The 61774-nt window shown below is 33.1% G+C and overlaps 3 protein-coding genes and 1 long non-coding RNA gene across 4 annotated transcripts; 1 reads left to right on the forward strand and 3 right to left on the reverse strand.

Moving 5' to 3' along the window:
• The first annotated feature begins 9752 nt into the window (after nucleotides 1-9752).
• LOC133322480 (sodium-independent sulfate anion transporter-like) lies at nucleotides 9753-17073 on the forward strand. Its single transcript, XM_061531472.1, has 6 exons — nucleotides 9753-10097; nucleotides 14367-14422; nucleotides 14490-15217; nucleotides 15282-15584; nucleotides 16514-16659; nucleotides 16726-17073. Exons 1-6 carry the CDS (start codon nucleotides 9753-9755, stop codon nucleotides 17071-17073), a joined length of 1926 nt encoding a protein of 641 aa, XP_061387456.1.
• A 3536-nt stretch (nucleotides 17074-20609) lies between these two features.
• LOC133322475 (sodium-independent sulfate anion transporter-like) lies at nucleotides 20610-26094 on the reverse strand. Its single transcript, XM_061531469.1, has 5 exons — nucleotides 25750-26094; nucleotides 21629-22418; nucleotides 21272-21574; nucleotides 21059-21204; nucleotides 20610-20987 (listed from the first exon to the last, which is right to left on the reverse strand). Exons 1-5 carry the CDS (start codon nucleotides 26092-26094, stop codon nucleotides 20610-20612), a joined length of 1962 nt encoding a protein of 653 aa, XP_061387453.1.
• Nucleotides 26095-29069: 2975 nt separating this feature from the next.
• Nucleotides 29070-39071, reverse strand: LOC133322477 (sodium-independent sulfate anion transporter-like). The gene is made up of 5 exons (XM_061531470.1): nucleotides 38727-39071; nucleotides 33397-34183; nucleotides 29946-30248; nucleotides 29580-29725; nucleotides 29070-29513 (listed from the first exon to the last, which is right to left on the reverse strand). The coding sequence occupies exons 1-5, from the start codon at nucleotides 39069-39071 to the stop codon at nucleotides 29070-29072; spliced, it is 2025 nt and encodes a 674-aa protein (XP_061387454.1).
• A 13423-nt stretch (nucleotides 39072-52494) lies between these two features.
• Nucleotides 52495-58720, reverse strand: LOC133322476 (uncharacterized). Its single transcript, XR_009754056.1, has 2 exons — nucleotides 58664-58720; nucleotides 52495-52548 (listed from the first exon to the last, which is right to left on the reverse strand). It is a non-coding gene; the product is annotated as an uncharacterized LOC133322476 (long non-coding RNA).
• Nucleotides 58721-61774: the final 3054 nt, after the last annotated feature.

The raw sequence follows: 61774 nt of genomic DNA on the forward strand, positions 1-61774 counted from the left end.
CTTTAGGAAAGAAATCATGCAAAATGACTCAAAAATAACTTAATAGAAACAAAAATTAAAAAAATCGAAGTAAAAATACCGAACTTTTTACACCCATCGCCATGTGGCGTACATATTACTTACTCAGACCATAGTAGCATCTATTGGCCAACACTATTCTCCTTCGGATTTCAAAGCTGATGTTATTAGTTTTGTTTATGACAGTACCGAGGTATATAAAATCGTTTACTACCTCGAAGCTGTAGTTTTCAAGTTCCACAGTTGGTCCGAGTCTACTGGACGTCTTGCGCGTTGATACCATCAGCTTGGTCTTTTCGCCATTTACTGCCAGTCCCACTTTGGTAGACTCCTTCTCAATTTGTTCAAATATGGCTGTTACCGCTCTCAATCTTCGACCCATTATGTCGATGTCATCAGCGTAGGTGAGCTGTTGCTGTTTGGTTTGGTGTAAAGAGTGTGTTTTTCTGTTCACCTTTGCCTATCGTATGACCTTTTGCAGCAGGATGTTAAAAAGGTTACACGACAGATTGTCACCTTGTCTGAATCCTCTTTCAGTATTAAAGGGCTCCGAGAGGTCCTTTCCGACTTTAGCTGCTGATCTTGTGCCAGTTAAAGTTATCCTGCATAGCCGAATTAATTTTGCAGGAATGCCAAACGCAGATTTTATGGCTTAAAACACCTCTGAACGAATAGGGCTGTGGAATGCGGCTTTATAGTCGACGAATATTTGGAAGGTGTCAATGTGTTTTTCGCAGAGTGAAAATCTGGTCAATGATGGATTTGCCAGGTCTGAAACCGCATTGGTATGGTCCAATAATGTCATTGGCCATTGACTTCAGTCGTTTACACAGATCGCTGGATAGCACTTTATATGCGATGGGAAGAAGACTTATTCCTCTATAGTTGGCACATATCGTCTTGTCTTCTTTCATCTCATTCTGACCTCATCTCCGCTAGGTGGTATACACTCTATATCGTCATTTCTTATTGGTTCAGGGGTATCTTCTTCATCGCCACTATTTGATAAAAGAAGCTTTTCAAAATGTTCCTTCTAGATGCTCAAAACGCTGTCTGTATCTATCACCAGGTTTCCTTCTTCATCTCTACAAGAGAATGTGCCTGCACCAAAGCCTTCGGTTTGGTGTTTTACTCTTTGGCAAAATTTCCGGACTTAATTCTGACTTCTGTACATCTCGATTTGCTCACGCTCACGTTTTTCTTGTTCTTTCTTCTTCTTTTTTTTTTTTGAAAATATGTTTCTCTCCTCCCGATAATTCTCCATTGCATTACGTGTTGCTAATGTCTTCAGGGTTGCCCTATACGCTGCGTTTTTCGCATCAGTAGGATTACGGCACTCCTGATTGTACCAAGGGGTTTCTTGATGGTGGTTTTTGGTACCCAAGTGTTGCTTTTGCTGCAGTTTTTAGGGTGTGGGCAATTCTTTGCCATTATCGGGACAAGAAATGCTTTCGTCAAGCAGGTGGGTAAGTTGAGCGGAGTAGGCCTCTGCTACCTGTTGTGTTTGCAGCTTTTCGACGTCGAGTTTCCGTGTTACATTAGATCACAACTTTGCTGCTACATTAAGACAGGTGCGAACCTTGGCTGCCACAAGGTAATGCTCCAAATTGATATTCCCCCCTCGTATCGATCGAACGTCTAAAACACTGGACGAATGTTTTCCGTCTATCACAACATGGTTCATTTGATTTCTCGTTGCTTGATCAGGAGAAATCCAGGTGGCCTTGTGTATATCGAACCTTGTGTATGTTTGAATCTGGTGCTGCTAACTACCATGTTTTTTGCTGCCGCGAAGTCAATCGACCTCAAGCCGTTGTCGTATGTTTCTTCATGTAAGCTGAATTTTCCGTCGGTGGACCAAAAATATTTTCCCTTCCGATTTTTGCATTAAAATCTCCTTGCATGATTTTAATGTCATAGCCAGAGCAGCGGTCATATGCAGTTTCTAGTCGCTCGTGAAAAGTGTCTTTAGTCTGTTCATCTTTGTCTTCCGTCGGAGCATGGACGCAAATAAGATTGATGTAGAAGAACTTCGCTTTTATACAGATTACAGCAATTCGCTCATCTACTGGAGTGAATCTGAAGACGAGGCCTTTTATTCTCCTATTAACCATAAATCCGCAGCCAAATTCATGTCTCCTTTCATGAAAGCTATAGTACAGTGCGTAATCATCTGATTTACTTACGCCAGTCCCTTTCCATCGCATTTCGTGTAAGGCAATAATATCGGCTTTGTACTTCTTAAGTACATCTGCCAAAGAGAGAAATGCGCCTGTTTTGTACAACGTGTGCGCATTCCAAGAGCAGATTCGCAGATCGAGGTCCTTTATACGTTTGCGGGGGTCGTCAACATTAGGGGGGTTGGACCTAGGCTGGGCTTCGCCATGTTAAAGCCAATCAGAGCCGTTGCTTGGTATCTATCAACCCCTACGCCACTCCTCCCTCCAGTGTAGTAATGATACTGAACAATATAAGAATAGGTAGGCCCTTGTAAATATTTACCTATAACTCCCACAACCGATTACATACAACAATATAATTGATAGCAATTTAACAAAAATATAATGGACAGACTGACACACATGTCTAGATCGACTCAGCTAGTCGAGATATGACGATCGTTATACCAAAAGGTGGGCCTAGAACCAATATTTCGCGGCATAACAAACGCTTGGAGTCACACAAATAATAATACCCTGACAACATAATTGGGTAGGGTATAATTAGGGTACATTTTATACTACACCAACCCATTCAAAAAAATTCCTTTGATATTTTTTTACAATTATAAGACGCCATAACTTTTATGCTTTATGCACCGATACTTAATTAAATTTCAATTTAAATTTATTTCTGGTATTAATTTTGTTTATTACAATTATTAAGACTTCTAACAACGTAATGGACTTTAAACTAACAATTTTGTTGTTTCAAATGCTGCATCCCTGTCTTCCGCTCTCTATCTGGCTCTCGACGACGGTATTCCTGATTGATTAATTGATAGTAGCAACAACAAAATGATTATTCTACGTCTGGTGCTTAATGTCGATCAATAAAACGCAATAGGGTCCAAACACAGCATTCCCTATACTGGCTGGTGTAGAGGCATGGGAATGAAATCACGATTCATTCATCTGTCTGTTTGTTTGCCCATCCAAAGTTAACAGTAGCCTACGACGTACGTAACAAACAATTAAAACAAAAACGACAACAACAACTAAAATCATTTATTGATTTATTTTTCCTTTTGATTTACTCAAGCAAAATTGAATGCATTCCATTTGGATGTTTTTTTTGTTGTTGTCATATATACGTCACCATTGTTTTTTTGGTCTCCTATAAAATAGCAAAAAAAAAATTATTCAGGCATTAAATTGTCACGCTTGTATGTTTATTAGAGTGTCATATAATTGTTGCAAATGATGCCGGTCGATTGGTGGTAGCTCCAACTTTTGTAGCGTTTAACTAATTTGTTAGAAACAAAAATAATTAGCTTGAGATAATAAGCACTTCGAACATATCAAGCCGCTGCGAACTATACTTAACGCGAAACGACAGACAATAAATAATGACAATCGGGCTTTGTTATGTTGTTGCGAGAGGGAGAGCGACTAGAGACACAAAGTGAGTTCATTACTCGGCACCTAGCTAGCAATGGAGCGTTGGGGGATAACCATCCAACCTGTTAAACGTTTATTCACTTGGTTGGTATCAAAACACGTTATATAGTATCCAGCACGTGCTGCATGTATGATTGTTATTGCAACAACAACATTTTTTATACAACAATTATAGAATTTGATTATAGAAATGATTTTTTTGTTAGGATTTAATGTTGTTGTTGTCGTTAGTTTGGCTATCGTGTTTTTGGTGTGGAGTTCAGTTAGACGACAGTTTGACTGGTGTATAACTAAAGAACAACTAGACTACAACGATGTCATTTGAAACATGTGAGAAAAACATGTGAATTTTATTTAAAAACAAGTACGATTTTTCTTTTTACAAAATTTCTATAAAGAAACCCCCTTTTAAATTGCAATGTGATTCACATTAAATCATGTTATTTATTAGGTATTTTAGGCCAAGGTTAGATGATATTTTCTGGATTTTTTATTGCAAAAAAATCAAGATTATATTTATTCCATAGAATCCAGAATGCGTAAAAGCAAAATTTAAAATAATAATTCCTTAAGATCACGTGTTTTTTTAATTTAAGAGACAATAACCTATTTATGGGAAACATTACTAAACACGCAATGAGATGATTCAATATCACGAATTTTGGTCAATCGAACTAATATTAGGTTGGGAAAAAAGAAATCCATCATTTTTTCGGCAGATGGCTGTACTGATAGATTTCTAGTAAAGTATCGATCAAACAATTTCAGATTTATGGTCGTTGGAAGGGTGACATTTCGCAGTAAAAAAATATTTTACTGTTTTTTGTTTGGTCCATTCAGTTGGGAGTTACAGTGTGTTGAAAAAGGAAGTAAACATAGAAAAAAAAAATTGACAGTTTCCTTTAACAAAGGCGAAAATGCAAGCCAAGCGGCTAAAATTGTGAATGGTGTTTATGGTTCCGATACTGTAACAGCCAATTATGTGCAATTTTGGTTTCGTAGATTCCGTTGAGGAATTTTTGATGTTAAAGATGCACCTCGCACAGGTAGGCCGATTGTCGATAAAATCGGAGAAACGATCGAAGTTGACCGGCATGTTAGCAGTCGTAACATCGCCCTGGAGCCATAAAACCATATAACTGTTTTAAACCATTTACAATTGTTCAGAAATGGCCAACAGGAAAAGTGTCGTGCTCCACCAGGACAACGCTAGTGTGGCCTAGCGTGACTCGCCAGACTTTGGGAGCTTAGTTGGGAAGTTTTAATGCATCCGCCATACAGTCCGGACTTGGCACCAATCGATTATCGTATTTTTCTTGCATTGCTAAATTTATTTAATGATAATCTAAATAGGATTCTGAAAATCGTTTTTTGGCAAATAGAGACTTCCATGAGAGAGGCATTATGAAGTTACCTTTAAAATGGCAACAAAACGGTGCATATTTGGACCAAATCGGACATTCCGAAGCATGTTAAATAAAGTTATATAGTTCATATAAATATAATGGATTTATTTTTCCCCAACCTAATATTTAGCCTGCCTCTGTAAAATTCGAAACGAAAGAATTCGATCGACTTACGACCAAATTCATTGGTTTAAGTTAAGGGTATACATACTTTTTTCAATATCTTTTTCTACAAATCATCCTATTTGTGTTTAGTATGAATCGATCAACACTTTTTCCTGTGGGAAAATATAAAGTTTATATGGACAAACCGACATCGATTCACTGATGTGATAGATTAGAGGCGACCGGAATGTGAAAGTCATAATCTAAAAAAGGAAATAACAAGTGAAAAAGCGTTAAGTTCGGCCGGGCCGAACTTTGGATACCCTCTATCAGAGGTATACTGACATTTACTTGAAATTAATGTTCCAATGTTGTTAATGTTCCTAGTGTGGTTAAAACTTCCCAGTTTTTTATTTCGATATCCTCCGAATGTAGTTTGATTAAAACATATGGCTAAATCGTCTAATGGTGAAATACGCCTATATGAGGACAATCGTAACACGCGGAACCAACCGATTGGGCGAATATTAATAAATTTTGGAAGGTAGATACGAATACAAAATACCAAATTCCAACGAATTCTGTTGAAAAGCGCGGTCTTAACGCCCCAATCTTCCATAAATTTGGAGGTACCGTTGTATGGGAGCTACGAAAAAATCGACCAATATTTATATTTTTGTAGGAATATTTGGTTTCCAATTAGAACCAAACATACAAACTTACTATCATTTCGGATGAAAAACGTACTGAAACTCCCCAAAATATGTCAATTTTGGGGTACCTTTATATGGTGGCTACACGAAAAAGTGGACCGATATTGATAGTTTTTAGTGTGGGGATTTGGTACCCTATAAGAACACAAATTGTTGAATTACAGCGAATTCGATTGAAAAATGCGCTCAAAAGCTTAAAATACTAAATATTTGGGGTAAATTTATATGGGGACATACCTAACAATGGACCGATATAACCCATTATTGGACTTGGCCTGCCTACGTAATTTTTGGGAGACGAATAAAACTTTTTTAATTTTTTTTTTTTTAAATTGTAAAGTTTTGTGGGCGACGTACCAGATGGATGCATACAGAGCACAATTTTGGCCATTTTGTGTGGGAGATACCAGAAGGAGCGGACCAATATTTCCCATCTTCGAACTTGAACTACGTTTGGAAGAAATATTAAGATGAGCAAATTTCGAATGAAATCGGTTAATCTCTTCGAGAGTTGTAGTGCACACCAGTCGGCCAGACAGACGGACAACGGACGGACATTTGTAAATCGACTTCAAATTGTCTGAAACGGATTTAGACCAAAGAAACATTTCGATGAAACACATTTTTGTCGTAGAAAACTGTATATACCCTCATTTGCCATAAACCTGAGAGTATCATTCATTCTAATGAGTTCCACGTTCTCAATTCTTCACATTTTTTTACATTACATTTTTAACATAGTTTTCTTTTTAAATCATAAATTAACAATTTTTTTTGGTTTTGCCATAACCCGCAAATACATCATTTAATGCTATAATTTTTTTTCGAAACAATCGCAAACATTTTCATTTAATTTACACTATAGGAGTAATAAAATCTTGTGACGGGACTGACGAACACTAAATATTTTCATATGTATGTCATAGTTTTGAAACTAGGTGAAATACTTTCAAGGTCAAATTTTAATAATTCGCATGCATATAAACTTTTATAAATTAAAATCATAAAATCATATATTTCTTAATTACAAAAGAAAATATGAAATAGAAATAGAGCAACATGAGACAGAGCTAGTTTAACAGTTCTATGCTAATAAATTACTGGATGTTACTGAATTAATTTCTTCTAGTAAGATTTATCCAGTACACTTCGATGTATTTCAATATGCGATCAATTTTAAGGTTATCCGTACTGCGGGTGTTAGGTACCCCTGGATCTGTCGATCCAGCCTGACAGTTGGTGTGGCCGCCTGGGGAGCTTCCCGAGGTTGTGGTTTCGCCCAAGGGGCGAAAGTGTGCCTTCTGCAGCCTCTACAATTGGTAGAACACTTCGTCTTGCCGTTAGGAATTTCTAATAAAATACTCCGGAAGAAGTTGGAAAAAGACCAATGAAACGTTGAGTAAAAAATTAAATAAATTAGTTTTATTTATTCCACAAAAGTATTGACCAATTAGCCAGGAGAAAACACTTTAATCTAAAATTACTTCGGTTTTCTTTTTACAGTAATAAATAATGACTGAGTAAATACTATGGAAAAGTAACCAAACACAGTTTATATATTTTAGGCTTTTGACTGGGTATGTAATTTCCCCACTAACAAATTTGAATATTGACTCATGGTTGGATAATGCGATCATACAAAAATGATTTTTTTTTAATTTAGGAAATTTTGCCATCAACATTGCCTTAATTTACTTATTATTTTAAATAATGGTTTAAAATCTCCTTGGAAAACATACTTGGCATTTGTCCATCGTGATGCTAAAGACATGCATTTCATAAAATTACAATAAAAAGGGAATATGTTTGAGTTCGCATACATCAAAACCCCTAAATCTCATATTCATATACAACGATATTTCAAAGAACACAAGTTGACTTTGCGGTTTCTTCAAAGATCAAAAGTCGACTTCGACTTTTCAAATACACAAAGTCCATTTAATGATCCCTGTCCAATGATTGGAACATCAGCATCCTATACGGCTATGCAGCATAACTTTAACTGGTAGAAGGTCAGCAGTTAAAGTCGGAAAGGACAGTTTGACGTGTGACCTTTTTAACATGCTGCTGGAAAAGGCTGGTTAAGTACTGGTTTCTTACTGACGGGGTATGATTCTCTCAATGCGTTTTTGCATAAAAGAGGTCTGTCGGATTGATGTGGGTGCGGGATGACTGGAGACTGGAAGTATATACTAACTGCTGTTACTATGAATACATTAGAGATTTAGCAAATGTGGGTATATCGAATGGAGGGGCAGTGTGGGATTTTAGTCCGGTTGTTGTTACTGTTACTATGAAGACATTGGAGATTTAGCGAATATGCATATATTGAATGGAGGGGCAGGGTGAGATTTCAGTATGGTTCTTGTTTGGGAGAACAAAAACCCTGGATCTGCCGATCCTGATAACTTTAACTGGCGCAAGGTCAGGAGTCAAAGTCGGAAAGGTCAGTTTGACGTGTGACATTTTTAACGTGCTGCTGGTAAAAGTCGGTTAAGTACTGGTTTCTAACTGACGGGGTATGGTTCTCTCAATGTGTTTTTGCATAAAATATACCTGTCTTAGACGGGTTTATGTGTGTGCTTGATGACTGAAGACTGGAAGCATATATTAACTGCTGTTACTATGAATACATTAGAGATTTAGCAAATGTGGGTATATCGAATGGAGGGGCAGTGTGGGATTTTAGTCCGGTTGTTGTTCAGGAGATGGAGGTTTTTCGTACCGTGGGTATCAGTTGCCCCTGGATCTGTCGATCCAGCATGAAGTTGGTGTGGCCCCCTGGGGTCCCAGGGGGAGGGTGTGTTTTTGCATGCCCTTCAATTGTTACAGCACTACTAATTCGAACTAATTCGATGGAAAGATCAAGTGGTAGATAACATTTCGAAACATGGTCTTTCAAATTGGAAAAACTGCGCAGAAGACCGACACGCTCGGCGTATGGAATACATGTTCTTTCCCGAGCCAGCTAAGTAAATATTTTTAAGTTTATTTGAAATGTCTACCAAGAAATCTATATAATCAAAACATAATAATTCATTCTTGTGCGTTTAGTCTGAAAAGAACTAAATATTCTGTTATGCCAAGTTAATGGAAAAATCCCCACGAAACAAGGACGACTCGTTAGTTATGGATTCAATTACATTCGCCTGGCTGGGCATCTGGTTCTTCGCTTTCTTTCTCTCTCCCACTTTCGTGGAAAATACATTATCTGTGGGATTTCCTAAAATTCTGCCATTCAAATTTGCATTCTGTTTGGGACTGACTTTGGACATCATCCCCACCTTATGCCGTTGGTATTTGTTTATTTGGTCAAATACAATAGCAGCAGATGTTGGTGCTGCTGGCATCGTCGCAATTGTTGATCGACGTAACTGCAAATCATACTCTCGTTTCGTTGGAAAATAAAAGTTGACAGCAACCGCAGCCGAGTGATGCCGGCAATTATTTTAGTTGTTGATGCTAACCATAACGAAGACTTGTTATCTGTTTTTTGTTTTGTTTTACTCCCAGCTGTCTGTCGACTGTCTTCGGTGTTTCCTCTGCCACAATTGTGAGCAAATGATCTTCTCGCAGCCAGGCGAACGAACACAGTTCGCAAGTTGATCAGTTATCTGAAGTAACATTCGCGTTATTGACTCGCAAAAGACAAGATCACATAAAAAGAAAACGCGGATAAATTAATGGAAATTTGTGATATTAAAAAATATTTTAACAATATACAAAAATAACAATTGAAATAATATAATCGCCGACAATCGTTTTATATAAAACAAATAATTACTTTTTTATGAAACAAAAAAATAATTTCAGTGTTTTAGTATAAAATAATAAAAAACAAACCGAAATTTGAATAAGTGTCGCCCACAACATAAAAAAAATCGAAAACCATGCGTTCGGATCAACCAGCTCAACGTAATAACAGTTCGGGTTCCGAAGTGTCCTTGGAAATACCGCCGAATGCCATTTACAATACCTCACGTGATTGCATCGTTCAAGACGATGATAGTTCGGATAAACGTGGTGCCTGCACAATGACCAGCGAATGGTTGAAACAAACATCGGCGAACATTTTTCGCAAGAAAACCCTATACAAACGATTGCCGATTTTAACCTGGCTACCCAAATATAATCGTGATGATTTTGTTGGTGATCTTATGGCTGGCATCACCGTCGGTCTGACGGTTATACCACAGGGTTTGGCTTATGCTGGTATAGCTGGCTTGGATTTGCAGGTGAGTGGAAGGATATTAAGGAAAATTTGTTGATTAAAAGGAGGGATATAAAAACATAAATGAATAGTTCATTTCGAAACCACAATTTATACAAAATTATTGCAACCTCAAAAATATTGTTAGAAATGTAAAAATTCATATGGAACGGACATTTATATAAAAAAGGCTCTTAAAGTCACTAAAAAATTAGTGACTGCAATTAATATTAGTCATTAATTTCTTAGTGACATTAGGAGCCTTTTTATATAAATTTCCGTTCTATATGGAGACTAGAAAATGGAATCATTTTTTATTTTTTTATAAATAAATATAACGATTTTTCATAAGAATACGGTATTCTCATAATGTTTAATAACTATTTTTTTTAACATAAGTGATTTTCCTTTGATATTGATCTATACCAATAAACCTAAAGTTATTTTTCGCCGATTTTTTTATATATCTAATTTTTATTGATATAACGGTAAACATAATGTCACCATGTCTCCACAGTTTCCTAAGTCATAGAGAATGTGTTACGTAATTTGTCTTACTACCTTCTAATAATTTTCAGACTTAAATAATTACACTGTGACACAAAGTCGAACTCATGGTCTGGGGGGATGGAAATTTTATTATGAGAATGAAACCCATTGGTGAATATATTAAGAAACCAAAAGTACACATTTTCTATGCGTACTTTTTTAATTAATGAGAGTGAGAAATATTTTTATAAAACATATCCTCTAGTCCTTATAAGTAGTTTTGTATTTATTTCCTCGAATCTTAATCTAAATACCAAACCTCCAAATATTCTACAAAAAATTAGGTTATACAATTTTATATAGGGCACCTAAAGACGAGAAATGGACATTCGTATCTTTTCATAGTCTTTTCCACGAATGATCGCTCAGAAAACCTAACAACATTGCTAATCACATGGAATAAATTGTCTGCTCTAGAGTCCAGTAGAAATGTTTTAATATAGAATTATTGCATATTTGTTGCAGTCGATTTAACAAAAATATTCTTCAAAAATCCTCGAATATCTAAAAATAATATTTTTCTACCCTTAAGATGCAGTAGTTCCTGAAAATTCTTGATAGTCCTTGAAAATCTTAAGTTTTATCTTAAATATTTCAAGCTCTATTTTTTTCAATTGTTTTATTTATTTATTTTATTTTTTGTGAATTTTTTATTTATGTATATTAGCCGAATACTTCGAGATATTGGAAATTGGTGAATGTGTTGTTCTTTTTCTGAAATTTTATTGCTATTTTTGTAATAATAGTTCCATCATTTGGGCCATTAGTTCGATGTTTCAGTTTTTATAGTAGATTTACTATCAGATTTAAGATTTTGTAAAGGATGTACTTGACATTATGGCTTTCTTTGAATCAAATCCCTTTCAGACAATTTGGAGTCGAATTACAAATGCCCGTTCGTCCGTCTTTCTGTCTTGCTGACTAATGCATACTCTCAGAAGGAATAACAGATTTCATCCAAACTTTGCACATCAAAATATATCTTTCAAATTTAAATAAAGTTTGCTAAATTTTAATTCTATATTATCATGCGAATTAAATGTCCTATTTGAACCAGACTTCATTTAAAGAAAACCCAACAACCTTTGTAATTTTAATATGAAGTGAGAGAATATCCAAACGTTCAAATATTGTAATGAAACCTAGATCAAACCTAAGCTGTGGTCCACTAGGCAACTTCGCCTGGTATCTCTCCAACATGTTAAAATCGTCCAATTTAACCATACATGCATATATATATATATATATATATCTATCAAGTATTAGGTCTAAATACGGGGCCTCCTCCCCTTTTTAACTCCCAAAACAGACTAAATTGACGAACTGTATACATTCTGGAAACATATCGAGTTTTAAAATTAACGGTACAACTTAAATTTTAAAAACATATTATATTTTGTTATCAATATATTTCCAAAAACAATTATCTGGAAACTGTTTATGATTCAAAATTTTAACAATCGAGGTCAACGTTATGATACAATCTTGATACAATTTACAACGCAAAAAACTAGAAATCGGTCTATCGAGTTATGGATGGTTTAAATACCCCTTCGCAAATTTTGGTTGCTCCTTAGTAAACGAAATAGGTTTGGGCGAATGTAATACTAAACAATGCGAAAATATGTAGACCCCTAAACATATTTTAATATTTCTCTTATACCCGACCTCTTGTGTCTATAGTATTGATATTAACCCTTTGAGCCCCGATTTTTTCCGTAATCATAGAACAATTTTCTATTCACAGATTTAATGCAATTACCCTAACCGCTACATCTTTACATTCGGGAGATACAGTACATTCTATCCGAAAAATAAAAGAACAATATGAAGAAAACCAAATGCAAAATCGACGAAAAAATCATTTAAAATTATTCTCTATGTTCTGTTTTACAAGAATCAAAAAATAATTCTGATGGCAGAATTAGTACATTTCGAATACAAAGCGATTTAAGGGAACCACCCCAATTCTCGATTTTAATTTTTAAAGATTTTCAATGGGCTGGTAAATCAATACGAATACTTGTTAAGGTTTGTAACTTTGCACATATATATTTCAGTATTTAAAAACGAAGAAAAATAATTTACAAAAATTTTTTGTTGTTGTTTTTTGTAATTAAAGAGATATCCTTATTTTTGATGGCGGGCATGAATATCGGAATCCGAAAATTCCAACGGTGTTAGAAAGAGTACATGTCTGGCTCTCGTATGAGCTAGGATTATTGACTTCGCTCTAAAAATAACAAAATGGCGGGCTTTTGAAAAAATATTTTTGGAAAATCGCCGATTTTTGACCAAAAACCAAGTTAAAAAATATGGAAGATCTTCACCGATTGGCTTTATCCTAATTCATACGATAGGTATACACTCACAGAGAAACGTGTAAAAATTTGGAATCGATTAGGTTATTAGTTTTTGAGTTATCGTGCCCGCCATTCGCAAAAGAGAAAAACCGTTTTAAAGTTTGAGAAGCCCTTTAGCCGTCACTTGATGCTGACACAATAAATCGACTATATCTTCAATAGTTCTTGAGATTTACACTTGAAATTTTGTAGGGACATTCTTGAATTTGTGTAGACTCTAATTAATTAAAAAAAAATTTTTGACCCCGAGAGTGGGGGGTCCCCTTAAATAATTTGGACTGTATACACAAATTAGTACTGCACACATTGATGATAAGCTACTCAAAGTAACAATTATAAAATAAATATATAAAATTAAAAAAATATTATTTGAAAGGGAGGGATTGAAACTACTCAAACTTCTTAAATATCAACATTAATTGGGCAATACAAATTTAATGTGAGGGGTCGGAACTACTAAGCTTTCTCAACATATTTATAGTTTGTATACATGTTATTGTTGAATAAAAATTAAATTAATTGGAAATATTAAAAATTTAGGGATCGGAACTACTACTAAACTATCTAAACTCATACTCTCATGTCTAATATTGTTGGACAAAATAATTCACAACACATAACCTTGATAGTTGTGCGGAAAATTTTTAGCCGCTATTTTATCTTAGTATCTTGTGTGAACTTATCTACCAGTGTTTTCAATCATAAACTTGTCATTGCCTGTCTAAAAGTTCTATTTGTGTTATACAAGAAAAAATTATCTTACAATTAAGTACAACATATGTATGTACTTGATTTTTTGACAACATCATGTTTTCATTTCGCCCAAAATTAAATTAAAAAACAATCAACAAACATTTAAGTTATACAAATTAACTTTTATGATACAAGGGTAAACTGAAATTAGGAAAATTTGCTGCATAACCTTTATTTGTTTGAAATGAATCAGTTAGAATGAGATTTTAATCATTAGGCTTTATGAGTCATTCAGGGCGATTAAAATTTAATTTTGGGAAAATTTTGTATAACAACCATAGGATTAAAATTGATTATCATAAAAATATTAAGAATTTTTATTTATTTTGGATTTTTTAATAAAATCATTCAGAAAATATATAATTAAAAAATATTTGGTTTCAAAAAATAAATTCTTTTCATCCAAATGAATATATATATATATATATATATTTTTTTTTTGAAAACAACTACGTTTTTATTTTACATTTTCTGAATGATTTTATTAAAAAAATCCAAATAATCATATTATATAGAAAATTTAATAATAGTAGCTTCCAAATTATCCGCTCTTAACTCTTTTACATAATTTTTTATTATTTATGGTCGTATATTAATACGAATATTAATCTATTTCCTTTTATTTCCAGTATGGTTTATATGGCTGTTTCATGGGTTGTTTCCTTTACATTCTCCTGGGTTCAAGGTAAGAATTATTAAAACCGTCATTAAAAATTGAAAAAATCTAATTACTTTCTCCTCTTCTCCTACAGCAAAGACGTTCCGGTGGGTCCCACAGCCATATCGGCACTCTTAACATTCCAAACGGCTCATGGTGTCTGGCAAAAAGCAGTTTTACTTACATTTCTAACAGGCCTAATAGAAATTGCAATGGGCATATTTCGGCTAGGCTTCCTTATTGATTTTGTATCGGGTCCTGTCAGTGCTGGTTTTACAAGTGCCGGTTCCCTGATTATTTTCACATCCCAATTAAAAGATCTACTTGGTGTCAATACCAAAGGTGACACATTTGTTGATATGTGGATATCGGTATTCAGTGATTTACACAACATCAGTTGGAATGATGCTGGTTTGGGTGTTGCCTGTATTATTGTCCTGCTGTCAATGCGTGCCATGGCCAGTATGAGTTTTGGGCCCAAAGATAACAATGAAAAATCTTTCTGTCAGAAATTTTGGTCTGGTCTCTTTTGGGTTGTTGGCACATCGAGAAATGCTGTTCTCATCATTGTTACCTCTTCTATTGGTTATTATTTGTTGAGTTCCGATATTGATATATTCCGTATGGTTGGTTATGTGCCGCAGGGTTTGCCTAAATTTAGTGTACCACCATTCTCAATGACCACAGTGACAAATAGCACCAACGGTGAACCAATTGAGATTCATGAAAGTTTTGGTCAAATGGTTAGCAGTTTGGGTTCTGGGTTGATTGTGGTACCCTTGATTTCGTTGCTGGAAAATATGGCTGTCGTACAGGCTTTTGGTAAGTTTTCAATTAAATTATTTGTTTTTCATTATTTTAATTGTTATTTTTTAATTTGTTTAAGCTAATGGCAAACCCTGTGATGCCACCCAAGAACTAATTGCTGTTGGCGTCTGCAATGTCGCGAATTCCTTTGCCCAAGGTTTCCGTGGTAATGGTGGTATTGCTCGTGGTGCTGTCTTAAATTCCAGTGGTGTCCGTACCCAAATGTCCAACATCTATACGGGTCTTATTGTCATCGTGGCATTATTGTATTTGACTCCTGCTTTCTATTATATTCCCAAAGCAGCCTTGGCCGCTGTCATCATGGCTGCTGTTATTTTCATGATTCAATATCGTGTCGTCAAACCCATGTGGAGAAGCAAGAGTAAGTTATTTGTTATAATACATTATAGACTACTTGGGAAGGGTTTAATATGTCATAGTCTTATATCCGGCCTCATCTTCGATTTGTTCGAATTGTTCGACTTTCAAATGTTGGGACCATAGATTCATAAGAATGAAACCATGACATGCCGTTAGAAATTTGATTGGAAATTCATCGATTTGAAGTCCATATCTTCTAAAATGCCATCTTCAATTTTTACGATGTACAAACAATAGCAGTTGGGTGCACAATTTACATAAAATCGGAAGCAAATATATATGGGAGCTATATCTAAATCTGAACCGATTTTCACAAAACCTAGCACACATCATTCTAGACTTAATTCAGAACGCTATGCCAAATTGCGTGCAAATCGAAAGAAATGTAGGTGCTTTGGTGCTCCATTAACATAAAATCGGACGAAAATATATATGGGACCTATATCTAAATCTGAACCGATTTTCTCGAAACTTAACACACATCATTCTAAACTTAATTCAGTACGCTATGCCAAATTCCGTGCAAATCGAAAGAAATGTGAGGGCTTTGATGCCTTATTAACATAAAATCAGACAGAAATGTATATGGGGGCTATATGTAAATCTGAAACGATTTTCACGAAGCTTAACACACATCATTCTGGACTTAATTCAGTACGCTATACAAAATTTCGTGCAAATCGGAAGAAATGTGGGGACTTTGTTGCTCCATTAACATAAAATCGGACGAAAATATATATTGGAGCTATAGCTAAATCTGAACAGATTTTTCCCAATTTCAATAGGGATCGTCCTTGGGCCAAGTAAATGAGTTGTGCCAAATTTCATCCAATTTTTCAAAATTCCGAAAATCGGTCGACATAATTTTATTGTAGACTTCAATTTACACATTAATATCATTAATAACAATAAATGTTTCCCTTATTTCAGAATCTGACTTAATCCCCGGCTTGGCAACTTTTGTTGCTTGTTTGGTATTGCCCTTGCAATTGGGCATTCTTGTTGGTATTGGCATTAATATTGTATTCATTTTATACCATGCTGCTCGACCCAAGTTGCATGTGCAAACTTTATGCGTAAGTATTTCAAAAAAAAGAAACTAATTCGAACTCCTATTAATTATTTCCCACAACTCTTTGCAGACCTCCAACGACATTAAATACCTAATGTTAACACCCGATCGCTGCTTGATATTCCCCTCAGTGGAATTTGTACGCAACGTTATTACCAAACAAGGACGTAAATCTACCCTACCCGTGGTCATCGATTGCACACACATTTACGGAGCTGATTTTACAGCAGCTAAGGTAGTCTCATCAATGATTGATGATTTTGAAAATCGTCAGCAAAAGTTGTACTTCTTTAATTTACAACAACGTGTTGCCCAAGTATTCGAAGGAATTAATAATAATCTACAAGTTATTTACGATTTGAATACATTGGAAATGAAATTGTCCGGAAAAGAGGAACAAAACACATCGAAACTGTGAAATTCGAAACCAAATAGTTATAGTTATAAGGCAAGTTAAGTTAATGTTAGTATTTAAATTTGAAAAACACACCTTTAAAATATTTATTCGAACGATTACAATAGTTATAGAAATCCTGTATCATTCAAATGAGTTAATTTCCATACACCAGAAAACTAATTAAAGTAGAATCTAATAATCTCTCACAGATACTCTTGGTGATTTAAGGATTACTAATCCATATTTGGCATTGGATAAAAAATGCTTGAGATATAATCTCCTAATATTTGAAATTTGTTAACAAGTGCCAACAATTATTGTATTTATAGCAACAATTATTATTTTTATTTTGTTGTTAATACTACAAAAGTATTTTAGTATTTATTTTTTATTAAGTATTACTCTTCCTAATACGTTGTAAACAATCTGTTGTATACACACGAACACATACACACTTGTATTTAACACATTCCTTAAGTACTTAAATATGTATTTTAATATAATAATTAGTACATACTTACATAGTTTTGTATGTGATACTAAAATAATTATCTGCAATAAGTAATTTTTGTTTGTAGAGTCAAATTATTTACTTTTTTTTGTTTTGATTTTTTGACAATAATTACTCTTGTATTGTATCATTTTTGTATTATTGTAGTAAAATGAGTATTATTTTCTATATTTGTTGTATAGTTTTATATACATTCCCGAAAATTGATATTTTTTGTATTTAAGTTTAAGTAGAAATAAAAGTAGCAATCATGAATTTTTTGGTGTTTTGTTTTTATGGTAGTTTATTTGTAGATGTCGAATGTAGGTATTGTGGTAGTAAACTTATAAAAGATACATGTAGCTGTTCAGTTGACAATATGAATTATTTTCAATCAGTAAGAAGGAGAAATCTCCACCACATTGAAATTTATAAGTGTTTTATCGAAAAGTATACAGAAATGTAAATTTCTGCGGAAAAAATGCATTATCGTTGTCAAGGCAATGATCATCATTAAACGATATGGATATACAAATATCTAAGTGTTTCCAATAAGAATAGTTTTTGTATCCAATTGTAATATTTATTAAATTTGATTTATTAAAACAATACACCTATTTTGTTGAAAAATGTGTTTGTTGTCAAACAAGCGATGTAATAATATCTAATTGCATCTAATCATGATAATAGAAATGGAAATAATGTATTCAATTGTAGAAAGTGAGTAAAAAATCAGTAATAAAAGTAGTTGACCGTTGGCCGGAGTTGTCGGAGCCTCATAACTATTTATGTAACATTAATGGACTATTTGCAGAGCAATTTTTTAATATATCTCGTATAATGATTCCAGTATTCTCTTCACTAGGAATACCGCGAAATATTGATTTTAGTTCCCATGTTTCTTTGGACCAAACCCGTTTCAGACAATTTGGAATCGATTTGCCAATGTCCGCCCTGTCTGGCTGGTGCGCACGATATCTCTCGAAGGGATTAACCGATTTCATCTAAACTTTGCACATCGTAATATTTTTCAAACAAAGTTTATGTTCAAAGGTGGGACATATCGGTCCGTTCCTTCTGATAAGTTCTTCACAAAATGGACAATATTTAGCTAAATTTTAAATTGTAAAATATTATGCGAACGGACTATCCGATTTGAAACCAACTTTGCACAATCTATTATCTTCACCAAATCCGAAAATGGACCCATTGGTCCACTCCTTCTAGTACCTCCCTCACAAATGGCCAAACTGTTTATAAATCCAATATTAGGCTAATGTAATGTCAGCTTTGATCCAAACTCAAGTAAATTCGAAAATAGGCTGAAAATGTATTTTATATCATACGAACAGTGGATCCGATTGAAACCAAAACTTTGCACATCATAATATTTTAATTATGCCTGTATATTGTCGACTAGGTAATATTTTTACCTTGCCTTAATTTTATAATATTATGCGAACGTACTATCCGATTTGAGCTAAATGTTGCACAACCTAATATTTTAACCATGCCTGTATAATGTAGGAAGATGGGACTTATCGGTCTACACCTTCTAGTACTTTCCCCAAAAAGTGACACAATTTTTTAAAACTTGTAAACCGGAATATCCAATTTCACAAGGGAATATTTTTACATACCGCCTACGGGAGCAGAGCTGATTGCTAACGGACGCGTCCACAGCTTACGGATAGTGGGAAGCCCAATATTATTTTTTGGGTAGATGTGAATATAAAATAAATAGTCGCGGACAATCAACGGGTCCTGGGGAAGAGTCTCGGAGAAAATGACCGAGTGCCTCTGATCAAGGCGACCTTGTGCCCACAACTGAGCCTTGTTAATAACTGGGCGCCTCAACATGTTTTTCAGGCTTAGTTGCCGAGTCCTCAAATCCTCGCAAAATAAATTTTCTGTGGAGTCGAATATTAATACACCCCCACCCCCTTCTTCTAAAAATAAATAGTGTTGCGGCCTTGGCAGCCTCAGTCTCGAACTATACATGGCCAGAACTCATTCAACCCCCACGAATGATGACGATCCACGCTATTCTATCGGACCATTCTTTTGCCTGAAATCCTGCTACACTCGATGACGTAAACGAAAATCTGGTGAGGCATAAGGACCTCCTGCTCAATCTTATAGAGGAAACCAGCTCCTTCCGCATTAGTCGGGAGAGCATCCTGAATCAACTCTGGGACGACTCACACGGGACAGAGACTCGATTACGGATATGGAGTTCTTTCTAATTAAGAGGAACCTTAAATTCATGCGGAAGTTCTGCAGGGACTATCCGAACGATATTGCGAGGGACTTCTTAAATAATAGAATTCCAACATCAGCACCATCCAAGGGACAAATGAGCGCTAAGAAATCGCTGACATCACTGCAACTGAGGGTAAGGGTCTGTCGAAGTCAGGATAAACCAGAGGTGGTGAACACGAAGCAGGTACTCGCGACACCTGAGTCAGCGTTGGCGTTATCCGGGTTGGCGTTATCCGGGTTAATACAGTTAGTTGATTATTAAAAAATATTTATGTTTTAAAATTAAAGATTCGATATGGAAAAAAATTGTAAATATATTGTTTTAGAACTTAATTTCTTTGTTACTGCTAAGGATAGCACATGTTAACGTAGTTACTTTTGTTGCAAATTTGCAGCCACCTTAAATTAGAACACCCATCCATCGTAATTTATGACGGCTAACATATTAATACTTTGTCCTGATTTACATTAGATAATTTCAATTGCATAATTATTTAGTTTGCTGAGAGATTTGAGATCTATCCTTCCCATCTAACATACCAATTAAAATTGTCGCTATTAAATTTGTCAAATGTAAATCAGAAATGAGATTTTGACACTTTATAGTATAGGATTAAAAACTAATTCTGTAAAGTATTTTCCAACATAAAAAACATTTAACATTAATATTATTTAATAAAAATTTCATACGAAAACTGTTAAGCATTTTATTCAGAGCTTTCATGCTATTTAATAATAAATTACTAATACTATTGCATACTTTTAGACACACCAATTTAATTTTGAACCCATTTGTTGTATATATTTACAGTTCGGTGACTTCATGAACATTAACACCGTTCACTGCTGTTAATCCATTCGATTGATCGTCCAACAATTTCTCAATACAATTCAACGAATAACATAATACAAATTGAGATTTTAAAGTTTTGAACACTTTCAAGAGACGTGGACGTAAATTGAAAAATATTAATTTTTGATTTCTTCTATTGAAATCTTGTATTATTAATTCTATGGCCTTGGCAGTGGTGAAATCGGCAGCATATATAAACGTGCAATCGAATACTACAGGAATGGTGTATTTTTGTCCCGATTTTACAATTTTGTTGCGGACAAATTCGACTGAGGGAAATATAAGGCAACGATCGGGTGTGATTTTTAAAAACTGCTTGCCCGTGGAGGTCTGTAAGGTAAAAGGAAGAGAGGAGGAGAGTGTGAGAGAGGTAATGAAAGTAAAATTTGTAAGTACTTTACCTTAACCAAATCTACATTTATTTCAGGTCTGGCCGATTGATATAGAATGTACAAAATATTGATGGTAATTGCCACAAATACACCAACACTTAAAGGACCCACCAGACATGCCGTAAATGCCAGTAAACCAATGAAGAGATCGGATTCTGAAATAAGTCATCAAAAATAAATTACATTATATGGATCGGAATCTATAAGAGGTGAGTTACTTACTTTTACTATGCCACATTGGTTTTATAGTTTGATATTGTAATTGAAATAGTACAGCTGCTATAATTATGGCAGCCAATGTTGCCTTTGGTATATAATAGAAATATTCGGCCAAGTATAATAAGGCCAATATTACTATAACGCTTACATAGACATTAACAAATTGCGTTCTGCCACCACTGGCGGTATTCACTGAACCTCGAGCCAAGCCTCCGTTGATACGATATCCACGAACAAAGGAATTTGTAATATTCGCCAAGCCCAAGGTAATTAATTCCTGATTGGTATCCACGGGTTTTCCATTAGCTAAAATCCAAAAATATTAAAATTATATATAACCTTAAAAATGGTCTTGCTTACCAAATGTTCGACAAACAGCAATAGTTTCCAGTAGGGATATCAGTGGTATCACTAGCAAACCACTTCCAAATTCTTGTAATAACATCCAAAAACTTTCGGTATTGTTCTCCAACTCTGCCTCACTGACATAGCTTCCATTACCATTGACAACAGACAAAGCTGGAAATTCTACTGGAGGAAATCCTGATGGAATATAACCCGTCAATTGGACATAACTTTTCCCCATATGTTCCATATAACCCACAATTGTGGCGGTGACAAACACCAATAGAGCATTTCTTGAAACACCCAAAAACCAAAATATCGTATTAAAAACTTTTTGTGTTCTTGAAAGTTCTTCGCCTTCTTTCGCCTTCAATTTAATATTTCCAATATATCTCAAAATAATCAGTACAATAATACTTCCAACACCCAATATTGTATCACTTGTACGGAAATTATGTATATCTTTTATCATTGATATCCAATTTTGTAGAAATGAATTTCCCGTGGATTTGACTACGAGAATATTTTTGATTTGTGATGTAAAGATGATTAGGGCGACAGCACTGGTAAAGCCGGCATTCACGGGACCAGAAACAAAATCAATAATAAAACCCAAACGTGTCAAACCCATAATGAGTTCTATTAATCCTGAGAGTAGGGTAAACAGCACCGACTTTTGCCAATTGCCATGACATACCTGCAGTGTCAGCAGCGATGCAATGGCTGTAGATCCAACAATATTGTCTTTACATGATCCAAATATCGTATAGATGATGTTACCCATAAACGAACTGTAAAGAGCAAACTAAATTTTATATAATAAATTTTGCAATAATTATTATGTTAATTAATATTAATATGAAAAACAGTTTATTTGTAAAGATTAGGCAATGACGTCATATACATTGGCGAATATTATTTATTTTAATCAATAATTGATATACATTGATAGATTAACGAGCAATGTCCTTCAAATATGCAATAGAAACATAAGAGTTACGTTGATATTTTGGTTTTTCATTGTGTGTAAATTTTCGTAACGAAAATTATAAATAACGGTCGATTTGCCATGTAATTGTGTTTTCACATAACATTTGATAAACTCTTAACGATTCTATAAAAAAACTCACCCACAAAATCATTTGAAATTTTGTATACCCTTCACCACATTGTAGTACATGGTATTATGTCTTTGTGCATATTTTTGTAACAAGCCAAAAGGAATCGGTTTAGATTTAGATATAGCTCCCGTATATATTTTTCTCTGCTTTTAAGTAAATATTGCACCAAAGAGCATATATTTGTTCGATTTACCCGAATTTTGGCAAAGTGCTTTGAATTCAGTATATAATGACATTTGTTAAGTTTCCATATATATTGGAAGCCGATGAGCTTATGTTTGTTCGATTTACACGAAAATTTACATAGAAAATTACATAGAGTCTAGAAAGATGTTTATTATGGTTTGTCGAAATCGGTTATAGAAATACGCTTTTCACGAAATTTTGAAAAGTGTATTAAGAAAATAAGTCCTAAACCTAGCCCTAATAAAAATCCCCTTTGTATGTATTTGATATATTGATAGAAGATTTTCAAAAGTCAATTTTTCTACATATCCACTAAACAAAGGCCACACTTCCCGAATAATCTCTTCAATGTCCAACTTATAGTCATGGATATAAACAGTTCGGCCCGGTAGAAGTTAACGACGTTTTTACACTTTTACCTTTCGGGTTGACATTTTGATTAAATGTCAGGATAAATAATAATTTCACGTCACACCATAGAAAAATATATTCCTAATTAATAATTCCTTATGGTTAAAACCGAATTATTGTTAAGGGGACCCCCCCATTCTCGGGGTCAAAATTTTTGTTGATATAATTCGAATCTACACTGATTAAAGAATGTCTCTACAAAATTTCAAGTGAAAATCTCAAGAACTCTTGAAGATATAGCCGATTTATTGTATCAGCATCAAGTGCCGGCTGAAGGGCTTCTCAAACTTTAAACGCGTTTTTCTCTAAACATTTTTTTGCGAATGGCGGGCACGATAACTCAAAAACTAATAATCCAATCGGTTCCAAATTTTGCAACGCTTCTCTGGGAGTGTATAGCTCTCGTATAAACTAGGATAAAGCCAATCGGTCACGTTATTTTTAACTTGATTTTTGGTAAAAAATCGGCGATTTTCCAAAAATATTTTTTCAAAGGTCCACCATTTTGTTAATTTTAGAGCGAAGTCAATAATCCTAGTTCATACGAGAGCCAGACATGTACATGTACACCGTTGGAATTTTCGGATTCCGATGTTCCAGTGAGGAGTTATCATGCCCGCCATCAAAAATAAGGACTTTTCTTTAATTACAAAAAACAACAACAAAACAATAACAACATTTTGTTTTTAATTATTTTTCTTCTCTTTTAAATCTTCAATTATATATGTGCAAAGTTACAAACCTTAACAAGCATTGGTATTGATTTACCAGCCCATTGAAAATGGGCTAAAAAATTTAAATCGAGAATGGGGAGGGCGGTGGTTCCCTTAAAACCCAAATTCGTCATAAGTTAAGGGGACTGTATAAGTTTGTTACGTTGGCCTACAACATCCTGAGCCCCGTCGATCACGGATGCTGATTGACAGGTCGGGTATTGCCTCTGCACGTTCCCTCTGCGGACACCGCAGATCGTTGGTTTGCTCCCCTTGCTTAACACTCTCTTACTGGAATATATGTGTGTAGTTATAGTTATACATAACGACGATCATTAAGATCCCAACTATCCACCTGCTTACTAACCGCGTTCACTTGCTTACTAACCGACATGTCGAGCTAACTTATTAATAAAAGAGTAGGGTAATTATCTGACTTACTGGCTGGCCAACTTAACGATCCATCGACGCCCAGAAGAAACGACTGAAGCTAGAATTTTCAAATTGGGTGAGGGTCACTCTTAGTCCGAAGGTGTCAGATAAGGCTCGGTTTTTGAAAAATCGTACTAGAACGGCATGAGTAGTACTAAATGGTACCATTTGTATTTGGCGAACCGGTAAAGCTAGAACTCTTAAATTTGAAATTCGGGTCACTGATGGAGTATGGAATAGATGTAGGAAAGGATTTTTTTTCGAACTATATGTATCCGAAAAGTACTAAAATTTACTTAATTTGGTACAATTTCGGGCATGTGAATGAATAGAACTAAAAACTTGATATAAGGAGAGGATTTTGGAAGTGTGTACTCATGTATACGAAAAGTACTAAATTTGGTACAATTTGAATTTAGAGGAACGGATGGAGTTGGAATCCTGAAATTTAAAATTAACATTACCGTCGAAGTATAGGATTGGGATATGTAGGTTGTTTTGGAAATGTGTACTTATTTGTACGATAAGTACTAAATTATGCTAAATTTGATACAATTTGAATTTTGGGTGAACCAATCGAGCTGGAATCCTGAAATTTGGAGTTGTGGGTGTTGGCCATCAAAAGTTATTAATTAAAGTACAGTCCGACTATATTGCTTTGCTAATTGGTTGTTCTTTGAAGAATATTTATTTTATGAACACGATAACTTTCTATTTTATCCACTTTTATAAATTAAATATCCGATTTTTTTTTTTTTTTTGAAATCTATTAGTTAAATTTTTGTATCATTATTTCACAGATGATCGTCGAGATGAATTTGAACACTTAGTTCTAATAACGAGAAATATTTTGAAAACTTAATTTGTTTATACATATAGAATGACACGTGATTTATTAAATTATCTTGCTTCTTGTTTATTTCCATGTGGGAGAATATGTTTTGTTTATGTTATTTGGCAATCCATCATTATTAAAAATTCAAATCATTGCTTAACAGTCTTATAATGAAAACAAATAACTAGTTTTTGCATGCTCATCTATCCACCTCATTATTAAGTATTTAAATAATTTTAACACATAACACACTCTTCTTTGTTTATTTGAATATTTATATATGTTAAAAACCCTTATAGGGAAAAAACAAACATTTTTTTCACTTATTACTATATTTTTTTGGGCTTCATCGAAAATTTACATAAATTCGTGAAGAAAGCTTGATCGATCGCTAATCCATCAATGATTTTTTTTTTGTTTGTTTTTTATTTGTTGTACCTCTGTTGGTAGACCTGCAATACCGGCAAAAGCCAACGCCAGGGGTATGGCAGCCAGTGAAACTGTTATACCAGCTATTAAGTCACCGATAAAGTCTGCTTTGTTATAAACCGGTAACCATTGAAATATCGGCATATGACGTTTCAAATTCTTTGCATTGAAAACTTTGTCTAGAAATATGCGACACTGATTAGAATTTGTTAGAAGTTCTCGTTGTGATTCATTGTAGGCGGAATTAGTGAAATCCGCCAGAGACTGGCGGCTGTGATGTACGGTTTGATGATCGGTCATCATGACATTATTGAAATCGATGGCATTATCTGCACGAACGCGTCCGTTATGCATGTTTAGTTTTTTTGTTTTGTAATTTAGTTTTAATAGCCAATAAATATTTAAAAACGACAAAAAAATGGAAAAATAAAAAATCGCACGAAAGTAAGAAACACTCCGCTACATGTCAACCCGACGAAATTCAAACTAAGACTGAGAATACAACAAAAGGTTGATAGTCTTTTTTTAAGTTTCGGATTATTCGAAGTGAAATTATTGGAAGTTAACCGGTTGTATCGCCAAACTGTCTATTTACTGTTGTGGAATATTTCGTGGAATGTGCAAATGGGAATATATTTTTGGTTTTTATTTTGACAATAAGTTGCGATATTTCATCTCAATGCATTATGAGTGAGTGATAGTTATATAGGTTTGATCCATATAAATTTAATTAGCTATTAGTAAAGGTGCGAATTATCTGCATAAGTTATTAATGTTATATCCGCTTTTGACCACACATTGGGAGAAATTTTGATTAGTTTTTTTAAGCTAAATTATTAAGTTAAATTATAAGATAAAACTTTAAAATTTGCACATACATTACTCCTCACAGGATGTTAGCTGTGGAGGTAAATCCTTTCAGTTTATGGTATGGCCCTCAAATTTTGCTCGTTTTGTAGCAAGTTTTCCTAACAAAATATAAATATTGGTCTAACTTTTAGGGCAGCCCCGTAATGTTGTAATTTGGATTGGATGTTGGATGAGTTTGGGCATGTCTTTAAACTGTAATTTATTATTTTGGATTCTAATTATGCAGCAAGTTCTTACTTGGCTGGCTTGTGACAGAACAATTATTCCATAAGCCGAGCTTAAAAAAGATTTCCAGACGCGTTGGTCTTGTTCGCAGTTCTTCCAATTTGAAAGACCATTTCCATCTAATTCGTGGCCTTTCCCTTCTACGTAAACCATCAGTTGGCTCGGTTTTATATGCCTTTTGTACTGGGGCATTGTCACCCATTCTCTCAACATGACCTATCCAACTTAGACCCTGCAGCTCGATATGTCTGATAATGCCGATGTCCGAGAATCATCTGCCTGCGCATGTATCCATATAAAAGCATGGGTAGTATCAGCGTCTTGCAGAGTGTGAGTTTGGTCTGGCGGGAGGTGGGCTTCTCTAAATTTTAAAATTGATGTCATTAATTTTATTTATTTATTGCGGTATCAAGGAATAAAAAAATCGTTGACTACCTCGAAGCTGTAGTTGTCATCTTCCACAATTGGTTCGAGTCCACTGGACGTCTTGTGCGTTCATACCATCCACTTTAGCAGACTCTCAATTCGTTAAAAGCTGGCTGTTACCGCTCGCAATGTTAGGAATGCCGAACGCAGACATGGCTTTAAACACCTCTGAACGCGGATGGGGCTGTGGAATGCGGCTTTATAGTCGACGAATAGTTGGTGAATTTTCAGGTCTGAAGCCGCATTGGTATGGTCCAATAATGTCATTGGCCATTGGCTTCAGTCGTTCACACAGCACACTGGATATCACTTTATATTCGATGGGAAGGAGACTTATTCCTCTATAGTTGGCACATATCGTCTTGTCTCCTTTTTTGTGCACGGAACACAGGATTCTGAGGTTCCAATCATTGGACATGCATTCCTCTAGCCAAATTGTACTAATATGCTGGTGCATGCTCCTGACCATTATCTGACCATCGGCATTGAATAGTTCGACTGGTAATCCATCGGCACTTGCTGCTTTATTGTTCTTCAGCCGATTAATTGCTACTCTGACCTTATCTTGGCTAGGTGGTATACAATATAACGTCATATATTATTGCTTCTGGAGTATTTTCTTCACCACCACTATTTGATACTAGAAGCTTTTCAAAATACTCATTCCAGATACTTAACACGGTACCTGTCACCAGGTTTCCATCTTCATCTCTACAGGAGGATGTGCCTGCACCAAAACCTTCGGTTTGGTGTTTTACTCGTTGGTAAAATTTCCGGACTTCGTTCTGACTCCTGTACATTTCTATTTACTCACGCTCACGTTTCTCGATTTGATTTCTCGTTGCTTGATGAGGAGAAATTCAGGTGGCCTTGTGTATATCGAGATTCTTGAATCTGGTGCTGCCAACTACGATGTTTTTTGCTGCCGCGAAGGTAATCAAACTCATGCTGTTGTCGGATGTTTCTTCGTGGAGGCTGAATTTTCCGACGGTGGGGCCAAAAATATTACCCCGTCTGATTTTTGCATTAAAATCGCCTAGCAGAATTTTAATGCCATGGCCAGGGCAGCGGTCATATGCAGTTTCTAGGCGCTCGTAAAAAATGCCTTTGGTCTGTTCATCTTTGTCTTCGGCCGGAGCATGGACGCAAATAAGAATGATGTATAAAAAAATCTTTTATATGGATTATAGCATTTCGCTCATCTACTGGAGTGAATTTGGAGACGAGATATTTTATTCTCCTATTAACCATAAATCCGCAGTCAAATTCATGTCTCGTTTCATGTCAGGTATGTATAATACAGTGCGCAATCATCTGATTTGCCCACGCCAGTCTCTTTCCATCACATTTCCTGTAAGGCAATAATATCGGCTTTGTACTTCTTGAATACATCCACCAAAGCAAAAACTGTGTCTGTTTTGTACAACGTGTGCATATTCCAAGTGCAGATTCGCAGATCGTGGTCCTTTATACGTTTTTGGGCGGTCGTCCACTTTAGGGGGTTTTGTTTTCTTTTTCTTTGATTTTTCATAGTAGGAGGGGTTTTTACTAGTGTGGGCAACTAACCCGACACCCCAAACCCATTTTTATAGTTCTTTTAAGGCTATCTAACATCAGCCAATTACTTCAATGGTCATAACTCTGTGTAAAATTTTTCATTATATATTTTTTTCATTTTGTTTTTATTTCTACAATTTTTGAACTATTACTACAACCTACAATTAAAAATTAACAATAATATTACAATATAAATTATTACAATTTTAAAAATAAGATAACACAATTATTTTTTTAATTTTACAAAACTTCTAAAATCTACTCTTATATTTAGTCAAGGTTATCGTACTCGTTGTGCTCTGATTGTCACCATTACTCATGTCGAACTTTAAAGATGGTGGGATATCACATTCACTTTTCACAGTTGGTGTTTCGGTTTGCTTCAGCTCGTCAAGTAAACTTTTGGCATTATAGCATAATACCAATTTACATTTAAGTCCTTCGAAAATGTGTACCACACTTGGTTTCAAATTGAAGAATATAAGCTTTTGACCACGTTTTTTGAAATCTTCGACCATCGAAGAAATCACCTTGGCTGCTGTATAATCGGCACCATAAATATATGTACAGTCTAAGACGACGGGCAGATGTGTTTTATTGCCCGATTTTAAAACCATATTGCGAACAAATTCCACTGAGGGGAAAATTAAGCAGCGATCGGGTGTTAATTTCAGGAATTTATAACCTTCCATTGTCTGAAAAGAAAGGGAAGAAAGGATATTATTTAGAAAATGTTTAAAAATATATATTTCAACATTTACTTCTATGGTCTCAAGTGATACTTTGGGTCTGGCCGAGTGATACAAAATAAATAGCATATTTACACCAATAGCAATCAAAATACCAATTTCCAAGGGTAAAACCAAACATGTAATAAAGGCCACCACACCGGGTATTAAATCAGAACCTGCAAAATCAAAACAGATTTAATCAAATTGACCTAAATTTTAAAAATATTATATAGAGATTTGCAGCAGATGGTTTGTGGGGTTATCACATTTATCTTTATGTAGTAGCTACTGTTTCCCCAAAAGATAATTTTGAATGACAAAAACAATTTGTCTTATCTACATAGTATGTATGCCCCCACGGAAGTGCTTATTCTATTTTAGTAGCCATATACTTACGTTTACTGCGCCACATTGGTTTTATAACATGATACTGCAATTGAAATATAACCGCCGATATAATAATAGCGCCCAACACCGTCAACGGAATAAAATAGAAATATTTCGTTAAATAGACCAGTGCAAACATCACAACGAGACCAATATATAAATTTGCCATTGGCGTTCGAACACCACTGGCATTGTTGACAGCCGAACGTGCAAGACCACCATTACCACGATATCCTTGGAAAAATGAATTGGCCACATTGGCAACACCAATGGCGAATAGTTCCTGGGTGGCATCAATAGGTTTGCCTTTGGCTGAAAAAAATAAATATATATTATTATTTTAAAATAACATAATTAATTTTTTTAGATATACATCTATAAAGATATTTACTTTTTCTGGAATTTATCATAAGGACCAAAGAATACATAAGATTTTTGATAAAAAAAGAGTGTCAGTCGGTGATGCCGACAGATATATACCCTCCGCCTATGTTTTGCGGGGGTCACTGAATAAAGCACAGGGTTTATAATTCGCATATATATGTATGTTTTTTTTTAACGAATAGTTAACCATCTTTGAATAATTAAGAATAAGAATAATTTTGTCCTATAGATCCCATCTAAGGATTTAATGCGAGTTAGGAAAAGAATTACGATTTGCTAAGTTTGAATCGAATCTGACATTCCATCACCTTTATATTGGGTCACAGATCTATTTCAAATATTGCGATCATACGGGCATGACTAAATCGACATTAAATTTTATTCTGATCATGAATATAAATCCTTTATGGAATCTCCACCTTATAAATATTCGCATTTTCAGAAATATATAATAGACCTCGTAGTGTTGATAACGCCATGAAATTTTAATCCTAGACCAACCTTTTAGTATAACTAGACAAACTGAAAGATGAGAGAATTTCTATAATCCCTATAAAAGCGAAGTTCTTCTACATCAGTTTTATTTGCACCCATGGTCCGGCGGAAGACAACGATGGACAGGCCAAATACATTTTTTTACGAGCGCCTAGAAACAGCATATGGCCGCTGACCTTGACATTAAAACTCTGCTAGGAAGGGAATATATTTTTGGTCGACAAATTCAGCCTCCATCAAGGAAAATCGGACAACGACATGTGGTTGATTGACTTCGCGGCAGCAAAACCAGATTCAAGCAGCACCAGATTCAAGCAACTCGATATACACAAGGCTACCTAGATTTCTCCTGATCAAGCAACGAGAAATCAAATTGATCCATCCAGTGTTTTAGACGTTCGATCGATACGAGGAGCGAATATCGATTCGGACCATTAGGTGCGATCTAATGTAACACCGAAACTCGAAGCCTACTCCGCTCAACTTACCCACTAGCTTGACGAAATCTCTCATTGCCCCGATAATAATATAGAAACACAATAGAAAAAAGTGTCCACTTCCTACAAACTGCAGCAAAAGCAACAGTTGGGTAACAAAGGCCACATTCAAGAAACACATGTTTCGATCAGGAGTGCCGTAATGCTACTGATGCGAAAAACGGAGCATATAGGACAACCCTGCAAACATTAGCAACACGTAATGCGACGGAGATTTATCGGGAGAAAGGAGAGAGGAGAAACCTATTTAAAAAAAAAGACAGTACAAGAAAAACGCAGGCGCGAGCAAATCGGGATGTACAGGAGTCAGAATGAAGTCCGGAAATTTTACGAACGAGTACAACACCAAACCGAAGGCTTATGTCCAGGCACAACCTCTTGTAGAGATGAAGATGGAAACCTGGTGACAGATACAGACAGCGTGTTGAGGATCATTTTGCAAAGCTTCTGATATAAAATAGTTACGGTGGAGAAGATACCCCAGAACCAATTAGTGTTGACGCTAAGACTTTAATCCACCTAGCCTAGATGAGGTCAGAATATCAATTAGTCGGCTGAAGAGGCAGGTGTTGATGGATTACCAGCCGAACTATTCAAGAGCGGTGATCGGATGCTGACCAGAAGCATGCACCAACTGAGTAGTACAATTTGGCTAGAGGAATACATACCCAATGATTGGAACTTCAGCATCCAGTGTCCCGTGCACAAAAAAGGAGACAAGATGATATGTGCCAAATATAGAGGAATAAGTCTACTTCCCATCGCATATGAAGTGCTATCAAGCGTGCTGTGTGAACGACTGAACCCAATGGCAGATTTTCACTCTACGCCAAATCCCACGCCACATTTGACCTATTCGTCGACTATAAAGCCGCATCGCGTTCGGCATTCCTGCAAAATAATACGGAAAGAACCTCTCGAGGATTCGGACAAGGTGACAGTCTATCGTGTGACCTTTTTAACATCCTGCTGGAAAAGGTCATACGAGATGCAAATATGTACAGAAATGACACTCTGTACACCAAACAATACAAGTTACTCGCCTACGCCGATGACATCGACATAATGGGTCGAACATTGCGGGCGGTAACAGACACGTTTGAACAAATTGAGAAGGAGTCTGCCAAAGTGGGTCTAGCAGTAAATGACGAGAAGATCAAGCTGATGGTATCAACGCGCATGACGTCTAGTAGACTCAGACCAACTGTTTAACTTGAAAACTACATCTTCGAGGTAGTGAAAGATTTTATATACCACGGTACTGCCATAAACAAAACTAATAACATCAACTTTGAAATCCGGAGGAGAATAGTGTTGGTCAACAGATGCTACTATGGTCTGAGTAAGCAATTCAAAAACAAGGGCACCTCTCACCAGACCAAACTCACACTCTGCAAGACGCTGATACTACCCGTACCAATATATGGATCTTAAGCATGGGTACTTGCGCAATCATACTAGGCAGCTTTTGTGGTGTTCGAGAGAAAAATTATCCGAAAGATCTATGGGCCGATCTGTATTGACGGTGAATATCGACGTCGAATGAACCATGAGTTGTACCATCTATTCTCAGGCATAGTCAGGCATCTCGATACGCCAAGCCTACGTTGTCTTGGTTATGTTGTGAGAATGGATGAGGATGCCCAGTCAGATTTACTGTTGTGCGACTAAAGTCACAACTTGCAACCTTTTTGATGTTGTGTGACACTGCAACTTTTTAAGGTTTGTGCGACTTTTTGTGCACTGGCCAAAGTGCAAAAGTCATATTAAAGCGAGCCAACTGATGGTTCACGCAGAAGGAAAAGGCCGCGAATTCGATGGCTGTGCACAATATCGACGCGCATGGAAATCAACTTTGATGATGCTCAGTCAATATTTAGTGGATCAAGCAAGCTTAGACTTTAGTGTAAAATATGACAAAATTATTGTTCTTTGGGATTTATTTTTACTCGGTAAGACATAATATCTGTTCCAGAAATTGAACAAATTTTAATCTTTTCGAAAGACCAATAATTCGGGGGTACAAATAGTATTCTGTTGTATTGATTGATATTTTATAAACGTATACATTTTATTTTACTTACCAAATGCCTTGCACACCGATATATTCTCCAGCATAGCGATCATGGGTACAATAATCAAACCATATCCCAAATTGCTGATCATTGTGAAGAAACTCTCTCCCTCAATGGGTGGAATACCCAATGTTTCATTACCCGGCATAGCTTCAATTGAAAATGGTGGTATCGCTGGTATGGGTAACCCCTCTGGTACATGTCCAGTTAAACGGAAATAATGTTTACCCTGTGATTCCAAATACATGCTGACGGCGGCACAGGTGATAACCAATGTTGCATTACGCATAACACCCATAAACCAAAACATGCGATTCAATAATCCCTGATACCATTTAAGTTCTCCCGATTCTTTTGGTCCCAGTTTTATGCGACCCACTGCACGTAGACTAATCAAAATGATGACACAGCAGCAACCCAAAATGGCATCGTTAACACGAATATTGTGAATATCGTTGATCATACTAATCCATCGCTGCAGGAATGATGCTCCTTCACTTTTAACACCAAGTATATTTTTAACTTGTGACGTTGAGACAATTAGGGCAACAGCACTGGTGAATCCTGCACTCACTGGACCAGAAACAAAATCCACCAAGAATCCCAATCGAAAGATTGACATACATATTTCCATTAGACCAGTTATGAAAGTGAGTAGAACTGCCCGTTGCCACACCCCCTTGGCTACTTGATATGTCAGTAGTGATGCAATAGCTGTTGATCCGACTGTACTATCTTTACACGTACCCAAAATGACGTAGACAAAACAACCCATAAACGAACCGTAGAGACCAAACTGAAAATAAGGAAAAAATAAATTTAGTTATTTAAACCTTTCTAAAGATTTTTACTACTCATAGAATGTTTGGTAAAAAATAAGATTTGTTGTTCCATCTTATTTTAAAAATCCTTCATTTCATATTTTAAAGTTTTTAGATACATTTTTAATCGTTGTTAAGTTTTAGCGGGCTGAACTTTCTATACCCTCCACAATAAGATGGACCTTGATCTTAACTTATATCGGTCGGGACGCTTATATGGAAGCTATGTCATTGAACAATGACAGCCAACAGGTTTTTGTTTGTCCTAAAAAACGAGGTACCAGCAAAGTCCATACATTTAGATTTATGGTGGGAAATGGATCGGACCATTATGAGGTAGGAGCTTTATGCGGGGTAGATGCTAAAACATATACCAGTATTTAAAGCTTTCTCAGAGAAGTTGTTTATTCCCCAACAACATGGAATACCAAATTACAAACACATCACTTGAAATATACGACTCGGGCTATTCATAAGCCTTCGTATATTTTATATGAGTGCTATGTCAAAACATGAACCTTTTAAAAAATGTGAATTAGGTTTTACCTTTCAGGAGCCTTGGAAATGTTGCTAAAACAGAAAAATATCGAAAATTGAATGTACCCTTTATTGGAGGCTATAACACAGTATGGACCGATATTGAAAATTGCCTGTAAATAAGTTTCTCACTCACCAAGAACCTTAAACGTCAAATGACAGTCACTTCGGTTGGAAATGCGTTTAGAATCATCGATACACATAAAATTGATCTGGACCTGTTGATATGATAATGGGCCTAACATCTTAAAAATACCGAAAATGAGTCGGGAACATTTATATGGGAGCCATGTCAGACTATAGATATCTATTAGTTTTATATGAACTATAGGACTTCATTTATGATTTGTTGCCATTTTAAAGGTAACTTCATAATGCTTCCCTCATAGAAGTCCTTCTCTCTATTTGCAAAAAACCCTAGTAGTCGATTTTCACTCCCTAGATACCAATTTGTTTAAACTTCACCACCTAGCTCCCGAAGTTTCTGGAGAGTCACTGTAGATGTGTGTGCCCTAGCGTTGTCCTGGTGGAACACGACACATCTCCTGTTGGCCAATTCTGGCCGTTTCTGGTAAATTGCTATCTTCAAACGGTCCAGTTGTTGACAGTAGAGATCAGAATTTAGCGTTTGACCATATGCACCAAATCCATATCAGAACCTTCCTGGCCCTTTAGTCGTGGTTTTACTACCGTTTGAGGTTCGAAAACTATCGTGGCCAAAAGGGCGGTGACCGAGCGTTTTCACACAGGGTTATCGTATATGATCCATTTTTCATCTCCAGTCACCATCCGTTTAAGAAATGGGTCTATCTGAATCCTTTTGGCCAAGGCTTCGCAGAAATATTGGTCCTAGACCCTCCGTAGTATACCGATCGTCATATCTCGACTACCTAAGTCGATCTAGAAATGAGTGTCCGCCCGACTGGCAATTATAATCAAATCCTCACGAAATTTTGATTGTAGGTTCGGGTAGGGCAATTAAGACCCCTATTGGATTTGGTAATGACTCGTTAATGGACCAAAAAAATATTTTTTCTGTTTTTTGGTTGCTCTAGAGGCCACAATCATTACCCGAACACCACGAAACTTTAATTCAAAAAGCGGATCCGACCAAAGATCCGGGCGCCCCCCCCTGCGTACGTCCCTGAATCTCAGAATATAGAACTATAGAAAGTAATATTTTCGTAGAAGTTGTGTGTTGGTGGCGAATGCTTTAAAACTTCCCAACCAAGCTCCCGAAGTTGTTCTAGTGGAACACAACACCTTTCCTGTTGGCCAATTCTTGCCGTTACTGGTCAATTGTAAAATGGTAAATGGTTTAAAAGAGTTTTTTTTCGATTTTTAGCTCCTGGGCGTGTTATGACTGCTAACATGCCGGTCAACTTCAATAATTTCTCCGATTTTATCGTCATTTTCGACGGCCGGCCTATCTGTGCGAGGTGCATCTTTAACATCAAAAATTCCTGAACGGAATTTACGGAAACAAAATTGCACATAATTGCCTGCTACATTATTGAATCCATAAACACCATTCACAATTTTAGCCCCTTGGCTTGAATTTTCGTCTTAAAAAAACTGTAAAATGAACCGAATTGTCTCTTTGTTCACTTCCATTTTTAACACCCTGTAACTCACAACTGAATACACAAACAAAAAAACAGAAACATAATTTGTTTACTGCGAAATGTCACCCTTCCAACGTGAATAAATCTGAAATTGTTTGATTGATACTTTATGAGAAACTAGCCGAACCCGTGGCGCTTCGCAGCCCCTGCTAAAGTGATTGAAGTAGGATAGTTCACGTAGAAAACTTTGTTATTTAGTTTAAAAGCTACTATTTGATGGTATTTGACCCTTCTTCCAAACTTACTGCAACATGGGTTTGAAAAGGTAGGTATTATAGTAGACCCATCTGTATCTGTATTCTCAGCTGTTTCCCATATGGTTGGCATGCCTCTCTCTGAATAATATAGCATAGATCCCTGCTGTTAATCCTAGTTAAGTTTGAATTTTGTATCTTTGTCTTATTGACTAAAATGGCTTTTAAAAGAATGCATTACCGAACCTAAATGGATTATTGGTCTTAGCTGTAGATGTATTAGTATTTTTAAGAAACCTAGATCAAAAAATTAGTTTTCATCTATACATTCGAAATAATAGTTTTAGCCATATCCATTTGGTCAGCAAAACTTAATTTCTAGAAATGGACACATTTTGTTTCCATGTCATCTAGGAATCATGTCATCTTTAAATCCACAATCCGCATTTCGATTTATAGATTTATCTCGTATATAGCTGATGCATACTTTTATTGAATTCATAGTCATTTTCTCCAATAATGGTAGAATTATTGAAATTCAAAAAAGTCTCAAAATTTAAATGTTTTTTTTTTCACAAACTGACAAAATGTAAAAATTATAATGTCAATTATTTTTTCATTTTACACAATTTTTGTTCCAATATGTGATGATAATAGAAAGATGAAAAACAGCATACGTTAGTGGAATTATTAAACTGATGGTTATTATCATTACTGATAATGTCATAATAGAACCAAAAATTATGAGTCGAAAGTTCTTGATTTGAAAATTTTTTATGGTAAATGGTTTAATTAAGAGTATAAAACACATTTTTATGAGCCGATTTTTTCAAGATATTCATATATGCATAGAAAATGAGGTATGGAAACTGTTGATGCTATCGAAATCCCGGAATTTTGGAAGTTTATCTTGCCTATGTTACTTCAATGCGATGGCATTTATGCGAAATTTTCTGTGCAGTCTATTCAAGGTATGTATGTAGATAGTTTTTTTAAGGCAAAGACAATCCAATTAATTGTAGAAATCAAAAATTTTAGAATTGTCCACAATTACATAAAGATATACAAAATTTCACAAAATATGGCAAAAAGCTACATTAAAGGTTGGATATAAAATGTGTGGAAACCATGTCTTTCAAAATATATTTTGCAACATTGGCTTGCGAATTTTTCTCAAAATTTTCTAAAAAAAACCTTTACTTCAAATGAATTGAAACTTCTTCAAATGTTCAGCCGTTTCTTCATAATTTTTAACACCCTGTAACTCACAACTGAATACAAAACAAAAAACAGAAACATAATTTGTTTAATTCACCTACCAACGTGAATAAATTGAAATTGTTTGATGCGTTAGTATACATTTTTGTTGCTCCATTTTTATATATATAGATCTACCAATACAGCCATCTGCCGAAAAAATAATGGATTTCTTTTTCCCCAACCTAATATATTTTTTGTTGTTCCTCGACAGGGTGTGATCTGTGAATAATTTTTAATTATTTTACCATCCACTATATAATCATTTATTTTTTCCGGGGTACAATTTTAAGACAGGAGTCACATTATATTCGAATATGTAAAATATCGGTTTATGTCTAGGACGTTACCGCCCGATATTAGACATTAAAAAAATATTACTTCTAGTTCTTCGTATGTAATATACAAATCCAATGTTTGTAATTTTGGCTACTCTTTCCAAAATAAATAATTTCATTTGATTTTCCACAAACATTTGCTATTGGTATTTTCCAAGTATTATGCGCAGTAGACAAATATTTTTGATATCACAATTCATTGGAAATTCTTTGTGGTTATTTTTTTATCTAAGTGCAGAATATATTCTAATTCTGCTTTTCTGGAACTAGAACTATTTATATTATATAAAATAAATTTTACATCAACCTTGTTTATCTTCTCACTGACACGTACTTGAAATACTTGTAACACTGAAGATGTTATTTTTATTATTTAGTTAATTTTTATGATGTCTAGATTTACACACTTCACTTCACTCCACTATCTAAATTTAAATATTTTTTTTTATCTAACAAGATCATGGGACTTGAAAGAAGGCATCAACACATTTGTGGGGTATTTACCTCCCACCAAATCTCAAGCTTTTTGCGTCACTGTAATAATTCACACGATAATTTACTACTAACCTGTGTGGGTAAGCCAGCAACGCTAGAATAGGCCAAACCCTGAGGTATTACAGTTAGACCAACCGTTATACCCGCGATCAAATCACCAATGGCATCTGCCACTGTATATTTCGGTAGCCATTGTAAGATCGGCAGACGTTTGTAAAGGATTTTCTTGCGAAATATTTTTCTCATACACGATTGTTCTTCTTCGGGATTTGTTAGTAATTGTTCCTGGCTGCGATATTGGGAAGTACGATGATCGGTAATTAGAACAAAATCCGTTGAACCGCGAAATTGTACATCATTTGGTGCTGTGGTTTCCGATTTTGTACGGAATTCCGGTTCCGTTTCTAACGAAGACATTTTACGAAAATGCAGTGGACACGCTCGATTTAAGGATTGTTTTAATTTGCAATATTTATTTATTTATTCTTTCGATTGGTATTGGACATTTGTTTAACCGTTTAATTTCGAAATCTGTCGCGTTATTGCACGTCCACACTTCGCCAACTTCACGCGATATCTGTTTGAATCGAATCTGCTGTTTATGACTTTTGCTGCAAACAAGATCTGATCTTCTCGTTGACAGACACACTTCTGTCGTATGCTGTTTACCAGACCCAGTCAGATACAATGCGACGGACGCGCGGTAGCAGCAGCGCGACACTATTCTTCGAGTGATAACTTCATTTTCGAATAGATAGATATGTAGATCTTTTGGATGGGGTGGCGGTGCAAAAAATAAGTGAACTTTGTTGACATGCTAACATTTTTGCGTATTTACTTAAGATAACTTTTTTTGTGTGTACATTCGGCGTACGTATGTAGACAGGTAGTATGTATGTAGATGCCCAGCACTTCAGATTGATATGTTATAAAATCATCATATATATATTTTGAATGTTTACAAATAAATCTATTCTGGCGCAGATGCCAAACATTGTTTGGTGTATTAATTATAGCCAGCCAGTTTACTGAGATTGTCAAATTGGGGTAAACTGAAATATTTCAATTATTTTGTTGTGTTCAAGACATGTGTTTGTCCGTTGTATTAGATATTTGGTTTCTATGACACTCCATTAGATCAGGTAATACTTGGGTACGTAGATTATAACACCAACAGTAGTTTTCCACAGTTTATGGAAAATTTTCAAAAATTTTCATGGAGGAAAATAAAATTTTTTTTGAGGAGTATTGTCTTGTTTCCACTAAATTTATTATTTCCAACTCATATCAATCCATGGGAATTTTCCTTAATTAGTTTAAAGCTACAGGATTTTCAATAAAATCAGTCATGAAAAACAATGCTTACAGAATCAAATCCTTTCCATAATATTTGTCATAAACAAACGGTAAATTGTCTCTCCTATGTCTCCAATAGCTTCACGAATTATATATTTCAGCTCTACAATCGATGTTGGGATGTTGGTGTAGACCTTTTGTTTCCCCAGTGGTTCCAAAGCAAAAGTGTTGCAACTTATTAAACATATAATCTTAGCGGTCAATTGTGATATCTGTAATTGTTTTAGTTATATTAGTTATCTCTCTATAACGTAATACATAATACATTCACCGTAACTTTCGATTCAGTCTCATTTTCGTAGTAGTAATGTCCAATGAACTTTTTAACCATTGCTTCTTATCAATAGATTTTGCCCAAGAGCCCAAGATATGACAATTTTACTTGTTGACATATATGTCGTGTTGGAAGTGGACCTAATCAGTCAAGATGAAATTTCGATTCCGGATAAATTTCATGATTTTATAGATCAATGGCACGAAGTTGTTGATGTTCGGCCGGCTTGAGTTATTGCGTTCAGTGAACTTTAAAATCGTTAAAACACAAGTTTTTTTTTATGCAAAAACCTTGGATTTTATTCAACAATATGGCTAGTGAGGGTATATACTTAGTTATAGTTCGAAAATGAGGAATATCAGTCCACTTCTTCCGGTACCTCCCCCACATATTGGTCAAAATGTTACTGAAAATTAATTTGCTATTGCCATGTGAACGGACTATCGGATATGAACCAAACTTTGCACAACCTATCATATTTACCAAGCCCAGATCTAGTCCGAAGATGAGATCCATTTATACAATTTGAACCAAAATTTACACAACCTATTGCTTTTACCAAACCTAGATCAAATCCGAAAATGGGATCCATTGGTACACTCCTTCTTGTACCTCCACACAAATGGTCCAAAATGTCCAATATTTATAAATCCAATATTAGGCAAATGGAATGTCCTTAGCCTATCAAACCTAGATCAAATCCGGATCTACCAAACCTAGATCAAGTCCGAAAATGGGACCCATCGATACACTCCTTCTTTGACCTTCAAATAAATCCAAAACTGTAATTTTATACAAGAAATTTCAGGAAAAAATTTGGGGTTATTCATCTATTTTACCCGAATTTCGCCGAAAAATTGACATATATAAAAATAATCACTTTTTGTGTATAAATATACACCTATCTTAAAATAAAACTATATTTTGAAATATATATTTTAAAATACGTCAAAATCGCGTAATTCTCAAAATCATTTGATGCGCATGCGGTTTTCAGGAAGTACTGAAGTTTATCTTCAAATCCAAGTATATTTTGCGAAATTTCATTTGACGGCCAAGATGTACTACATGTTGCATTGATATACCCAAAAACTCGTAAAACGCGAATAATTTCCGAAAACTCCATATGCCATTAATGCGCATCCGATTTGGGTGTGCACCATAAAAAAATACGTTGATCTATACCGATTTCAATGAAGTCCATTAAGAACCATGGATGACCCAGCTCACACTATTTTTGAGATAAATTGGGTACATCTTTCTTTCGGCTGATTTTCGAAAAAGATCAAAATCCGTATCAGGCCACGTATTGAGGCGGAAATGATCCGCAGATAATGCAATTAAATCCGCGATATTTTCAAAAACATTTTTTTGACAAATTTCGTGTTTTTGGAAGGCCAGTTCCCGCCGTTCTAGTAGATGGATTTTCACGAAGAAGATTTTATATCATCCGAAACGTAAAAACCTTACTGATTGGTACCCATATCATTCCGATGACAGATCTAAAAATTTGGCCCGAAAAATAGGTTTTTTAGAAATTTGAAATGTTCACCTTTGGATGAGTATTACTCTGAAGCTGTGCATACTACATACACAAAATATATATCAAATTACTCAGATTCGCGACTACAATAATCTTATAATCGATTTTTAGAAATTCCTGTTTGCGTATGAAAACTAGAAGTGAAATACAAAAAACACTCAAAATCAAGCTTCAAAATGTCAGCATCATTTAACGGTAGATGCAGTTAAAATTTTGAAAAATTATACATAAGGGGCGTAGTCCCCATTTTGTTGGCTTCTAGTTTTACTTTGACACAAAGACCGTGAAATGAGTGGCTTCATCACAAATCGATAGAGAACATAAAAAAGTGGTTCGCCTCATCCTGTTTTTATAATTTTTTGTACATTAAAGTAGATACAGCTTCCACCAAAATAAATTTTTGAGGTTAATATCATGAACAGTTTGCAACGACAGATCAATTACCCCAAAACTATTCACTTTTTATACCCTACACAACTATGTTGTCAGGGTATTACAGCAAGAGTTTGTAACACCGCGAAATATTGGTCCTAGACCCACCTTTAAGTATACCGACATATCTCGACTAGCTGAGTCGATCTATACATGTGTGTCCGTCCGTCTGTCCATTATAATTTGTAAACACGATACTGGCCAGAGTTATGGACCAATCATCAAGAAATTTTGCATGTAGGATGGGTTCGGCCCTATTGTTTATGGTAAAGATCGGTTAATATTTAGGGGATGAAATGAACCAAATACTGAATTTTTGTCGGTTTTTCTGGTCGCTCCAGAGGCCACAAATATTGCCCAAACATGCCCAAGAATAAGCATGCCTGTTTTGATAAAGATCGGTCAATATTTAGCGGGTCAAATGTACCCTGACTTTTGTGTGAAAAATGAAAAAATTGTATTGTATGGCGAAAATATTTACTCCTGAAGGACATAGAGCCGAGAAGTTGATAGTATATCCAAGAGGAGTGGTTGGCCCTTAAATTGGTACCAATTATATTGTCGTATGTACTCGGATGTGAGAGTTACACGTAAATATTTACAGGTGCTTACATATTCAGATATTATTAGTAAACCATTACCACACTAGAGGGCGGAAATATAGCGCTCATCGCTTTGAAATGTTCCATGAGGTTCCAGTTATGGCCAAGGACAACGCCTATAATTTTCGGTGATGATCAGATAATAATTTTGAAGAGAATATAGACTAGTAATTAGAAGGACTGTATTGAATATTAGTAATATTCGGAAAATATGTCAGTGTATATGTTATAGTTCCGTGGTAGTTGTGTAGGGTATCGTATGGTCGGCCCCGTCCTACTATACTGCTCCGCTCACTGGTTTTCATATACTTAAGTAATTCCCGAGTTATAAAGGGCGAACCTCCGCTTCAGCTATGTTAAAAAATGGCAATATTGCTCATATAACCTCATTAGTCATTAGGCTGACAGTATAAAAAATACATACAATAGCTAAAAATTAAGATATAACAGCCTATTGTCGACAGGAAAAAAACTGATGACACCATTATTTCCTTTTAGGGTTTTCGTATACACACCAAGCTCTTTCATCCCTCAACATTTACACATAATTAAAAAATTTCCAAAACCATGTACATATCCAAATCCTACATTCCTACTTTAATGTTAATTTAAAATTTCAGGATTCCAGCTCCAATTGTACCTCCAAATTAAATTTGTTTCATATAGAACTTTTCGTACACATCAAAAGCATCTCCCTTCTTCTCAACCTTAATTTGTATTCAAAATTTCAAGTTTTTTGCTCTATCCAGTCGTAGCATATGTACGAAATTTAGTACATTTTAGTACTTTTCGGATACTTACATTTCGAATGTCCTAAATACCCTTTGATATATCTATTCTACACTCTATCAGTGGCCCTCATTTGTGACACGAGTTTAGTACTTCTGGACCGCTCTTGTACGAATTTCCAAAAACCCAGCCTTATCTGTCGCCTTTGGACCAAAAGTGACACTCACCCAAAATTTCAAGATTCTAGCTTCAGCCGTTTCGTCTGGGCGTAGATGAATTGTTAAGTCAGTCAGTCAATCACTTTGCTCTTTTATAAGTAAAGATAGATTTTTTCTTATGTCAGAAAAATAATTTTTGAAACGATTTGCTATTCATGGTTAGCCATAAAGGGGCACAATATAATTTCATTTGTTAAATGTTACAATACCCTCTAAAATACTTCAAGATTTTGAAATACGCCAATGTGAGTACAAATAATGACAATTTCCCTTTCTTTCTAAAATACCTACAACATTTTGTTAGTATTGAAAATTACAATATTATTTATGTTATTGAAAAGTTTATTAACATCATTACCGACTTTACGTGAATGTAACTCCCATTAAATCAAGAATTGTTATCGATGTTCGAATTTCCAATGCTATTATTAACAATTTTTCTCTATATGGGTGTTGAATCTTGAAGAATATTGTATCAATGTTTTATTATTAATAAGACAACATTTAAGAAAAATTACAATTTTTTATGACTGGCATTTTTTTATGCGTTAAAATAATTTCACAAGATTACCCAAATTGATGAAACTAATTAAACTCCACACAAAAAATCATCATTCAATTCACAACATGAATATCTTGAAAATTTGTGATTCTGGTTAATTTATTTTTTAAAATAAGTTTGTTGACATAATTTATTCTAGCATTTGATTTTATTATTTCGATTTGCTGTTGTTATGACTTGGACGAGGGTGACAATGACATTAAATATATATATATATATATGTACATATATCTAAAAATAATGTACATATGTATATAAGTGTTATTGGATGATGCCACGACTCTTTCTTCAATTCACAAATCAATGGAATTTTCCATTACTTAGAGGAAAATTCCACATTGACTTTGGAAAATTTTTTGCTTTTTGGGGGGTGCGTTTCTTATCAGATTTTGCGAACACACCGGAATTTCGATTTGATGACGACAATTACTATTTTGTCATATAAATATAAATTCGTATGAGATAACATTGTATTTAACACCTACATACGTACAAACATATATTTAAATAAAAATAGTTATCCCATGAAAGAGATTTCTTTATTTGTCTAATATTTATTTGATGGGATTTGAGGGTAGCTAATGTATTAAGATTTGTGGATGTTGTTGTTGTTGCTGAAAATATATCGTAATATTTTCTTGGATAGGTTTAAGTGTATGTATGAGATTTGTTCAAAAATGAATGCGAATTTTCAATTTTTGGCAGGATATATGTATTTGAATTCCCCTAACTTATGCAGATAACCTCAATGATTTAGTCCGATACGACTCAGTTTTGACCCAGATGGTCTATATCGGCGTCTGGGTTATTGTTATTATACAGACACATTCGAATTTCTGAAATGCCGATTATTTGGAAATGTTATTATATATACATGTTATATAATGTTATGTAATGTAATGTTATTATATATTATACAGACACATTCGAATTTCTGAAATGCCGATTATTTGGAAATGTTCACCTTTGCACCATGATAATCCCCGGTATCGCTCCGTGAGTGAAATAAGGTCGAAATGAAATATCTAATGCCAACATAAATTTTATGCCGTGGTTCAAAATATTGAATTTTAATATATATACATATATATATACAAATATAAGTTTCTAATAACATATGGGTGAACTAAGAATTCATAACCTTCAAAATATTTTGCAGGGCAACATTTTGGATTTCTCTGCAATTTGCTAAGCTATAACAAAATAATTTCTAACAGATGTTTTTTTTTCAAATAATTAAAACATTATTTTGACTAAACGATGTCTCATAATTTGTTATTCGTTTAATGTTAATAAGCCCCAATTATTTTTTCATTGTACCAGTTTCGACAATTTGTTCACGTTTAATTTATTTACAAATCAAATAAGTTAATTAGAACAATTTGACAATTAATTTGTTTAATTGAGTATATATCAACAATTTGTATCTTGGTATAGGCAATAATATTTATATTGTATATGACACGACTGTTTTCAAAATTAAGCAAATGACAGTCACATTTCATTACAAATAAATACAGTGTTGCTCCAAAATATTTCATATAAATGGCCGAAATTTAATAAAAAGAGCAATGAGTCAGGAATGAGTTGTTTCAATTTTATTTTATTTTTTAAGGAAACTGAAATTGAGATTTTTAGGAATATAATGATACAAATGGTTACTATATATACAGGGTTTCAAAAGGAAAGGTAAATACACCACATAAAATATTTTGTTCTTTATAGGGTATAAAAAACCTAAACATTGATTATAGACCACATATTTCATGGGACCAAATCCGTTTTAAACAATTTGGAGTTGATTTACAAATGTACGTCCGTCCGTTCGAAAATGGGAAACATCGATCCACTCCAAATATTTTTACCAAAACCAAGGGTCAACATTCACCCTTATTACAGTTGGCGTTGTCGTGGTCCCTGTATCAGTATTATGAAAGTCGTTAAAATACACCAAATTTGTCTTTCAAGGTTCTAATTTGTCGTTCAGGGTTAACAAAAAGTATAAAAAATTCCTTAAATGGCATTTTAAAAATATTTTCTGATTATCTGTTACATTAGAAATTATTTTATTGGATTTCTCATTATTCATAAAAATTACACTTACCAGAAAATTAATTAGAAAACAAACAGAATAACATTGTTTTCCCAATACAATAAAAAAAGGGTTCTAATAATTTTTGGTTTGGATTTGTCGTAAATTTTACATAATACCTACCAATTTGTGAAAATTTGTTAATCCAATAGCAATTGTCCGGCAAATCGGACAAACCCTTTTTACCATCTCTTAATCAAGCTTAAGAGAATTTGTTAATCCAATTACAATTTTATGAAACGTCTGATTTGATACAAAATAAGTACATAGCAATATTTTTTCAAACTTAAGGGAAACACATTGGGTCATTAGTTTTTGGGTTATCGTGCCCGCCATTCACAAAAGAGAAAAACGCGTTTAAAGTTTTAGAAGCCCTTTATCCGTCATTTGATGCTGACACAATAAATCGCCTATATCTTTAAGAGTTCTTGAGATTTTCTCTTGAAATTTTGTAGGGACATTCTTGAATTAGTGTAGATTCGAATTAAATCAAACAAAATTTTTGATCCCGAGAATGGGGGGGTCCCCTTAAGTCAAGTCCGAAGATGGGTAGATCTGTTATTGGGTATTATCTGTTATTGTGACAACTCTATCAAATATACTGAATTATTTCTGTATCGTTATGAATAACCCATGGCAATCCATGCAGTGACATGTTTCCAATTTTTTCATAAAATTTCCTTTGGCAGTATTCAGCTTTCAAAATTTAAATGAACATATCTTCATTCGAAATGTACGCATATAATGTGTTCAGTGGCAAAATAAATAATAAATAATTTATATTTATAAATATTTTGAAGTTCCCTGCCTCTAGAACTTATAAATATAACTTGTAACAACCATGGTTAAATATTGAGAGCAATGTTCAACTTTAGAAAATATATTTTGTTTAATTTATTTAAAATTTCGACAAATCGGCATACATAAAATTTTATGGAATTTATTTTTCATTTTATTTGAAATTGATAGATGAGTTCCAAATTAAAAAGGGTTGCCATCATAAAATTCTCAAATGACACTACCTTCTGTAATTATGCCATGTGAATAATCTAAATACCGAATATTTTATGTAAATTTGGCAACAGTGGCAAACACTTGTGGTCAGCGCCATCTGTTGAATGGGCAAATCGAAAAGTCGATTCTAATATGTATAACATTTCACATACTGTATGTACTAAAAGGAAATTGTTGTAATGTTAAACGTATAAATTTGCTGATCATAGTAAAGTAGACTATTTACGGTTTCGTATGACACCAGTTTCATTGAAATGCGATGAACTTTTCAAAAGGTATACGCTTTGAAAAACTGATGTGCCTGATTTGAATCATGTCCATCAATAGATGGTGCTGATGATGGATTTGTAAAAATTACACACCTCATTTCTTTTGTCCATAACTTTTTTCGTGGTGAAGATTTTAAAATAAAATTGATGTCTTATGAAAGGTACAGGCATACTTTTTTGTGAAATAAATAAAATCCCATAATTAGATGAATATAAAGATTAGGATTCAAAATTTCGTTCATAATATAAATTGTTTTAACATTATTATATATTCGTAACAATATAGAATGCATCAGTTTTCATATGACATTAATTTTGAAGAGAATATATATATATATATATATATGTATCTTGGCTTAAAAACTAATGCTTTTCCTGTTATCGTGGGAACTTCTTAGCAAAAAATATACGTGTGATTTTTATCTTTACGTGTTCAATGGTATAAAGAATCCCTGAAAACTAAAATTTTCTGTTAGCATGGCAAACAAACAATAATGTATACTCTAAGCTATTAATATACAATCAAATTTCGAATATTTCTGTATCGTTACGCATGCAAAAGTTATGAAGAATCTAAAATATGTGTGATTTTCTGTAAATTTGTCATCACTTGTAAATGTAATGTAAACCGCATTTGCTTCCAATCTTTTCGACATTCATAATTAATAGTGGAAAGGTGGTTGAGGCGAGAAGGCAAAACGTTTCATCATTCATTTAGCATATAGTCTATAGATATTAATTAAACATAATTTCATTTCTTTCTTTCAGATCGGAAAACTAGCAGTACAAATTATTTGGACTTTCATAACTAAGATCAATTATTTTGTTCAAATAAATTAAAATACAATATTTATATTATTTTTAAATTGAAAAATGTACAATTTCTTAAATTATAATAAACTATATAAATGTATAGTAAAAATAAATAAATGTATCAAACAATCTACTTTCATTTACTCATGGTCGCATAATAAGTTCAACCCCAGCGAATAAATTAAAGGAATTTAAAGGAATAATCGTATTTAAGCTGTATTTTATGGGCAAATAAATACTGCCTAAAATAATTCAGTTTCTAATAATTCTTTTAATAATAGTTTAAACTTATTTCTTACTACACAAATTTCATCGATCATTTATAATAGAGTTAGATTACCAGAATTTAAAGTCTTTTGACAAAGAGATTACAGCCAATCCGGGTAAAAAAAACAACCAAAATACTGCTACCTTTATAATAGAATATTGAAAATTTTTGGTGGGAATATTTGTAAAAAGTGAAAAAAATTACAGTAAATTCAGTTAAAAAACGCGCCAAAATACCGAAATTTGGAAGGTACCGTTAAATGGGGTCTATCGTGGACCAACATTTAGTAGAAACATGTGATACCCAATGAGAACCCTAAATACTAAAAAACGCACCGAAACTTCACAAAATACCGACATTTTGGGACGTATCATTATATGGAGTTTATCGTACAAAGTGCACCAATATTGATCTTTTTTGGTATGAACATGTGATACCCAATGAGAATCCTAAATACCAAATTACAGCCAATTTGTGACAAAAGTGAACCAATATTGACAATTATCGGTAGGAGAATGTGTTACCCAATGAAAACCCAAAATGTCATATTACAGCAAAAAACTCTCCAAAATACCGAAATTTAGCCTTACATTGTGGCTTTCGTAAAAGGTGAACCCATTTTCAATACCAAACATCCCAGGTGTAATTGCAATGCATGTGCAAAATTTCAAAAGTATTTAAAATATTGCGAGATCTATCGTGAATTCAACGGACGGACATGCATAAATCGGCATTTACATTTATACGTTATGGGGTTTCCGTTGAATATTTCCAGGTGTTGCAAACGGAATGACAAATTTAAAAATATACACTTCAACTTATGATGAAGATGTAAAAAGGACTCACAAATAGATGAACGAAATGTCGTATAGTAGTTTTTTTTCATAAAAAAATAGTTATTATCAACACTATAACCGATTTTTATTAATTTCTCACCTACTACACTAGATTCGTCCAATTAACTTGCAAAAATGCCATTTCATTCAACATTTTCAGTAGCCACATTTTTGGTCTTTTTGTGGCAAAACTAGCCTCTAATTCCGTACAATTAGGCAATATTATGATCTATACAGTCCCCTAATCCTTAGTACGTTGTTAAATTTCATATTTAACAAAAATTTCGATGATTTTTTGCACCTTTCAAAAGTTCCGATAAACATGTATTTTTTGATGTAAATCAGCATCAATTCTATTCATCTTTTTCACATATAAAAACTAAACAATTCACTCTACTCCATGTTGCAAAAATCATGAAAATCCATTAAGTAGTTTTCGAGATATATCCATTTAAAGTTGATCGTCTGCCAAAATTTAGCTGCTAGTCGATTCTGTTTGCCTGTTAGTTGAAAATGAAAAATCAGCAAAATCCAATCGGACAAAAATGCACATTAGTCTAGGGTTGCCATGTCATATGATTGTGGTTTCTACATTAAGAAAAATAGCTGAATAAAATTCAGAGCATATTTTAAGGCGTTTAGTTAAACACATTTTGGGGGGGATGTTGCCTTAATTAGAAATCAAATATGTCGGCAAATAATTAACCAATTTGAATGATTCAAAAGGTATTTTTTAAATAAAATGTCACTGTTTTCATATAAAACAGCCAGTACTTATAAGAACACAAAAGAAATGGTAAATTTTGTCTATTAGTTTATGCTAAATTTTTTGGTTATAGGATAAAATATATAGAAGACTTTTTTATATTTTTCTTATAGACATAAAATTGTTAATAAGTTATCTATCAATCTTTTTATAACTATATTTTTAAATTGTGGACTTATTACAGATATTCTCTAATGTGAAGACCACTACCCTTGGCTGGTCTTCCTCGGATGGATGTTTTTTCCATAACGATATGCCTTTTGTATTCCCCTCCCTTATATAAATAAAACACAATTGGTTATTTTTTCTAAATTTTTATTAATTTTTTTGTATGATTTTTCACAAAGATTTTTGTTTGTTTTTTATATATTGATGGTTTACATTTTACATAATTTATATAAGCTTTATATCATTTCATTATTTAATGTTTGTTTCTTTAAATATATAAAGTGTAATTATTTATATATAGATAGAATTGTTGTTGTGTGGTTTATTTTTAAATTATACAATTGTGTTTTTTGTTTGTTTAATTAAATTTTAAAATTATTACATTATGATTTTGAAAGAAATGTGATTTTTTTTTTGTAGTTTTTTGAAGACAAATTATAAAAACCTAAACTTAAACGAATAATGCGCCGTTAAAATAATTATATAAGATAGTGTATTTTCATAAAATACACAAAAGAAAAATAAAATAAAAAAATTGTTACTGGTATTTTTTTCAAAAAAATGAATTGCAATAATTTAGTTATGGAAATCCAAAACAAAACAAAAAAAATTTTGTAATTTTTGAAAGAAAATATAAAAAAAGAACTTAAATGTTTGTTTATTGAATTGATGTAAAAATTATATATTATAATTAAATATGATTGTGTTTTTTAATTATTGTTGGTGATAGATTTTTTTAAAACTACGTGTGAATTATTATTTTTCGATTTATAAAAGTTGTATGCTGTTGTTGTTTTTTTATTTTTATTTATTAATGTGTACGTGTGGTGTGAGAGCACTTGATTTGTGAAACATATTTAGCCTGTTTCCTTTAAAAATATTTTTTGTTGTTATAATAAAGCATGCCATGTAGAATAGAATTCTTATATAATGTAGGAAAAAAGCTTACAATGACAAATTAAGGAAATTGCAAATTTGCTGAACATTTATATATATAAGAGAGAAATTTTTGTAGCAAATGTCTTTTTTCTTCTTCTTCTCACTTTCGAGTTGTTGTTGTTGTTTTTCTCGCTCTTATTAAATCTTGCTCTATTTATTTTAAAATACATATCCAATTTCAGTTTTTCAATTTAACACTAACTTTACAAATGGAAAACAAATTATGGCAACACCATTTAAATAATGAAATATATTTTTAAAGATTTTTTAAATTTATCCCATATTTGTTTTAATATTACATTTATTTTGAACGAATTACATTTCTCAGCTTCATGTGTAGCTTTTTTTTTATATGTATGTTTCTTGAGTGAAACATACAAAAAAAGAACCACCACACAATATTTATTTTTGGAGCCAAGAAAAATATTTACATTTCCTTCAAAACAAGTGAATATATTTTCCTCAAATTCTGGGATCATATTATTTCATTTTCTCACACAACAATTTATTAATGAAGAGTAGGAGGAGAATGTGTGGGAGAAATATTTGGCAGCATAACACCAAGTATATTATTTAATTTTCAAAACATTTTCAACAATATATAGGGAGTACTATATGTTTCATTGCCATATAAAATGATTTTTTTCATAGTACATTTATTTTTTAAATTTGAATACAATAATTTGAAAAATATGAAAACATTTTTTAAATTAAAATGAAATGACAAAAAATTGCAACAATTGTAAATGATAAAAAATATAGAAATTGAAAATCTAATAAAAAAAATAAATACATACAAACAAATATATGTAATGAGTGTTTTTTTTTGTTTTGCTTTTTTGCACGTATATATTATTTTTTAGAAAATACATAATAAAATATGTAAACAAATACAAATTGTTGTTATATGTGATTCTGAGTGCTAATGCGCCAACCGCCAGCCATCATTCTCTATTGACAAAAGCCAATTGTATAATTTCTGCCAAAGTGTCCCATGCGTCGCTGACGTCCAACTAAACAAGAGAAAATAAAATAAATTAGTAAAGATTTAATATCATATATAAAAAATAATTTGGTAAATATGTGAGAGAGAAACAAAGGAAATTAATTATTTATTATTACCACAATTCTATAACTAACATAAGGTATAAGGAGAACCCAATTATAAATATAAAAAATGTATTCACTAATAAGGAACAAATTCGCTAAATCTATGTGAATAAATATTAAAGAGTAAAAAACAAATAATTTTTATTAACATTTGAAAGGTTGAAAAGCACACAAATCTTTATAATTAAAGGAATATTTATTAAAGCCCTTTCTTATGTATATTGAAATAAGAATATATTTTTAGGGTTCTATTTATTTAATTAATATGTCTATGTCTATATGGAAATGTATGTTTTGTTGTGGGGGCACATTAGAAAAATATTTTATTGATTAAGAATCCTCACATTGGAATGAGGAATATTTTATAAACATTGACTTTTTGCACTTTTTTCTGAATTATTATTTAACCACACAAATTTTTATTATCAAGGGAATATTCATTTTAACCTTCCTATATAGAATATTGAAATAAGAATATATTTAGGGTATATTTTGTAATAAAAAATCCTATACCTATATGGAAATATATGTTTTGTTGTACGGGCACATTAGGAAAATATTATTTTGATTAAGAATCCTCACATTAAAATGAGCAAAATTTTATAAACATTTACTTTTTCTCCACTTTTTCCTAATTAAGAAATTCTTTAGATGTGATATCGAACTTCCCTTAAATCGAATTTCATATATTCTAAATTTCCAAAGAAAATAAGGCATTTCATCACTTTTTATACAAATTAATGTAAAGTTGAATATACCGAAACAAGTAAGGGGTCATTATAATCGCCTGGAAAATAACTAATTTTCAAAATAAAAAATGTAATGCGTAAATGCAGTCAATGACTAAGAAAAAAATTGTTGATTTTTGTTTTTGTGATTCAACAACCACTATTATGTTAGCACTAACAATTGTGTTGACCTTTTTGACCTCACACGAGCAAAACACATGGATAGCTCATAAAAAACTGATACTCGTGACAAACACAAAACTAAAGGAAAACTTTTATAACGGTCAATAACACGCACATAAAGTGTGACAAACAACAAACAAGTAACAGATAACAAATATTACATATACTTGTACGGTTGGTTTCAGGGTGAGTTACCCCTATTGTAATAGGTGCAATAAACCTCATATATACTTATAAAAATAATGTTGTTTACAATTTCACTTGAAAGCTATTAAAATTACATGTAGTCGCTGGTGTATGTATGCAATGAACTTTATGTATTAAGTTTATAATATTATTTGTTCCATATCCAATGAAATGGAGTAAAGAACATCCAATTGTACCTCGAAACTTTAAAAATATCTGATTGACCTACTGTTTCTTTTTTTATTAAAATCGACAAGACTGCGATAGTCGTGATAAGAATGACACTAACATTATTCAGATTTTCTCTCATTATCTTTTCTATTGTACACACAAATTAGAAATTATATTAGGTTTGGAAAAAATAAATCTATTATGAAATCAGAGAAATGATCGACGTTGATCGGCATGTTAGCAGTTGTAACATCGCCAGGAGGTAAAAATGACCATAAAACTGTTTTAAACCGTTTACACGAAGCTGAATTCAAAAAGAAGCTCGATGTTTACGTGCCACACCAATTAACAGAAAAAAGGATGGATCGGATTTCCATCTGCAAAGTCTTTACCAAACGGAATGAGATAGACCCATTTCTTAAACGGATGTTGACTGGAGATGAGAAACTTGGTGACAAACGATAACCCTGTGCGAAAACGCTCGGTCACAGCTCTTTGATCACGATCGATTCCGGTAGCAAGTCAAACGGTGACCATACCAGGACTAACGGCCAGGGAGGTTCTGCTATGCATTTTGTGGGACTGGGAAGGTATTATTTATTATGAATTGCTTCCATATGGCCAAACGCTAAATTCTGATGTCTACTGTCAACAACTGGACCATTGGAAGATAGCAATAGACCAGAAACGGCCTGAAATTGCCAACAGGAGATGTGTCGTGTTCCACCAGGAGAACGCTAGGCCACACGCATCTACAGTGACTCGCCAGAGACTTCGGGAGCTTGGGTGAGAAGTTTTAATGCATTCGCCATACAGTCTAGACTTGGCACCAAACAATTATCATACTATCATAATTGCAGTGCACAATTTTTTTAATGATAAAAAATTAGCAATTTGGCCGAAGCATTTTAAATAAAGTCCTATATTCATATAAAAATAATGGATTTCTTTTCCCAGCCTAATATTACTAGTCTGTTTAATTTTTCTAACGCCTAGCAAACCAGTATATACAGTTACACTATGAGTAAGAGATTTTTTTTTCAATAATTGGAGAAGAGGGTTTATGAATTAAATATCAAATATTTGATTTACATAAATTACGATTATACCAAAAAAAAAAAAAAAAAATAAATAAATAAAAAAATAAATAAATAAATGTAATAGGGTGGATCGCTGATTACAAATGTGAAATCAGATTTTTAACTAAGATGAATCCACAATGGTGGATGGATCAAACATAATAAATTAAACATTTCTTTTCTTAACCGGTTTATTTGTATTTGATATAAAGCTATGGCATAATTTAATTTTGAAATATAGCCGATTTGGTTAAAAAGAGTGATCAAAATCCCGAAATACTGAATAATGGGGGTCCGTCAATAAAGGATGTACCCCGAAACTTAGGTCAATATTTATATTTTTGGTGCCAATGAGAATTTAAAATACAAAATTACATGTAAATTGGTTCAAAATCCCAAAATCCCAAAAAAAAAAAAAAATAAAATAAAATTAGGGGGTACCGTTATAGTAGGGCCACCTCAAATAGGGGACCAAAATTAATAATTTTTGGTGAGAATATGTGCTACACAATGCGAACTCAAAATACCAAAGATTTGAAATATATAATATTTTATCCTCTCTTCTTGATATGGACTTTTTGCAAAAAATTGGATTCCTGGCTCATAGTGAGTTGGAAACGTTCCATCAGGTGTTACCATTTGTCAAAATCGTTCTTAATCTTATTAATACACATTTTGTTGATAAGATATATGAGGCTTAACAGTAAGACAAGAACAAACATCGGACAGAAACACCTTTAAGGTGCTCTTAAGAATTTTATTGCAATCACTACAAATTAAAAAGGTGCATAATGTACATGAAAAAATATATTTGGAAACTGTATTCAGATTTGCACTGACTTTCAGAAAATTCCAATAGGTTTAGTCTTGGGCCAAATATAAATCAGCTTTGTCAAAATTCATATTTTCGCTTGAAAGTAAGTAAAAGTAATATTCATTCGGATATGTGTCTAACCCTCTAAGAATTGCAAAAGTAATATTCATTTGGATATTTGTATAACCCTCTAAGAACTGCAAAAGTTAAATTACAGATATTTTGATTTGGAAATTGGACTTAAACATTTAAAATATAGAATATTGCGGTATACCTAAATGTGGGAGATATTCCATAAATGTGGGAGATATGCCTAATCGTGGACCTATATAAATAGCTCATCTCCGAAGATGGACTGAAGAGATTTTTTAAACAAATGGACGCATATAGCAAAATGATCTTTGAATACATCGAGCACAAAGCTTTTTTAATATGTATAATATGTTTTGGATTTTAAAGAATATTTTTGGAAGGACTATTAGGTTGGATTAATATTTCTTTTAATTTTTAAGTCACTAAATAATTACATTTTGAAGGATCATTAGGGCTCAAAGTGTGGATTTTTAATGAATCATTTATGGAAGTGTTATTAGATTCCTAAGTGCGGAATTTAAAAAAAAAATCACTTATTGAAGTGGTATTACATTCCTAATATGTTGAAGGACTTTTAAAACCCAATACCTTATGTAGTTGGTCTATATAATAGAATATCGTATATAGCAGATCGATTGATAAAATACCTTCCTCATGTATTCTATAGATTCTCAGTTTGAATATACTAACAAATTTTTAAAGATTTTAAAACTTTTAAACAATTTCTAAATTACAATAACAATACAATAATATTAATAATACATTAATATGTCTTATAACTAAAAAATTATATGTTAAATGTGTATATACCTACAGATTTTACAAAAATCGTTTTGAGGGGACTTTTCTTGGGATGTTCACAATTATTCTTGGGCTCACAATTATTGTTGAAGATGGGAGGTGGTTATGGTGTATACTATTTTCCCAAACAAATCCGTAGACATTGTGTATGTTGTTGTTAGATGTTGTCGGTAAGTTTTTCCATATTATGTTGTAGTTATTGTAATTGGATTGATTTCAAAAACACATAGGCAGGCAATTAATAAGGAGGATAAACACTTTTACAATTACGTTAGGTAGTGGTAGTAGATGGTTCAAAACAACAAACATTTGGATTCTTTTTTGTAGGTGATGATTGGTAGAGCGTATGTTTTTGCTGGTATTCTTTTTTTAATTTTTTGTAGTTGTTTTGGATGCTTTCTTTCATTTGTTGTTGTATTGTATATTTTCTAGAACGTTTTTGCTGTTGATGATGTTTATTTACGTTGATTCAGGCGTTGCACACGTACTGAAAGTAAGACATGAAAAAAAGACACAGGAGGAAGACAAAAAATACAAATATATATTAGTTAAAATTGATACAATAAATAAGATTCAATATTTTTAGTTTTTTTTTAGTACAAGAAATAACAATAACAAACAAAATATAACAAGAACAGAATTCAGTTTCAATTTTTGGCAATAGGGTTATGCAATTAGCAGGAAAAACAAAGGGGGAAATAACAACATTCAAAATTGTTTGGGATTTCTTCAACAGAAACCCGTTTGGGGTTTCATATTGTTTGGGTTAGACAGAGATCAGAGAAGCGTTTTGTTTAAACGGTTCAATAAGAGATAGAGCATACACATTCATTTCAAATAGTAATTTCTTGACATGATTCTAAATTTCGCAAATTCTCAGTTGTATTGTATTTATTGGCTGAAACAAAAATATTGTAAAGCGGAGTTACGACGTAGTAGTTGCATAGCAGATTTTTATTATATTTATATATTTTTTTAACTTTTTTCAGGTATCATGTTGCGGCTGAAGAATAAGCACACTCTTAAAATAATTTAAATGCTGGAAATTTATCATCGTAATTTAGTTCTTTGTTAATAAAATTTCTGATCGAAGTTTGACTCAAAAATATATATAATCTCGTTTATTTAAGCGTTTTTAGTAGAGCTTGCTTTCATTTCTCGTCGGGCATTTTTAACACAACATATGCAAAAACACTTTACATTTATTACCCAAGATAAAACAAATTTACAAACTTTTTCACATTATACTGGGGTTTTCGTTGTTTCGATTTTGAGTTTTGTTTTTCAATCCACATATTTTCTATAACGATGATATATGATGTCTATTTGATTTGAATTATTTTGTATTAAGGAAACTATGTTAAGTTGATATTTATATATCAGGACGACTATGCGACTAAAATTAGGTGTAAGAGTGTTTCCAATTTTCTTGTGTTTTTATTTTTTCTAATATAAATTTACTTAGAAATGTAAATCGCAGTTTAGTTTCTACAATGAAAAATATATAAAGAATTAAAAATTAATAAAAGTTTGACGTTTAGGAGGAGAGGAGAAGGGGTGTGTTGTTCTGTGTTTATGTTTGGAAATGTGTTTTCAATATGTGTGTTGGAAATACATTATTATTTTTTTAAATAATCATGGTAGTTAATAATTAACTCTTAAGTAGAGGTAGTGAGAAAAAATTTACTAACAAAGCCATCAAAAAATTTAATTATTATAGGCCTTGCTTTAGAATCCTAATTGTGGAATCTAAAAAAATCATTTTGAAGGACTTTTTAAAGCCAATACCTTATGTAGTTGGTTTATATACGATTTATAGCAGATCGAATTATAAAATACCTTCCTCATGTATTCTATAGATACTCAGTTTGAATATACTAATATTTTTGTAAATATTTTAAAACTTTTACACAATTTCTAAATTACAAACAATAAATAATATATTATTTATTTATACACCTACAGATTTTACAAAAATCGTTTTGAGGGGACTTTTCTTGGGATTTTCGATAAATAAAATAAATTTCGAGGTGCTGAATAGATCTGATCAGTCGATGAAAATATAATAGAAATTATATTAAGGAAAAATTTTTTGAGGGAAAAATAACCATAAATAATTATAGATAAGGGATCAGTTTATCAAAAAAAAAAAAAATGAGATTTGAATAATCTAAATTCGTATATTTACTTTTTTTTCTTCTAAAAAATTAGTATGAATTTCTATAAGTCATTGATTGACAGATATTATATGATATTCTCATTCTTCTTAGATAAAATAGCATCAATCTTCTACTAAGGAAATAAGTCTGGATACATTTTTCATATTATATATAGGCATAAAATGCTCCTCTTTTATAAAAGACTATATGCTTTCGATAAACAGAAGATATTTCTCAGGCTTTCAATAGACTGAAGTCCTTTGCAAGGTCTTCTTCAATAGATAAAATACCTTCTATAAGTAGAATATTTTCTTAAGGTCAACCATTGCCACGAAAACGTTTATAGGTTTTTAATAAATTTAATTAGAAGACGTTTTATTAGTTTTTTATAAATTGAAATAAGCCTCCTAGCTTTCTCGAACACTTCTGTAGATAATAAATCTTCCGAAGGTATTATTGTATTGATATAAAGCTTTCTAAACTTCTTATATAAAAATCAGCCCTTCTTCATGCCTTCTATAGATTGAAGATGAGGTTCTCAAATAATAATTCTTTAAGAACTATTAGAGTCACAAGCTTGAATTTTTAAAGAATCAGTTTTTGAAGGGCTATTGACATAAGCATGGTCATTTTAAGAATCATTTATTGAGGGAATATTGGACTCCTAAGCGTGGATTTTTGAAGATTAATTTATTGGAGCACTATTTAACATTTATGATTGGATTTTTAAAGAGTAATTTTTTTGTGGGTTATTAGAAACCCAAGCAGGTATTTTTAAAGAATCATTTATTGATGGGCTACTCCACTCCTAAGAGTGTATTTTTAAGGAGTAATTTATTGATGGAATATTAGACTCCTAAGCAGGGATTTTTAAGGACCAACTTATTGATGGACTATTAGTGTGGATTTTTAAAGAGTAATTTACTGATGGGCTATCAGACTTCAAATATCCACGCTTATATTTGAAAAATTATTTAGTAATGTATTGAAGGCTTTCTAAACGTCTTTTATAAAAATGACGAGTCCTTCTTTATGTCTTCTTTAGATTGGAGATCACGGTCTACAATAATAATTTTTAAGTTATATAAGAGTCACAAGCTTGGATTTAAGAAAAAAATAGTTTTTTAAAAATCTATTAGACTCTTGAGCTTGGGATTCACAGAATATTTTTTGAAGTCATTAGAACCCTAAGGGAGAATTTTTAAAGAAACATTTTTTGAAGAGCTATTAGAGCTCTAATCGTGGTGTTTAATGAATCGTGTTTTGAAGAACTATTCGAACAATTTTTGAAGAACCATTAGAACCGTAAGTGTGAAATTTTTAAGAAACATTTTTCGTAGTGCTAAGTGTAACTCGCGTAGATTTCTAAGGAATCATTTTCAAAGGACTATTAGTGCCGTTGCGGCATAGACGAATGTATAGAATGAATAGAATCATGAAGAGCTTTTATAGCCACAAGTTTAAATTTGAATATAATTACTTTTGAAAGGACCAAATTTTTAAGGAATTTTTTATAATTATTTTTGAAAGACTATAAAAGGTTCAAATCAAATTTTTAAGGAATAATTTTTCTGAAAGTGATTTTGTTTGGCTCACATGTTTGAATTTTTAAAGAATAATTTTTGAAAGACTATTAAAGACTCAAACATGGATCTATATCCAAATTTAAGAATTATTCTTTAAGTGATTTAGATTGTTTTTTCTTAAAATAGTTCCCTATTTTAATTTTACCATGATTATTTAAAACGTTTTTGAGTGTATATATGTATAAAAAGGAAGATTGTATAAAAAAGTAGCTTGGAATAGCAAGTGTGCGGGCTGAGGACATTAAAATAATGACGACAAGCTAACTTAATGCATTAACAATAGATGAAATAAATAACAACAATTATAACAATAATTGAATGCAAAAATAAATAAATAAAAATTGAAATAATAATGACAACACAATAAATAACATACATGCAAATTTGGAAAAAAAATAAATTAAACAAAAAATAATAATAATAACTTTAAAAAATCCTTTTAAATTTTATAAAATAACTACTATTTCGAGTTCATTGGCACAATATTAACATTAACGTTTGAAAGCTTTGTTCAAGAGTGTGTAAAATTATGGCTGCCGGGCTGCCATTATAAAATTTAGTTGATTTTGTTTAGAAAGTGAGAAAATAAGATAGAGAGCGTAACATCAATACAATGCAAAATTAGGCAGACTATATTTTTTTTTAGTTTGTCTTAGCTTTGTATAGCTACCTTTTTGTGTTGTTTAGGATACTTTTATAAACCAAAAAATCTTATCATTAATATCCATTGTATGAAAGTTCCCCCTTTAATATTGAGTTCCTTTTTTATATAGTAATTGAATAAATCTATGCTTCAAGAATTCAATTTGTTTTCCGAGGGAGATGTTGTTGGATTAGAAGTAATATGTCGAAGTCGTTGTAGTTATTAATTCGTTACAGCTTTCCTTTTATAATTATATATTTGTTTTCTTAAGTCTTCTAATGTTTTCTTATGTGACTTTTTTGTATTTTTTTTTTATTTACTCCTTGGGTATATATATTTAGTTTAAGAAATAATTATACGACGAGTAGTAAATAATGATGAGATACGTAGGTTTATGATTTTCTGTTTTTTTTTTTTTTTAATTTTTTTTCTTTCGGTTTTTAATTTTTGATTTCTTAAAATGTAAAGAAGATTTGTTTTCTTCCATTTCATTGATTGTTTTTGTATTAGTGTAGTTTTATATGAGTTATTATTTGGTTTTATGTTTATATAAAATTAAAGTTAGAAAATAAAGCATTGATATATGTTGTTGGTTACGTTGTGTGTGTGTTGTTTTCTTGATATTTATAAATTATTAAAAAAACTCCAGGGCGTTACTTGTCTCTTCATTTGTTTCTCATTTTCTC

The sequence above is a fragment of the Musca vetustissima genome, unplaced genomic scaffold, assembly GCF_032173495.1.
Source record: "Musca vetustissima isolate MV318-11 ecotype Yass unplaced genomic scaffold, APGP_CSIRO_Mvet_v1 utg56108, whole genome shotgun sequence".
NCBI classification, from domain to species: domain Eukaryota; kingdom Metazoa; phylum Arthropoda; class Insecta; order Diptera; family Muscidae; genus Musca; species Musca vetustissima.

Excerpts from the sequence above, each read along its gene's own strand:
- LOC133322477 (XM_061531470.1), bottom strand. The coding sequence starts at position 39,071 with ATGTCTTCGTTAGAAACGGAACCGGAATTCCGTACAAAATCGGAAACC. Across the intron at positions 30,249-33,396 it reads ATCGGTGTGCAAGGCATTTG|CCAAAGGCAAACCTATTGAT; the intron begins GTAAGTAAAATA and ends TATTTTTTTCAG. Across the intron at positions 29,514-29,579 it reads TATCACTTGAGACCATAGAA|ACAATGGAAGGTTATAAATT; the intron begins GTAAATGTTGAA and ends CTTTCTTTTCAG.
- LOC133322480 (XM_061531472.1), top strand. The coding sequence starts at position 9,753 with ATGCGTTCGGATCAACCAGCTCAACGTAATAACAGTTCGGGTTCCGAA. Across the intron at positions 10,098-14,366 it reads TAGCTGGCTTGGATTTGCAG|TATGGTTTATATGGCTGTTT; the intron begins GTGAGTGGAAGG and ends TTTTATTTCCAG. Across the intron at positions 16,660-16,725 it reads TGCATGTGCAAACTTTATGC|ACCTCCAACGACATTAAATA; the intron begins GTAAGTATTTCA and ends AACTCTTTGCAG.
- LOC133322475 (XM_061531469.1), bottom strand. The coding sequence starts at position 26,094 with ATGCATAACGGACGCGTTCGTGCAGATAATGCCATCGATTTCAATAAT. Across the intron at positions 21,575-21,628 it reads TGCTGTTTGTCGAACATTTG|CTAATGGAAAACCCGTGGAT; the intron begins GTAAGCAAGACC and ends TTTGGATTTTAG. Across the intron at positions 21,205-21,271 it reads ACCAATGTGGCATAGTAAAA|AATCCGATCTCTTCATTGGT; the intron begins GTAAGTAACTCA and ends GACTTATTTCAG.